Genomic DNA, 72,089 nt, shown 5'->3' with positions numbered 1-72,089 from the left:
TTGGTACGCTGGTATTGTAAAATTATTGATGTTGCAGACATTGTTATGCATTGATGTTGTACTGGATTGCTGAGCCAAATCTAAAACAACTGATGACTCAGTAAGCAGTTATAAGAAAAATCTAGAATTGAAATGTTGTCCAATGCAACTATAAAATGGATGGAAAATATATGAAAATCATATTTTCCTATTAGTAGATGTTTTAACCTTTGGGGATTATGAGTAAGGTCTCCATTCACACTTTTCACACCATTCTTCAATCTTTCTTCATTTCCTTTTTATTTTGTTATTTCCTCCACCAGCCATGGAGGTATAAATCTGTCAAGGAGTGTAGTAGCAGTTGGAGTAGCCACGATGTCATAGTAGCGATGACCATTTAGGGTTCAAGCTTTCTATAGTTCTTTTACTTGAAAAAAGGGAAGAAATTTCTTAAGTTTGAATGATTTATTTTTATGGTGTTGTTTGGATTCGAACATAAGGCGTTTGATAAAATGTTTGTTTTATGATCTTTTCTTGAAATGATACTTTTATGTGTTGGAACTTCATTTAATACTTTTAGAAATAGAAATATCATTATGTTTGTAAATCTTTACTATTTTTAGATATAGAAATCATTGAGGTTGCATGCCATTTATGTACAATATTGGTATTTTTGAAAGTGAGTTTATGTATATGGAGATGTACACTATCGATTGTCGTTACTTTGTTAACTACTTGATTGATGGAGTTGGTGAAAATCAATTCTCATTGGTTAAGTGTTTAATCTTTGAAAAGTGATTAATGTGTTAATTATTGCATGATGCATAATAGTATTGTCACAACATAATCATACTATCAACTGCCAAATGATAACAACATTTATTGGTTCAGTGGTCAATTTGCTCTCATGTTTGCTACTACATTCAATGCCTTTAATATTCTAATTTTTTACCTTTGCAATAAACCTATCACTATTTCATTCTAAACTTATCTTTTGCAAAGAATCAACAATTCTAAGTTGTAATTACTTGCTCTCTATGGGTTCGACATACGAAACTCTTGTAGTTTCCACTTTATTACTTGATATACGACACATTCACTTGCATTGAATGTTGTAACAGTTTCGTAGCATCAATTTTTTGGTGTTGTTGTCGGGGAGCAATGGTATTGCATTAGAATTGTTTTCTTTGTTTTCATTAATTATTTTCCTTTTTTTAGGTAACTTATTTTTAGCATAGCATTGCTGGTGCATGACACACAACAACATCGAGGACTTAGAACCATTTGATTTAGAAATTGAGCAATTTACCTACCAAATGAGGCAACAACATCGACAATAACCAAACATGACTCAATATAGTGTTATGCTTTTATAAAATATTCCAATACCGTAGAATTACTACAACATTGACGATCGTAATAAGCCAATATGAGAGAATGTTGTGCCTACCTTACCTGATCTGAATCATGACATCGTTAGACCTACCATCCATGCTAGCCACTTCGAGTTGAGGCCTGTAATGTTACAAATATTTTAGTGTATGGGGCAGTATAATGGGTCAATTACTGAGGATCCTATAGCACACCTTAGAGCATTCTTCAAAGTGTGTGACTCTTTTGTACAGTAAGGGGTTCCTGAGGAAGCATTGAAGCTGAAGCTGTTTCCCTACTCTCTTCGTGACAAAGCCAAGGCGTAGCTTAACTTGTTGCTTCCTGGAGCTATAACATTATGGAATGAGCTTGCCTAAAAGTTTTTGTTACAATTTAATCCTCTCAACATGAATGCGAGAATGAGGAATGATATTGCATCTTTCAAGTAATTAGAGGATAAAAATTTGTATGAAGCTTTGGAGCAATTTAAAGATTTGTTGCACAAATGTCCAATGCATGGTTTACGATCAGAGAACATGTTGTGCCAACATTAGATGATTTAAACCCTGGGATTGTTCATCCGACAATTCATGCTACCCACTTTGAATTAATGGATCAGTATAGTGGGATGGACACCGAGGACCCTCGAACACACTTGAGAGTATTTACGGAAGTGTGTGATTCAATCATACAACAAGGAGTGCCCAATGAGGCCTTGAAGCTGAAATTATTTCCTTACTCTTTTCGCGACAAAGCCAATATATGGACCAACTCGCTGCAACCTGGTGATATAGCATCTTTGAATGAACTTGCCCAGAAGTTCTTGTTGCGATTCAACCCTTCCAACATGAATGCAAGGTTGAGAAACGACATCACATCTTTCAAGAAAATAAAAGATGAAAACCTTTATAAAGCTTGAGAGTGATTTAAAGATTTACTGTGGAAATGTCCGATGCATAGTTTCCAATATTCAAAGCAAATAGAGATATTCTAAAATGGGCTTAACATGCAAACAAGGATGATTGTAGATGCTTATGTCAATGGAGCATTGTTGGAAAATTCCTATAACGAAGCTTATATTATCTTAGAGAGGATTTCCAACAATGACTATCAATATCCTAATACAAAAATTATATAGGGTAGATGCGTTACTGTAGTAGTGGACAACGATGCTCTGAACACATTGACCGCGTAAATGACATCATTAATTGAAATGATAAAAAGATGCAAAAACCTGGAGGTATATATGAAGTTAAATAAGTATCCATTATTACTTGTGTTTATTGTCGTGCTAATCATAATTTTCACGAATGTCGACAAAACCTCAAGTCTATGTATTTTATGAGAAATTATAATAGAAATGACAATGCCGACACATATGAAAAATCTACAATCTAAATTTTTAGAATTATTCCAATCCCACTACGACATTATAATTAAATTTTGGGAATACACAACATTATTCACAATAACAATATACTCAACAACATCCAATGCTAAAACATCAATAGTCACGTCATCAGGCAAAACCATAACAACAACACAACAACCAACAAGGTTATCAAGGGTAGACTTCTAACAAAACTTCAACATCACTTGAGTCTCTACTAAAGGAGTATATCTCAAGAAATGAAGCGACAAATCAAATGAATGAAGCTTTGATCTAAAGCCAGTCAGTATTGTTGAGAGCACTAGAGAATCAAGTTGGACATATAACAAATGTACTCAATAACAAACCACAAGGAGCATTTCCAAGTGACACTGAAGTTTTGAAAGATCATTACAATGAGCATTGTAAAGCTATCATAACACGTAGTGTACTCCACCTTGGAAAACCAAATGATGATAACAAAAAGAATGAGGGTGAGAAGCATGGATAGCAAGCAAATAGCGAGTTGGGATTAGAGATTGCGACACCCAGCGTGGATGCTACAACAATGGATGCAGGATAGAGAAGTAATTCTAGGACATTGCCACCAACAATGCCGACAACAATGTCACATGTGATGCCACCAGCATTACCCGTGTAGCATAATCCAAGACCTCCACCTCTATTTCCTTAACGATTCTAGAAAAGCAAGGAGGACTAACAATTTAGAAAATTCATTGATGTGTTACGATAATTGCACGTTAACATACTAGTGCTAGAAGCATTAGAGAAAATGCCAAACTACGTTAAATTTATGAAGGATATATTTTCCAAGAAATGTAGAATTGGTGATTTTGAGACCTTTTCAAATATGGTATTAATGACTGCATATGAATACTGTTTAGCTATGTATTTATGTAATTATTTATACATGCATTGCATTTTATCTATATTTTAAATTTTTTGACTGCCGGAGGTCTTTCACGGAAGCTATTCTCAACCTGGCGTTGGGGGCAGCCTACTACCCTACCTCCCCCTTACCCCATACATATGGGAATTGGGTTTTGTTGTTGTTGTTGTTGTTGTTGTTGTTGTTGTTGTCACTCACTGAAAGGTGTAGCACCATTGTCACATGCAAATTGCCTCTAAAGTTAAAAGGTCAAGGGAGTTTTACTATTTATTACACTATTGGTGATTAATACATAAGTAGAGCTTTATGTGACTTAGGTTCTAGCATCAAATTAATGTTGTTGCCTATTTTTAGGAAACTTGGGATTGGTAAAGCACAACCCACAATAGTTACACTTCAACTTGCCGACTAATCCACTGTCTATCTTGAAGGAAAGATTGATGATGTACTAGTACGAGTGGAAAAATTTATCTACCCAATATACTTCATTGTCTTAGATTGTGAAGCTGACAAAAAGATGCACATAATTCATTCCTTGCTACTGGACGAACATTGATTAATGTAGAAAAGAGAGAACTCATATTGTGTCTCAGTGACCAACAAATTACATTCAATGTGTTCGACCCACTACAATGTGATGAAGATGACGAAAGTCATGTTGTTGATATTATTGAAGCAATAGTACAAGAACAATTAGATGAATGTAGGATCATTGAAGAACTCTTTAATATTAATGTGACAAAAAAAGACTCAGACAAGCTAGACCATGAAGAGACTATGTCAATCAAGGGGAACTAGTGCTTCTACATTGAGTACTTGAAGGCAACAAGGAATATTTCACACGGCTTTAACGATGAAGGCTCTCATCTAAAAATTCACCCCATGAAGCCACAACAAATCTATTGTGACAATGAAGAAGTGCACTTCATGACTAATTCCAGCAAGCAAAAGTTTTGGTTCGAACAATGTTTTGATCCCACTAGCACAAAGGACCTGAAGTTGCATGATTAGTTTACATCAACCTTCGACAACCAAACATTTTACTGGGACCCAAGAGAAATTACCGCAAAATTTAATTTCATTATGTGAAAATATTTTTTTACATGATTTAAATAAGTTATTTTATAACATTAGATTAGATTTTGTTTTTTAGTTTTATTTAAGTCTTTTATCTTGAGTTTTTTTAGATGATGCCCCCATATTGATCACCACATCATCCTTAGATTCTTACTGTTATTACTGCTCACAATGTCACAACATAAGCTTGAGATGAAAATTTCACCAACCATTGTCAACCCAACTCACCAGAAATGTGTCGCTATCCCTATTACATTCTCTATTTAAATTCATGTTTCTCTTTTGTCCGCATGCATTGAGAGCAATGCACATCTCAGGTTTGGGGGTGTCTTGTTCGTTTGTGTTGTTCATTGTTATATGCATTTTTCATGTTAATATTTTTTGTTGTTCATTCGAGCTTTCCATGACATTACTTGTCACGACATTTAGATAGATAAACAATTGCTGAGACTTTGCATTTACCTATGATGAGATAATTGTCGATAGAATTCTAAGGCCGAGAATCCTAGAATGTAAAGATAACTTGAGATTGCCTTGATGATTCTTGTGATGCTATAATTATTTACTGAATATCGTGCTTAGTTGACTTATGGGTATTTTGGAGAATAATTAGTTATCTTGCATGTTTAAAAAAAATTTATCTAAGTTTTATGTGAAATGCTAGAGGTGCCTAACTGGCTCTATCGGAATAAATTGCCCACGACAATCTTTTGTCTCTAGAACATTCTACTGCTAAGGAAAATTAGGTACTCTTAGTGAATAATAAGTAGGAATAATAGTCTCGAATAGCATGAGTGAATGAAACTCTTCCCGGAATGACTCTACCCAAAAGGCTAGGGGTTCATTGTTGACAACATCTTAGTACTCAAGTACTGGCAGGTAGTTGTAAAGAGTTGAAGCTCTAGTTAATCTAAATAGTAATTGTTGTGGCATCTTTTACTTTATTAATTACTTTGATAATTATAATATTCTCTGCAAATACCCATGGTGGTGAACTGACATGACTAAAAGCACACACATGCACGAGCATTAAAAGTTGATTTGAGTTTATTTCTTATTGTGTTGACATTTGAAGATGATTGGAAGAAAATTGCCAAGGTTCTGAGGTGACAAGTGCAAGACAAGGGTAAATGTTATGATGTTTAATTATTGAGGAAAAGTTATTGTCATGCATTACTTGAGGACGAATAAATACTTAGGTTTGGGGGTGTGATAACTCTCCAAAAAACTTATTATTTAAGGTATTTTTACTTAGGTTTTTTTTTTTTTTGCATTTTAGCATATTAGGATCATATTTAGAGTGTTTTTAGTTAATTTTGCATTACATGCATTGTTAGAAGTGAGTCGGTAATTGTTGGACTAATTATGATATTTGTTGTGAAGTTGTCTGATGCTGCAGTTGTTGTATGTTAACACTAGGGAAGATTATTGAGCCATTGTTGTAGTAATCGATGCGCGGGTAGAAAGCTATTGACAACTAGACATAATCCTATTATAGAAAGAATTGAAAAGTAAAAGGAAGTATCAATTTCATGCGGGCTTAAACTCTACTTTTTAGGGTTTTTAATTATTATATAGAGGAGGTGGGTGCACTTAATTAAAGGATAACTTTTTAGGGTTTTATTTTATTATTTTATGTTCTTCACCATTATTCATAGCCGCTTAAGCAATTTTGGGGAAGAGCATCAACTAGACATGAAGGCAAAAGTCATAGTATCGAGAATGGTGACTGGTGATCGGTGACAACATCAACAACAACAACGATAAAATAAATTCGAGGGGTTTTATTTTTAATTTTTGTTTAGTTTGGACTACTCTTTAATTTGTGTGGGATTTGATAAACATGGATGCTTATATTTTTAAATAAATTTTATGAAGTTTGTGTTTAATTAATTTTATTCATTGATTCGATTCAAGTTTGCTCAATTTCATTAAGGCTTATAGTATATAGATATATAATTTCCAATTTAATTGCATCGAGAGGTGAATGGCATTGTGTGAGTATCAACAATTGCAAGCGTAACGTTTCACTGTAAATAGATCTAGATGACTGATTGTTGTAGCATACTTAGTAAATCTGCATAAGTGGGTATAGAGATATAACACTATTGTGAGTTTTTGGGTGGAGCATCGAGAGAGGAAAACCTGCTAAGTTAATGCTAGATGGATCGATCTTATTGATGTGACATTGTTAATTGCATGATTGAGTTTAACAATACCTTAAGTTTTAGTTTGAACTAATCCACTAGTTTACTTTCCACTGTTGTGATTCCCTTCATGCCTTCATATCTTTATTCCCATATTTATTTAGCTATTATTTTTTCATTTCTTTGTTCACAGCAGCGTATACACAATTATGTTATTTTACTTAATGTTATGACAATTCTTTAACTAATACTAGTCTCTGTGGATACGATACTCGATGCATTAATTTGCGTCCACTTTATTAATTGATAAGATAATGTATGCTTTCACTGATTATTGTTACATTATTTGAAGCATTGACTTGTATTCAAACATCTAGAACTTGAGCCACTCGCTGACCACGTACTTCCTTATACCGACATCATTAGCTCCATGTTGGAGTAAAATCTATATTTGTGGGTGTAACACCCTAAACCTGATTGGGCTTAAAGTGCCACAGTAGGCTGCTGAGGCAATCCCTGATCCTCAAAACCTATTTATTTTCTTTTCAAATGTATTGAATGGTATTATAATAAAACATTAATAATTATTATAAAAACATTTTACAAAACCAAAGCTCTGCGATGCATGATTTAAATCAAAATAATACAGCTTGAAGTTTACAACTCAAATAAATAAGTACAGTTATATACATACACATGCCCACTAAAGCAACAGTACAATACTCTTTCAGAGACGTTGGTAGTTCTGCGATGACGGTGCTCCATGAATTGCTCAAGCTACAGATCTGCCAATGGAAAACATCTAAAGGCTGAGCTTACAAAGCTGATCAGTATAATCGCTAATCTAGAGCAATATAAGAATTACATAAACTAAAGCATGCTAAAGACATAGTACTAAGCAGTAGGTACAAGCATGATTCCAATCAGAGCTACCTACGTAAGGTCCTCCAGTTCTATCTCTTAAATCTATGACTCATGCTTCCCTTAGTCTTCGCTAAGGGCCCTTCCATGAGTATACAAGTAATGAGTCTCTAACCTTATTATCATCCTATAATACACCACCATGCCACACAATGATGGTACCAGGTATCACAGAGACGTCGATACTATCACTCAATAATAAGTAAACATCGTGTTGTAGCTCGGGGTCACATAGCATCATGGAACTCACACATCTGTCTTCTTAATAGAGGTACCTTGGGTAAACCTAGATCACATAGCATCAGCATCTCCCAAGTATCTCAGGCAACGACCGAGTCACATAGAATCGGCTCCTCTCAATACCTTAGGCTAGGTTCGGGTCATAGAGCATCAGAAACCTTGCCTGGCTAGTATACTCCTCTTGAGTACTCGGAACGTGTTTGGGTCACATAACATCAGTTCCACAGTCAACTATCGACTAAAGTGTGTCTTGCACTGACTTGGATATATCTGGATATTATATGCACACAAGATGACCATCCTACTCTAAAGTAACTCGGGTGTCCTCACTATTTCCCGAGTGACACACAAAGGAATAAGTCTTATGGAATCTTACATCATAAGGCTCTTATGACTATCACACAATTAATATTATTATCTCATTATTATTATAAGGCTCTTATCTAGAGCTACGCCTTAACGCAATTCAATTGATGTCACACTGCAGCAGGCGAAATAACTCGATCAGTCGCTACTGAACTCATTGAAGTCAGGTGAGGTCATATCCCCTTAACCTGAGATTATCCCACTCTTCCTCTCTCCTAGGACGTTCTGAGAGGGGTATTAATAGTTATAGGTTATTTTACTCATTTCTACCTCCGGAGAGGTCTCTAACTATTTCATAATTTCTCGGTGATTATGGTTCTTACAGTACATTTACTGATTCACTAGTTAGCCCGATATCTGACTCAGGCTTGTTACTGGGTAAAAAAACTTCTCCCAATACCCGTTGAAGAAGTGGAACGACTTATCCATTTTTGGTTCACTGACATTCTCGAAGCACCACGCTCTTATTCGATACTGAATCTGACATGTTTAGCGTACCGCTCATTAGGTATCTCATGTACTGATCCTCAATCCCATCTCTCTATGTACGTCCTTAATTGAAGATACTTTAGTGTATTATGCTTAATATGGTTACACCCAGTGTAACCTACTCCTACGAGTGTTTTTAGGTATGTTGGGTCATTTATGTCCCTCACGGACTAAGTCTTACTATTATGGATCGTCCTTAGATCTTACAAACCTTAAACGGGTCAAAAGAACATTCAATAACAGTTAGGACCTTTAATGAATACAAATTCAGCCCTTTTTATCGAGCAAAATAGAGAAGGGATCAATTATTTTAAAAAGGGATCGAACCTTTGATGAATAGAAACTTTGGGATCAATCCCTTTGGTCGAGGGATCAATCTTTTTTTCTGGGAATGACTTGCTTAAGCTCAAGAATTACTCAAGAATCACCCCAAATGACATGGGTTAGTTTCTAAACTTATTCAAAGGCTTTAGTAAGTTATTAAGGGTCTTAAGTAATCATTTAAACATATTATTAAAACCTAAAACGTGATTTGGTTGAGAAATTAAAGATGAACCCTAAAATGATCAAATCACCAAATCTTAGCAAAAACCATAGATTTATGAAAACTTAATACTCCAAAGGATTAGAAATACACTACCTTGAATTTAGAATCCTGAAATGAAGCTCATTTTTCTATCAAACACCCTCTTTTTATACTTTGGTTGATTTTTCCTCCATTTTTCCTCAAACCAAAATGAAAACAAATATTCTTAGCATAAGATGGAAATGATGAAGATTATGAATAGATTTGAAACTTAAGAAGGTAATGAAGAAACCTCAATCACTCACCTTGAGTTAAGCATTTTTTATGGAGGAAGAAAATAAAGAAAGAAAGAAGAAATGAGGAAGATAAGAGAAAATGAGAGAACCCCATGTGAAAGTTTGATTAAAACCCAAAAACCAGCTTCCAAATTCCTCAATGGTCTAATTGCACTTTTGGTCATTCCTATTTTGTCTCATATTCAAAAACCCCATTTTTATAACAAATTGGGCTCGAAAGCCAACCCAATTAAGCCTAACAACTTAATTTATGATTTCACATGGTCTACTTACCTCTTTGGTAAACCTGAAACTACTAACCTATAATTTAGGGTGTGACAACTCTCCTATTCTTAAAAGAAATTTCATCCTCAAAATTTACTCGGTCCAATCAAAGATTTATCCTTAAGTCAAATACTTAGGAACCTTGAAGTGCCTAACTTATATCAAAATTGATTATGACGGAAGAAATTCTTACACTCTGCCATGTGGCTCAAAAATCACAAAATCCATTTACAATTTCCTGAAGGCGTTACTAACACTGAACTTTAAGCGAAAACCTTTAAAAGTTCAAAGCTAAGAAATCACATCATTGTTATCCGACGCATTATACTAGGAATGTTCCACAAGGATAACGCTACTCGTCCATTCACTGTTATCTCTAAGATATTCTCCAATAAATCTTACTCAATCTAGTTAACTCGCTGCCTAACCCGATAACCTCTGTTACTTGTCAAACATAAGCAACTCAATGTGCCATACCTTAATATCTTATGGTACTTACCAATACTCTCTCAATACCGACAACTGAAGATACGACGATAATCCTCAATTAATGTCAATGTCTATACTTCTGTTGTGCAACTCTGATTCAATACTAAACTACAGTACCTTATTGTTACTCATATATCTTGTGACTCATATTCTTGTGACTCACATATACAATGCTCACCTGATCAAACATCTAAGTTACTCGCAATTGAAAATCGACCATTTACCGAGTGAAACTAACGATATTTGACTCTCTCAGAGAGCACACATCATAAAACGAATATCTCATAAGGTCGAACTTTGATTTAGGGGTTATGTGATTCTATATCTTGCACACGCTAATACTTATCATCGTTTAGCTAACAATGATAGCTGACACTAGTCATACGATGCTTAACAAACTTGGTTTTCTATAACTCAAGGTACCCAAAATATTTGGTACTAAGCAACGTTGCATGCTACTTAGTGTGATACATTGCTCGCACTCACATACTACGCAAGGACACTACTTTCGAGGCTTGTCTCACTTAGCTAACTCACTTACCGATCGTGCATGAATATACACTGACGAAATCAGAGGAAATCTCAGAACTATTGTATCGAAACATACACTTGGCTAAATTATTCCTCGAGGGTACTTGGGGCATCTGCGCCCAGTTAACAACCAAAATGCTCTAGCACTAACTGAGACATATCTTGAAGTTTTTAATAACAAGGTGATTCGAATACTTGTTAGGGCGACTCGATGTTTTTAAAACTCTTGTGAAGATTCCTTACCTCCAACACCAAACTTGGGATTTCAAGATTTTCTGCAGGTCGATCACACGAACCATCAAAGAATATATGAGATAAAATTGCTCATTCCGCTAAGGTCGATCCAAAAATAGGTAGATCTGCTCTTCTATTCTCCTGTCTGAGAATAAACCAACATCAATCGGACTAAGACAATCTCTCGCTAAATGTGCCCAAGATTCACACCCATGGCATTTCCTAGAAAGCATGAAACATCTTCCTTGATGATCCTTGTAATATTGCTCGCACTCTGGATACTTCATGACTCTATCAAAACCTTCAGAGCTTGCCACAGATGGGGAAGCTGACGGTCTCCTACGAGGCCCTACACCTGCACTCTAACTTGACTGGAGTGACAAGGCTGACGTCACTCTCCTCTACTTTTATGGACCTCGATTCCTCTTGGTCAATAACTGAGATTGGTCCACTGGGACATGGGAACTCATGCTCAAGCTACGAGATTTGCCAAACAAACTATTTTTCATAGCTTGCACCCTTTCCACGGCCTTAGCCTGCCGAGTTAACTCAGAAAACACCCTAGACAGGTCTGTTGCCAACTATTCATAGACCTCGAAATAAAATCCCTCAAGAAACCTCTTGCACCTCAAGGACTCAATTGCAACTAACTCTGGGGCGTAACAGATCAACCAAAGGAAACCTTTCTCGTACTCGAACATTGAACTGTCCCCCTGAACAAACTGATAGAACTGTATTCTCAAATCATCTGTGTCCCCCGCTGACATACTTGCCTATAAATTTATCTATGAGTTGATTTCATGTAGGCAACTCTAGATGTAGAGCCATCTCTACGGTCTCTTACAAATTAATAGCATCGCCCTTGAGTAAAGCGATGACGCACTCTAACATGCCCTCTAGCGTAAGGTTTAACTGCCTCGTAGTAATCATGGTCTCGTTCAACCATTGATCGATCGAAATTAATTCATCGACACCTAAACTATAGAAGTCGAAGGTGTTATACCTCCTCAGTCTCTCTACTAGATATTTTATCGGTACTGATATACCCTGGGTGGTCGGTTGCATAATTTACGCTCTAGGAATGACGTCCACTATCTCCATAAGAGTGGAGGCTAAACCTCTGAAATAGGTCACCTCTGCGACTCCTGCACTTAATGAGAACCCATGGTCCTCTGCTCTAGGTAAGAACTCCTTGTTAACATTATTGAGATGAAAGGCTCGGCTCTATATCCTATCCTCGAGACTACGCTCGAAACTATAAACCATTATAAGTTTCTATAACACAGACTTAGAAAGGGAGGCACAATAAGGATTCTAGACTTATACAAGTACGTTTAGTACCTAGTGGTATGTATTCACTGTCACCTTACTAAAAACGACCACTGGGTCCTAGGACCGACTCAACCTGACGCTTTGGTACCACTAAATGTAACACCTTAAATCCGATTGGGCCTAAAGTGCCATACTGGACTACCAACCTAATCCTCAAAACCTAGTTAATTTCTTTTTAAATGTATTGAATGATATCATAATAAAACATAAATAATTGTTATAAAAATATTTTACAAAACTGAAGCTCTGTGATGCATGATTTAAATAAAAATAATAGATGTTGAAGTTTACAACTCAAATAAATAAGGTTTTATGAATACACATGCCCACTAAAGCTATAGTACAATACTCTGCCGGAGATGCTGGAAGTTCTACGGCGACAGTGCTCCACTAACTGATCAAGCTACGGACCTACCAACGGAAAACATCCGAATGCTGAGCTTACAAAGCTCAGTACTATAATTGCTAATCTAAAACAACATAAGAATTCCATAAACTAAATCATGCTAGAGAAACAATACTAAACAGTAAATACAAGCATGGTTCTAATCAGAGCTACCTACGTTAGGTCCTCATGTTCTATCTTTCGAATCTACGTTTCATGCTTCCCTTAGTCTTCGCTAAAGGCCCTGCCATAAATATACAAGTACTAAGTCTCAAACATTATTATCATCATATAATGCATCACCATACAAAACACAATGACGGTACTCGGTATCACAAAGAAGATGGTACTATCACTCAACAGTAAGTAAGCATCATGGTGTAGCTTCGGGTCACATGGCATCACAGAACTCACACTTATGTCTTCTTAATAGAGGTATCTTGGTAGACATGGGTCACACAGCATCAGCATCTCCCAAGTATCTTAGGCGAGGTCCGAGTCACATAGCATCGGCACCTCCCAATACCTTAGGCTAAGTCTGAGTCACACAGCATCAACACCTTGCCTGGCTAGTCTACTCCTCTTGAGTAATCAGAACATGTCTGGGTCTCATAGCATCAATACCACGATCAACTAGCGACTAAAGTGCATCTTGTACTGACTTAGATATATACGGATATTCTATGCATACAAGACGACCGTCCAACTGCTAAAGTAATTCAGTGTCATCACCGTTTCTCGAGGGACACACATAGGCATAAGTCTTATGGAATCTCACCTCATAAGGCTTTTATGGCTATCACACAATTAATTTTATTATCTTATTATTATTATAAGGCTTTCATCTAGAGTTGCGCCTTAACACACGACAACTGATGCCAACTGCAACAGGCGAAATAGCTCGATCACTCACTACTGAACTCATTGAAGTCAGGTGAGGTCATATCCCTTTCACCCGAGACTTTCCCACTCTTCCTCTCACCTAGGAAGTTTTGGGAGGGGTATTAATACTTATAGGGTATTTTACTCATTTCTACCTCCGGAGAGGTCTCTAAGCATTTCACAATTTCCCGATGATTATGTGCTTGCAGTACATTGAATGATTCACTAGTTAGCTCAACATCTGACTCGGGCACGTTACTGGGTAACAAAACTCCTAATACTCTTATTGTACTTCTTCCAATACCCCTTAAAGTAGTGGAACGACTTACCCATTTTTGGTTCACTAACGTTCTCGAAGCACCACGCTCTTCGTCGATATTGAATCTGACATGTTTATCGTACAGCTCATCGGATATCTCATGTACTGATCCTCAATCCTGTCTATCTGTATACGTCTTGGGTTGAAGATAATTTAGTGTATTACGCTTAATATGGTTACACCCGATGTAACCTACTCTTACAAGTGTTTTTAGGTATGTCGGGTCATTTATGTTCCTTACGGACTAAGTCTTACTATTACGGATTGTCCTTAGATTTTACAGACCTTAAAAGGGTCAAAAGAACATTCAACAACACTTAGGACCTTTAATGAATGCAAATCCATAATTTTTCATCGAGCAAAACAAAGAAGGGATCGATCCTTTTGAAAAGGGATCGATTCTTTCTCCCGAGGGATCGATCATTTTAAAAAGGGATCGATCCTTTGCTGAACAAAAACTTTGGGATTGATCCCTTTGGTTGAGGGATCGATCATTTTTCTGGGAATGACTTGCTTAAGCTCGAGAATCACTCAAGAATCACCCCAAACAACATGGGTTGGTTTCTAAACTTATTCAAAGGCTTTAGTATGTTATTTAGGGTCTTAAGGTACCATTTAAACATATTATTAACACCTAAAATGTGATTTGGTTGAGAAATTAAATATAAACCCTAAAATGCTCAAATTACCAAATTTTAGCAAAAACCATGGATTTATAAAACCTTAGTACTCCAATGGATTAGAAATACACTACCTTGAATTTAGAAACCCAAAATGAAACTCCTTTTTCTATCAAGCACCCTTCTTTTTACTTTGGTTGATTTTTCACCATTTTTCCTCAAACCAAAATGAAGACAAACATTTTTATCATAAGATGGAAATGATAAAGATTAGGAACATATTTGAAGCTTAAGAAGGTAAGGAAGAAACCTCACTCACTCACTTTGAGGTAAGCACTTGTTATGCAGGAAGAAAATGAAGAAAGAAAGAAGAAATGAGGAAGATAAGAGAAAATGAGAGAACCCCATGTGAAAGCTTGATATAAAAATAAAAAACCAGCTTCCAAATTCCTCAATGGTCTAATTGCACTTTTGGTTCTTCCTATTTTGTATCATATTCAAAAATCCCCCTTTTTATAGCTAATTGGGCCCCAAAGACAACTTAATTAAGCCTAACAACTTAATTTATAATTTCATAAGGTCCACTTACCTCTCGAGTAAACCCGAAACTATTAACCCGTAATTTGGGGTGTTACAGTGGGCACATATGTATAATATACAATGCTATCATAAAGCATGACACAAATTTAAGTAACCAATTATGTTGCATGTGTTATATGTATTAAAGTGTCATGGAATCAAAGTGTAGATACCATAAGTTGTATTTATAATTTGACGAGGGGTAGAATTATAAATACTTAAAAGATTGACCTAATATTCAATCTATATAAAAGAGGTTGTGGTCCTCAAGAAATAAGTTAACTTGTATTACTCTTATATCCGTTAGAGAGTTTTTACGGTAAGAGCAAACTTATCTTCTTGAAATATCACAACCAAAGAAAAACTCAAAGATTTCAACCTATTAATTAATTCAGGTATGCTTCCGCAAATCTAGCATTTTATGCTTGATGATTTGACATTATTAGATCATGGTTTGATCTTGGTGTGTACATGTGTCCTATAATATGCTTGCGATAACCCTTGCGTTTTGTAATGGTGCGATATTCCATTAATTTGGGAGTTTAATTTTCATTAATATATGTGACTTATTTCATAATTGTTAGGAAATTTTACAATTGCAGAGAGCATATATGTATATACATTAAGCCAGTTACTTCTTTAGATTATGAGATTCACGCTTGGGTTAAGAAGTTATATGTTGCCTTTGATTAGTTAATTGATTAAGTTTTAATTTTGATTTATTAAATTGATTTAAGAATGTTTTTTGTTTGAATTTTTAATATATTATTAATGATTGCTTTCTGGGTTACATCATATATAAATTATTGAACTTTCGGTTTACAATTTTTAAAGTCTTAAACATTCAATTAGCATATATATTTTATTTCGTATTAAACATATATTGTTTAATAATATGTAGAATATATATTTAATTTGCATTTGGTTTCTTGTATCATGTTTTGTTTTAATTTGATGAATTCATGATTACGAAATTCTTGAGGAATAGTCAAAAAGTTAGGTTTTCGGTTTCTAATAACTCATTTAGACAATCTTATTATGGATTACTTCGAAAACTATGACATGATTAAAAGATTTATTTTTTTACTGTTATGGATTCTAGAATATATATTTGGTATATATATATTCGATTTAGTTTAATTAAAAAAATTATTATTATTATTATTATTCAAATTTGAAAAAGTTTTAATTCACTACTATGAACTTTGACTTTGACTTCTGATTAAATGCTGATTGTTTTGAATTCAATTTGTTTATGGTAATTTATGAAGTTATATATTAATTAGATGTATACGAAATGCTTTAGAAACAATCAAAGAATTGAGTTTTCAATTTCTGATAGCACCGTTTATGTAACATTATTTTAGGTTATTTCAGATACTGCAGTGCAATCAGAAATTTTAGTTTTAACCTTTAATTGTTATAGAAATATTAAATTTGAATACTAATATTTATTTTGAGACGACTTAATTAAAGCAGTAAGTCGTTAAAGTGACCTCATTTTTGGAATTTTTTTTTTTTAAAAATATAAAAGGTTATGTGCATGAAACTTATGATATGTTAGTATTGATCGACCCAAAGAAAGATTAATCGTTGATGTAATTGCTTGTACAACTTTGGTAATAAGTATGTGTAACTAATAAATCTACCCAAAGGAAGATTTTGCTTGACATGTTCTTATTATCAGTGTTTGGTTATTGCACTAGATATCACTTGAGGTAAATATTTTATCTAAATATAAAATATTAATGGAGTATATGATATATTAAGAGAATATTTAAATGTATTCAGATTTAATATTATTTTGGTGATCTTTTAACTAAAAAATAAAATTAAGACAAATTGATTGGTTGACAATATATTCAATATGGTTTTGTTTATATTGTTAATGCAATATATGTATATATTCAATTCAGTTTGATCAAAATTTTAATTTTGGTTGTTGGTTATTAGAATATATTTTGAAACAAATTAATTCATATTTTGGCTAGGTCTGATATTTTTATAGATTAGTTGAAATAATGCCGTCAAAGGGACCTCTTTTGTGTAGACTAATTTATTTGAAATATCAAGATGATTATGTGTTTCTTGTAATTCATGCGTTTATTAATTGGTCCAAAATAAAGTTAATATTTGGTCGAATTTCAAGCGACAAATGTGGTAATAATATGTGACAATTATAAGGTACTTTATGTGAGCATTACATTAGTCTAAGGATTAGTCTATTATTTGACATAGCTTATTGTCAATGTTGATTACTACAATAAAGTATTGTTTACTATTAATATTAATGTCCAAAGACTTGATATTTATGTAGTGTTTGATATATTGTGCTGAGAATTAACTATTATTTTAAATTTATTTGATTACTTGTAAAATGTAAGCTTGGTTTTATTTATATTTTGTTCTATATTCAATTTATTTATTGCTACCGCAATATTTTTTAATATACTTACAAAAGGTTTTGGTTGTATGAACATAGACTTTGCACTAAGAAAAGAACAATTTCCACCTCTTATGTGGATAACATCCTTAATTGGTATAACGGATTTTGAGAGTGAAATTTGTTCCAATTGTATGAGTTTAGTAGTCATAAAGCACAACATTTTAGAAGCCTCTAGGGACACATAATTTGAAAAGATTAATTAGGACAATGGTTTCCATACGAAATTGAGGAATATTTTTCCAAAAACAATAAGGTTTAAATGACATCACTTTTGACCTCTTTGATGTCTATAAAGTATAAGGGTCAAGGAAATGTGAGGGAGTACATTGTGTATATGTTCATATTGCTTCAAGACTTAAGGCACTTAAGGTTGAGTTTTCCTAAAGAATGACTTGTTCTTGTGATTTTAGTATCGCTTCCTATAGAGTTTGATCAACTCAAAGGGAGAAATGAGCTCATTTCTTATTATGTGCAAGAGGAAGAAATGTTGAAACATAATAATTTTGAAAGTACTCACCTGAAAAATACATATAAAGATAAGGGCAACAATAAAATCATAATGTAGTTATTAAGGGTCCAACTCAAAAGAGACAATAATATGTTATAAAGGGTTGTTTCTTTTGTAATAAGTTAAAACATATAAGGAGAAATTAAATTCTATAATAGTAAGCAACTAATTTGGTTATTCTACGTGATTTAAGGGTTATAAGTTTTATGATCTCATAATTATGAATATTTTTAAGATGATATCTATAATATTAATTTTGAGGATCTTGAGTTTAGAGGGAGAAATAAGGTTTGAGGAAATGATTTTAAGGAGGAATTGAATTATAACTCAATTCTTATTATCACTTTTGATGATATCCATGTGTTTATACATGTCATTAATCAAGAAGTGAATCTAGAATCTCAATAAGGTTATTTTGAACAAATTTCCATTTAAGATAAGAAATCATTTCGGAAGAACAAACTCAACACCTCAGAGAACAAGTGTTATTAAGAAAATCCACGAAATGAGAGAAATAATATTTAGATTATTATGTTTTATTTCTTCAAGAAATAAAAAAGACTATAGAATTATGAAGGATGATCCAATCAACATCGTCATGTCATAATTTTGTTTACTCTTATAAGTGAATCAATGTCACGGAAAAAGAGTATAAGTTCTATACAAGATAATAAAATTAAAGAACTTGTCTCATTATTTGAAGGTGAAAAGCTTATTGGTTGCAAATGGATATTTAAAACCAAGATGCATGCAAATGTTGATGTTGATATGTATAAGGTGTGTCTTGTATCTAAATGATATACTCAGAAAAATTACGTTAATTTCGTTAATACTTTCTCTTTGGTTTCATTGAAAGACTTTTTCAAGATAATTATGATACTTGTTGCTCATATTTGATTTTGAGTTACATAAGTTTGATTTCAAAGTTGTGTTTCTCAATGGTAATATTGATGAAATATTTTATACAGTGCAGTTAGAAAATTGTGACAAATGATACAAAACTAATTATATGAAAATTAATAAAATCCATTTATAAGTTCAAGTATTAATCCCGTTAATTGTATAACAAATTTTACCAAGTGATTATCTCGTGTGGTTTTAAGATGAATTTGGTTAATAAGTGTATATATCATAAGTTTAGTGGAAGTAAACCAAATAATACCCTTTTATTGCTAAAGGAAACAAGTTTAGTCTTGATTAGTGCCCTAAGGATGATTTTGAAACTAAGGAAATGTAAAAGGTTCCTTATGTTTCAAAATAAATAAAAATTTTAATGTATACTCAGGTTTATACGCATTCGAATATAGCATATGATTGTATGATATTAAGTAGATATTTAAGCAATATGGGTATGAATCGTTGGATAGCAGCCAAATTGATTCATATGATATATTTAAGAACAAAAATATTACATGCTCACGTATTGGAGGTCTAGTAAGGAAGATATCATCAGGTTTATGGACTACGACTTATTGGAATATGAATGCAAATTTTGTCACATGAACTGCTAATTATGGATTGATAAGAAAGACAACTTGAGTTATTTTTATGACAAATAAAGTTACAGTCCTTTATTCCATATATAATAGAAACACATTAAAATCTAATCACATAGACATTATGTTTCCGGTTGTTAAAGAAAAATCAGAGTGATTATATGTTTATAGATCATATTAGTACAAACTCATTATTGCATGCTTACTAAAAAATTGCCACCCTAGGTCTTTCGTGAGCACACTAATGTGGGTGTGATATCATTTAAGGATATTCAATTTTATTGGGAGTTAGTAATTTAAATGCTCGTTTGTTATAGACCCAATTTCAGTTACTTCAATTTGAAGATATTTATGTTAAAGTTATTTTCTACAGAAATAAAGTTTGTTTTGATTTATCCACACTCTGATTTTAGTAAACTTTGATCTCACTAATGTTTAAAGAGAACCAGTTAAAAATAGACATGTGTGGTTCATATGGCATGTAATTTTCATGATACACTCCATGATTGATCTATGTCATTTGACTGTGTTTGTATACATGGTCATTAATGGATCTAGTCATGATTGATACGATTAAGACCGCTTTGATCCTATATGGATATAGTTTATGGATGGGATTATTATCGAATATTTATTATATGATAGAAAATTTTGAGCTCTTAAGGTTATACATTTGTCAAGAAACATATGCTGCCCTAGTGGGACATTATTAAAGTAAAATCCTTATTTGTGGGCACATATGTATAATGTACAATGTTATCATAAAGTAGACACAAAATTAAGTGACCAATTATGTTACATGTGTTATATGTATTAAAGTGTCATGGAATCAAAGTGTAGATACCATAAGTTGTATTTATAATTTGATGAGGAGCAGAATTATAAATACTAAAAAGATTAACCTAATATTCAATCTGTATAAAGAGATAGTGGTCCCCAAATAATAAGTTAACTTATGTATTAATCTTATCCCCGTCAGAGTTTTTACAGAAAGTGCAAACCTATCTTTTTGGAAGATCACAACCAAAGAAAAACTCAAAGATTTCAACCTATCAATTAATTTAAGTACGCTTATGCAAATCTAGTGGTTTATTCTTGATGATTTGACATGATTAGATCCTAGTTTGATTTCGTATTTATTATGATTTGGTTCTAACACTCTATACTTTTTCTCTAGTGTGTCTCATGTCATCTTAGCCCTTTTCTCCTTCAAAAACATGTCAAAAAGTTTGTTTGACATATGACTAAGGAGAAATCCACGAACTCTCTTGTTTTTATTCTCATACTTCTCTAAGGATGACTGAGTATGAGTGACAACAGCTACAACTGGAAGACTACACTAGAATGTCACCTCAGACACCATTGAAGGCGACGTCCAAAGACGATGACATGGGCTAGGGCGTCGACTTTAGCAACACATAGTCAAGATTGTGTTGCTCGAATAAAATAATTATCCAATGAGACCACCTTCGATAATTGGTCCCATCAAGTGCATCGAGCTTGGATAAGCCAGGAACAAGCTTTGCCATGGTGTTTAACATTTTACATTTTACAAATCATTTCTAAATTGTTGGTAAAAAGTTTTGCAAAAATGAACCGTTAACACTAACTGAATAATTATAACAATAAAGTAAACAACAAGAATAAACCATGTCGTGTTATGAAACCATTGTCTTAAAAACGATTTCGACCCGATGTATGTACCGCTGAGGTTAACATGATATCTCTGATTAGGGTTGTTCATTCGGTTAATTCGGTGGTCGAACCGACCGAACTACCATTAACCGAACTTTTTTTTTCTTTAACCGTTAACCGAACCGAATTTTTTTCGAAAATATTAACCGAACCGAATAAATTTCTGTTAATTCGGTTAATTTTCGAATTAATCTAATTTTTTTAAAATTTTCTAATTTATATAAAAATTAAATATTTTATAATTAAAAAAATAGTTTATAATTAATTTAAATAATATATAATTATAAAATAAACATTTTATATACATTTTTTAATAAATTAATATTGATTTAGGTTTAAAAGTTATTGGATCTTAAATTATTAATTGGGTTTTAAATGATTTGGGCTGAGTCCATTTGTTATATATAATATATATAATATTTTTTAATTCAGAAAAACAATTTACAATTAATTTAAATAATATATAATTATAAAATAAAAATTTTATATAAAATTTTTTTAATTAATTAATATTAATTTAGGTTTAAAAGTTATTGGATCTTAAATTATTAATTGGATTTTAAATGATTTGGGCTTAACCCATATGTTATATATAATATATTTAAAATTTTATTTCGGTTAATTAACCGATTTCGAACCGAATTAACTGTTAACTGAATATCCGAAAAAACCTTAACTGTTCCCCGACCAAACTAATTCGATGACCGATCGAATTAACAGAATTAATTCAATTCGATCGGTTAATTCGATTAAAACCAAATTTTGAACACCCTATCTATACAATTGTACGCTCAATATCGAAGTGGAATATGGTGATATTGTTATTCTCTTAGAAACGGAAATAAAAACGGGTGGCTTTAGAAAATACTAAGAGGGCAGAGAGTTTTGAAAGCATAAAGCAGCTTATGTTTTAGATTATCTGAAATGTTGAAATGAATAAGCTATTTATAGGATTCAAATTAGGGTAAAAATGTCAAATTAAAAACTGTAATAAAATCTTATTTTAATTCTTTCTGAAAATAATTAATTTAATAGTTGTAATTTCTCTGCTGTGATTGGACGAATCTGCCCTCAAAGCTATCCAGGTACAAAGTCAAAATAGTTGTTGAAACAACTATTTAATTAGCAAAGCTTAACGCTGTGATTAAGCGCCTGTAGATATTACAGTTAAATAGTTGTACAAGGTTGTAAAACTATTTATAACATACTTATCAAAAGCCAAATAGTTTCTCTTTATTTACCCGTCAATTACAACGATTTAATTAGTGAAAATAATGCTATTAAGAATATTCTTACGAATTTTCTGCATGGATGACTCTTTGACATGTATTACCACAAGCCTAGCCAAGCTAACCATACGGCGGCTACGGCAGTACACACGTGCGAAGGAAAACTTTCAACAAAAAAGGGAAGAGGAGACTCTTTAAATACCCTTCACAAGGGATATTTCCTCTCAATGTGAGATATTATGCCCATAAACATTATCAACATAAAATATTAGAATTAACTTAAACCCATTAAATACTCTATTTTTTTTTCAAAATATGTTTCAACACCTTTTTTATTCAAAATCACACATACTAATAACTGTGGGATTTGATACTCGACTTGACCTTAATTTGTGTTCAATTCAAAAAAAAATTATTTGATTTTTATGTAAACTTGTTTTACACTCTTAAAATCGAACTTGAGATAGTTTCATGTATATATTTTTGTATTTAAATAATAAATTTACAAATAACCAAATTAAAAAATAAAATAGGTTTAAACTTAAATGTATATAATAAATATTATAATTTTTTCCTATCACAATATTCAAACAATTTTGTCAAAATAGTGACATATTAGAGTTCATTTTGTGGTTTTATTTTAAATTTCTATATTTCAAATATATATATATACATAAAAGAATAAGATCAAGGGTGGATTGAGGGGCAGGGTGGATGGGGGCAGTCATCCCAGAGGCAGAACATCGTGGGAGCTAAGGGAGCCTTGGACCCCGCAAATTATTTTTAATATATATATATATATATTTAAAAATAAATAAATTTTTTTTTACCAAATCCCTTCAATTAAAAAAATTGTATTATAGAAAATAAAAAAAATTAACCCTGTTATAATAAATTCTTAGTTTTACCCTTGGTTGTCCCTCTAGAAATTTAATTTTTTTTAATAAGATAAGGTGATTACAAAGTAGTATATGTTCTAAATACTCTAAATCATTTATTAATAAACACTCAATCATCCTGTTACAGTCGTTGGTACTTTAACCCGTAACCTCTAAGAACAATAATAAATCCTTTAATCATTGAAATAAGTTGATTATGATGATAATTTTATGGTTATAAAATTACCATATATAAGTTTTTAATGTATTTTATGTTAAAAATATAATTTCGTCCTCTAAATTTTTATATAAAAATTCGTTTCCCTAACTTGAAATCCAACGTATTTATGTGTATATGATGATAATTCTATGGGTCGGGGCAGAGTAAAACAAGCAAGTACTAAAACCGTTCCACATTCACCTAAAAAAATTGTTTTGTTGTCTTTTATCTACTGTTCAGTAAAAATTACGTCATTCGGAATGAATCAGTACATGAGGTTCGAGTTTGTTCAAATAGGCCTTACTCTATAATTTGGTTTCCAAATAGGCCTAGTCTCTTCAAGTGTTGATGGGACACAAATGTCATTGACTATTTAACAAAACAAAAAACGAATGCCTGACTTGTTATGCCCACTTGAGCCAAGCAAAGGGCCCCCAAACATGCATCATTGTGGATAAGCATTCCTTGGTTGAGCATCACCATGTACCGTCGGGACCTTGTCGGTTTGTTCACCCCACGCCCAATGGAACTTTTTTAAGTAACCCCAATGATGGATTGAGAAGAGTGGATGGGACATCATCCTCTTAATTATTTTATATATTTTAAATACTTTTTATATTTGTAATTAAAATATTATTTTCATATTTTAAAAGTTTATAAATGTATAATCTTTTAAAATTTATGAGTGCGTTTAGTAATACTATTTAAAAATATTTTTAATTAAAAGGTTCATTTTTTTATCATAATTATAATGTCAAACAGATAAGTTTAAAAAGAATAATATGAAATCGGTGATTTGAAACCAACTACAAAACTTGAGATTTCTAACTTTTTATTTTTTAACTTTGTGTTAGAAACAAATTTATATTTTTACTCTCAGTGATATATGTGCTCCACTCATTTGACCTAAAAAATAACTTTGAAATTCAATTTCTTTTATTAATTATGATTTTTAATATTTAATACTAGTATCTTTAAAAAATAATTTATTGTGTAATAATTTATTTTAATTACTTAAAAGTAAATTATATTTATGATTTTTATATTAAATATTAATAGTGAGTTATATAAAATATATTTTTATCATAATTATATTTTTTATTTGTATTTTTATAGTTTATTGTAGTTTAAATAGACATATTTTATATATAATAATAATTTATTTTAAATTTATTTATAATATATTTTTTAAATTTTTATTTTTAAATGGTTAAAAGGATAAATATATCATTTAAATTATTTTATTTTAAATTTTAAATGAATGATTTTGGTTAAATTAAAATAATTACAATATTATTTTAAAATTTACATATTAAAAAATATTGATAATATATTTTTAAATAAAATATTTTATATATAAAAATACTATTAATGAATTATCTTAAAATATTTTTTAATTTAAATGTTATATTTTTAAATTACAATACTATGTCCAAAATAAATATTTTATCTTTTTAAATTGTTTTTAAACAATAACATCTAATTGTTAAATTTTAAACCGTATTTTAAAATTTTATTTTTAGAAATTATTTTCTACGATACATTTTTAAGTAAATTTTCAAACAACAACAACAACAACAAAACTCAATTCCCATATGTATGGGGTAAGGGGGAGGTAGGGTAGTAGGCTGCCCCCAACGCCAGGTTGAGAATAGCTTCCGTGAAAGACCTCCGGTAGTCAGAAAATTAAAAATATAGATAAAATGCAATGCATGTATAAATAATTACATAAATACATAGCTAAACAGTATTCATATGCAGTCATTAATATCATATGTGCTTCTGTAATGGGGAGTAATCCCTGCAAAATAATCCCTGCGAAAGAATCTCTGCATATAGACAGAAACCTAAGACCCGGCTAAATTTAACAGAGGAAACATGATGAGAATGATACACATGAGACAACGATAGCAAGCCCAGTTCTAATCTTTCATAAATACCAATAACAGAAAAGTATAAAAAGTAAAAGTCATGGAAATTACTACAAATGCATTTAAAAGAAGACAAAGATGATACACCCTATAGATGTGACCCACACTACTCGACTACCCAGTCTTAAGCCTCCATAATTTCCTATCATAGGTCATGTCTTCGGTAAGACCTAAATCCATCAAATCAGATCTCAAGCAGTCATCCCACTTCCGCCTTGGTCGTCCTTTCCTTCTGGCACCGTCGACTGTAATCGACTCTACCCTCCTGACCGCATCCGACGGTAATCGCCTAAGGACGTGCCCAAACCACCGTAGTCTTCCCTCCCTCATTTTTTCGGAAACAGACACCACCCCTAAGGACATCCTAATAGCAGAGTTTGTCGTCATATCCCACAGAGTCCTACCACATGTCCATCGAAGCATTCTCATTTCTGCGGCCTCTATCCTCCTTACGTGATCCTTCTTGGGTGCCCAACATTCTGATCCATACAACAGCGCTGGTCTTATTGCCATTCTATAAAATTTTCCCTTAAGTTTTAGAGGCACCTTCTTGTCACACAAAACTCCAGTAGCGGCCCTCCACTTTAGCCATCCCACCTTTATACGTTGTGTAACGTCATCATCTACACCCCCATCTTTATGTATCATAGACCCTAAGTACTTGAAACAATTCTTTGAGGGAAGAACGTGTCCTTCTATGCATACTTCTACATCTTCATCATTTTGGTTCCCACTGAAGTTTGAACATAAATACTCTGTCTTATCAATATTGATCCTTAAACCTTTTTCTTCTAAAGCAGTCTTCCAGGTAGCCAGTCTGCTATTCAACTCAGATTTTGTTTCAGCCACTAAGACAATGTCGTCAGCGAAAAGCATACACCAAGGTACACCGTCTGGTGTCGCACAATAGATGTCGTCCATAATCAAGGCGAAGATGTAAGGGCTAAGAGCCGACCCCTGGTGGAGTCCGATTTCCACCGGGAATGCCTTGGTGTCACCAACTGTAGTCTTGACGTAAGTAGTAGATCTACAGTACATATCACGAATCGCCCGGATATAAGCAGTTGGTATCCGTCTCGTTTCCAAAGTCTTCCATATCGTATCGCGAGGAACGCTATCATAAGCCTTCTCAAGGTCAATGAACGCCATGTGAAGATCTCTAGACTTTTCCCTATATTTCTCCATAAGCCGTCGAAGTAGATGAATCGCCTCCGTGGTAGACCTGTTTGGCATAAAGCCAAATTGGTTTTCCGAAACCCTAGTGACTTGTCTCAACCTAGCCTCTATCACCCTTTCCCATAGCTTCATGGTATGGCTGAGTAGTTTAATACCTCTGTAGTTACCACAACGTTGGGGATCTCCTTTATTTTTATAGATTGGTATCACCGTAGACTCTCTCCACTCCTCTGGCATCTTGGCAGTCTCTAAAATAATATTAAAGATACTGGTCAACCACTTAACTCCCTCATCTCCTAGGGCTAACCACACAGTGATAGGAATTTGATCAGGACCGACAGCTTTCTCCATTCCCATCTTTCTAAGAGCCATTTTGACTTCCTCAAACCCAATCCTACTTGTAGGGCAGTCATTGGTCGTAGTATGATGGTCGGCTGACCCAAAAACGATATTATCTCTACATGGAGAGGCACCGTCATTAAATAAGCCAAAGAAGTAACTACCCCAAACCCTCTTAATATCCTGTTCTTTCGTTAAAAGAACACCATTGTTGTCCTTAATAAACCTAATGTTACCTAGATCCTTTTTCCTAATCTCCCTAGATTTTGCAAGTCTGAAGATGCCATTTTGTCCTTCCTTAGTGTCTAATCTCTTGTACATTTCCTCATATGCCTTATCCTTTGCTTTAGCTACCGTTTTCTTGGCTTCCCGCTTTGCCTCCTGGTATCTTTGTTTAGCTCCCGACCTTTCTTCGTCGTCATTGCATTGAAGAAACTCCTTGAAGCAAGTTTGTTTTGTCTTCACCTTAGTTTGGACTTCGTCGTTCCACCACCACGATTCTTTATGTTCCTTGGCCTTCCCCGTCGACAACCCAAGGGTGTTTTTTCCCACCTCTCTGATGGAATTTGCCATATTTTTCCATAACATATCTGCGTTATTTGAGTTTGTAGTTTCAAAACCTGTATTAGACAAAAGCTTACTCCTAAAGTCATCAGTTGTCGCTCCATGTAAGTTCTTCCAGAGGATCATAGGTTTACCCAGTTTAGCCCTCCTATGAGTGCTCCGCCCGTTGGGTACGCGGAACACCAAAACCAACAATTTATGTTGTGATGCACATGCCTCTTCAGGGAACACCTTACAGTCAATGCAAGCCCATCGTTCTCGATTTCTAACCAAGATGTAGTCGATTTGGGTACAATGTCCCCCGCTGTGAAACGTAATCAAGTTCGCATCTCTTTTATTAAATAAGGAGTTAGTGATCACCAAATCGTGAGCAGTAGCAAAATCAAGCAACGTACGCCCCTCATCATTCCTGCTACCATAACCGAAACCCCCATGAACACCGTCATACCCGTCGATTGCACTACCTATATGGCCATTGAAGTCTCCCCCTATGAAAACTCTTTGGTCCTCCGGAATGCTCCTAAGTACAATATCTAACTGATCCCAGAAGCAACGTTTCTCCCCCTCCCCTAGGCCAACGTGTGGAGCGTACACTGAAAGGACATTCACCACTTCCGCTTCTATAATAACCTTAATCATCATGATCCTATCCCGGTATCTACAAACTTCAACTACATTTTCCTTGAGACTAGAGGATACCAAGATACCCACCCTATTTCTAGCGTTATCTATTCCTGAATACCACAACTTGTACCCATTACACTCTCTGGCGCGAGCCCCTTTCCACCTAGTCTCCTGAATACATGCAAAATCTATTTTCCTATTACTAAGTACGTCGGTCAGCTCCAGCAGCCTAGCATTTAATGTGCCTACATTTAACGAACAAACTCTAAGTCTAGTCTCCTTGACACCACTCCGTTGAGCCCTCCCCCTATACGCCCTATGGGATCTAAAAGAATGACATGACCTCAAGTACTCATCTATAATCGAAGCTATGAGGGACTATGAAAAAGAAATCCAAAGAAGAAAGAAGATGCACCAATAAAACGCTAGAGAATTGAGGGTACTAAGAAGCCTAGTTGGTTACTTAATAGGATTCGCTTTTCTAATGGAACAAAATAGAAATGGAGAAAAAACAGAACAAAGAACCTTCAATTACGAGTCAAAGTCGCCGGTGGGAAGTTGATTTTCGTAAAAATAAGCTTTTTGTTTTTGAAAAAAAAAATAACAGCCAAATTAAAATTAACTAAAGATTATAGAGATTCAGCCATTCTATGCTGGGAAGATATAAAAGAGTAGTAGAAAATCATAGTATTTATAGTTAAATTTAGAGAAACTGAGTTTTTTGTAAGAGGATTTAAAGGGATGTCTACGGAAAGGTGACCTATAAGGTTAAGGAAATACACTATCGAAAATGTTAATATTTTTTTAACATTTCCGATAAAGTACTACCTAAAATGTTATTTTTTATACCAGAAATATTAATATTGAGCGTTACCTAAAATGTTATTTTTTCTACAAAAAATATTAATATAAAAAATATTCATTTTAAATAACAAAATTAATATTTTTTATATAAAAAAATAACATTTTAAGTAACATTCTATCATAAATGTTAAAAATATTAACATAACATCTTTCATTAATTTTATATTAGAACAACATAACTACCTGAATTTGAATTCAAGACATGATTTTATGCTTACTATGCCTAAATCTTCACTACATACTCTGATATACGCAAATATTATTGTCCTTTCCCCCTATATCGTTCAATTGGGCATTCTAAAATGAACTTTCACTCATAAAAAAGGAAAGAGAAAATAATGGAGGAAATGATTTACACTGGGAGATGAACAGTTACATGCATAGGATATGCTGTCCAGTAGAAAAAGAGCTTTTGAAGAAAAATTAGGCACACAATTATATGATTATATTAATCTTTATTAAACAAATTAAATCACTGTTGATATACGAATAAAATATATTCAAAATCTTCCAACAAAATAGGCAAATCAGACACGAATACAAAGAAGAATTATTGGGACAAAATAAGGAACGGACGAAAACCATTTATTGTTATTCCCTTTTGTAATCTCTAAAAGGACAAATGTGAATGAAATTGGAAGAGTTATTGTCCAAATTCCTCCCTTCCGGCCTTTACTTTTGCCTAAATTTCATTTTTTTTCCTAACATTTTCTTTTGCTTTTCTAATGGCTGTCTCTCTGTTTTCATGTCCCCGTGAGCGTTATAGTGACAGGCACTAGTTGCCGTTTTCATTTGCCTGTTAAGTTGATATTTTAATCATGATAACCACCTCCACCACCACTAACACCGCCACGTTAGTTGGTTTCCACCCATATCGGCGGTTACTATTTATCAATCCATTAATATACGTATCAGAAAGGTGAAGTAATGAAAAAAGGTAAACAAAAATCAATAATTAACAAATTGAAATCCCTTATAACCAGGCATTTGAACTATTTCAAAATATATCTAAAAAGAATAAAGTGATAATGATGGAAAAAAAAGGGAAGCATGCGAGGATTTGTTCATGAGTCTTTCTTTATGGCGTCATCAACATAGCTTGCATGTGAAAGCTCCTTTATCCATTCAAAGGTTCGATGACGAGACGAAGCTTGCTTTTTCTTCTTTTTCTCTTCAATGGCGGCAGCATGCGGTGTTACTTTGTCTTTCTCACTGTTCTTGTTACTTTTGGTGACGACTAGGTTGTTCAGTGGAACTGTTTCAACTGCATTAACAGAACATGTACATCCGCTAAACAATCCCATTCTCTTTTCTAAGAACCCTATGTTCAAATCTTGCTGATTCTTTCCTACTTCTGTGCCGCAATTGTTAACAATATTCTTGGTGCTCGAACTACTGTTACTGCTATTACAGCTGCTGTTTCGGCTGACAGAATTTTTATTTCCATTGTTGTTGTTGCTGCTGCTACGGAGTTTCAAGTCTTGTAATTCAAGCTCCGGTGCTCGAACCAAGCCTAACCTGAAAAAATCCCACAGCGATGATCTCTGGTTGCGGTTTCGGCTGTTTGATGTTCGGGTTTTGGACAATCTGATTTGTGGCTTCGGGCTCGGAAGTGTGTTGAAGTTGTTTCTGATTTTGATAGCCTTTGGCTTGGGATTGGAACTTTCTATTCTCACTACCATTGAATTACTGCTGCTTGTTGTGTAATGGCTGCTGCTAGTGCTGCTGCTACTAACACTTGTGAACCTACTTAATGAACCATGGTCCATGGACTCTGACCTCAACAAGCTCATGCTGGTGTTGTGGCTATCTTGCCGGAACCCATTTATTCCACTGTCCGAGCTGATGGAGTGACGCAGTGGTAGAATTTGGCCTTTGAAGAACACTTCATCAGCTGCACACATCTCTGGTTTTATCGAAAGAGAGCCACCCCATGAGCCAAAATTGAAATCTTCTTCTGTTTGACTCGTTTGAGCCGGTTCACCGTCTTCTTCTTGGACCAGCTGCTTCTCTTCTTTAATCAATTTGACAGGCAAATCACACAGCGACAACGCTTCTTCTTCTTCTTCTTCATCAGGTTCCCATTTTTGTTCATCACAATTTTTAGTTACAGCACTCTCCATTGCTTTGTAACGCAATGCAACCTGGGATGAAACAAAGGGTGGAGAAATGGGATTTATATAGAGAAAAAGAAGAGAGTAAATTTTGAATTCCAGAGAGAGAAAGAGAGAGGGGGACAAGTGGAAGAAAAAGAAGTAGGATGTACTGGAAAAGTAGTAATAATAGAGAAACAAGAATGGAAATTTTACAAGTCAGAGCAGGTGAAGCAAACATGGTGGCGGTGTTTTAATGTTCTGGAGTTGAAACAGGGGGGACTATGAGGCCGGCCATTAGCCAAACGGAGGGGGGCCTTTAGATTTTACGCTTTTGTGGGGGTAAAAAGCTAGAAGACAATCTGGCATGTAAACTTTATAGAAAATGTTAAAAAGTTGATTTATAATGATGCCTAATCTCTAGGATTCCATTTAGTGATTTTAAAACTCTTTGAAATGACAAATGCTTTTTATTGAGACACATGAAGATTTTGAGGGAGCTTTGAATTTGAAAGAGAGGTTGTGATTCATTAGGTTAGGTGTTGCTGAGGAATGACTTGGATTGGGATGTAAGAGATTTTAAATTTATGGACCACAACTAAAATTGAGGAAGGAAAGGCCAAAGTTGGCATACCTCATTAATGTTGTGCCATATCTTTACGGTGTGATGTTTGAAAATTGAAAAGATTCTGCATGGACTGTTTTTCTGAAACTCTTTTTGCATCAGTCTGCCCAGTTCAGTATTCGCATTAACACTTCATTGATCGTTTTATATTATTTCATTTATCGTCTGATTTTTTTTAATTATACTAAACTTATTATAAAGTAATATATATTTTAAATACTTTTAAATATTTAATAATAAATACTCAATCATCTTAATTAAAATTATTAGTACTTGAATATTAAAATTTTAAAATAATAATATTCTTTTAATAACTGAAATAATATAGTTTGTTCTCGTCAAATATTTAAAATTTGATACACATTAATACGTTCAACATAATTTAATTAAAATATTAACTGTGCTGTTAGTGAATAGTTGTACTCAAATCCAAAACAATCAAACGATGAATCTAGAACAATTTAAGGGAGCCCATAGACTTCAAACAATTGGGCTCAGGTTGTTCAAGGGTCCGTAACTGTGGACCAAGTCTCCCGTCATAGCAACACGTGGTAGGCAAATTGGATCCACGTGGCATGACATTTTCTAAACACGTATGCATTTCATACACTCCGCCGTGACTTCATCACTGCCCCCTATCTCCGACCCGATACCCTCGTCTCGTCTAGGTTACTCAAACTCTTGCTAGCATTCCCATCAAGAGAAATTCCTCAAATTTCGATTCAAAATATCTTTAAAGAAAGATGAAATAAAAATGTCCTTTTTCTCTGTATTACTCCTTTAGCCTCTGTTTTGAAAATCGGACCGGATCGATCGGTTTAATCGATTCAATCGAGAATTGTTACTTAGTCCGGTTCAATTTAAACCGGTTGAACCGCTATTAGTGAATCGGTCAAAACTGCTGAACCGTTCGAACCGGACCGGCTGAAAACCGGAAAAAACAAGGATTTTTGTTTTTTTTAAAAAAATTAAACCAAACAACGTCATTTGTTAAACGAGTCAAGTCGAACTCGAGTATTGCTGAGCTCGACTCGAACTTGAAAACTTTAAAAGTAAGCTCAACTCAAACTCACAAGCTAAAAATTATCAAGTTCAACTCAAACTTGAAATATAATATTGAAACTTGAACTCAAAAAGGCTTGAACTAAAAAAAAATTAGAAGCTCGATTGAAACTTAAAATTCGAGCTTAATTGAAGTGAAAGAATAGTTATATAATTATAGTTATATGATTTTGTTATTATTTTTTTAACCCCAAATTTATTTTTTAATTATAGTTATATAATTATATTTATTATTTAATATGTTTTACCTTAAATATTATGTTGTAGTTAATTTGAATCATTTTGTTTCACTTGATTTTATGGTTTTTAACTTATATATGTTATGACTTGCTTTGAATATGACTTGTGATATAAAAAATTATTTTTTATTAAATATTTTTGGTATTTTTATTTAATTTTTTAAATAATTATGATGTCGTCCGGTTCTTTCGATCGGTCGGACCGGTTCGACCGGTTGAACCGGTAGCATGACCGGTTCGCTAACCAATCCGGTTCTGAAAACCATGCCTTTACCGGAAAATTTCCTGTTTCTCAATTCAATCAAATCGCTATAGCTCTCTGTTTTGAAAATCGGATCGGACTGGCCGGTTCAACCGGGAATCATTGTCTAGTCTAGTTAAATTTAAACCGGTTGAATCGCTATTAGTGAACCGGCCAGAACCGCTAAACCGTTCGAACCGAACCGGCTGAAAACAAAAAAAAACCGGAAAAAACCAAAAATTTTGTTTTGTTTTTTAAAAAAATTAGATCAAACGTCGTTTGTTAAACGAGCCAAGTCGAACTCGAGTATTGCTGAGCTCGACTCGAACTTGAAAACTTTAAAAGTAAGCTCAACTCCACTCAAACTCACAAGATACAAAATTATTAAGTTCAACTCGAACTCGAAATATAATATTGAAACTTGAACTCAAAAAGGCTTGAACTAAAAAAAAAATTAGAAGATCAATTGAAGCCTAAAATTCGAGCTTGATTGAAGTGAAAGAATAGTTCACTCAATGCTTACCAAAAGGCTCCATGATTTTAAATGCCAAATTACCTCTATTATTTATAGAAGTTAGTTGTGATGCTCTTCTATATTTCTTAGCAATGTGGGATTGTTTTGTTTTTATATTTCTACTCTTTAGACTTTTGGGATGCTCTTCTATGTTTCTTAGCCATGTGAGATTATTTAAAAAAAAAAATTAAACCAAACAATATCATTTTTAATGATTTTTTTAGTCCCAAATTTATTTTTTAAATATAGTTATATAATTATATTTTTTATTTAATATGTTTTACCTTAAATATTATGTTGTAGTTAATTTGAATCATTTTGTTTTACTTAATTTTATGGTTTTTAATTTATATATGTTATGACTTGCTTTGAATATAACTTGTGATATAAAAAATTATTTTTTATTAAATATTTTTGGTATTTTTATTTAATTTTTTAAATAATTATGACGTCGTTCGATTCTTCCGACCGATCGGACCAATTCAACCTGTTGAATCAGTGAATCGATAACATGGCCGATTCGCTAACCGGTCCGATTCTAAAAACCATGCTATAGCTACTCTTTATGGTCTCTATTGTTGCATCCGAATTCCAGAACTCAGTGGTTCAGCTCGGGAGCTGGCTCCTCCACTCAGACTGAGTTCCCTGGCGAGAATGCGTACGATATCTTAGGAGTTACCGAGAACAGTTCGTTTGCTGAAATCAAAGCGTCATTTCGTAAGCTGGCAAAAGAAACACACCCGGACCTTGCTGAGTCGAAGAACGGTTCATCAGAGTCATCGAAAAGTTTCGTCCGGATCCTCGCCGCTTTTGAGGTGTTGTTGCGATTAGTACTCTCCCAAATTCAGTCCAATACTTTTGTTACGAGCGTGTTTTTATCTTTTATTGATTTCAATTACTGGCTAAATTTGAGGTCGTGGGATCGAGTCCGGACATTTCATAATTTGAAGGTCTCTTACGGAAGTTGCTCTCAACCTAATATTGATGGCCGTCTACTATCTTACCTCCTTTACCCTATTACATATGGGAACAAGGGACATCCATTTTTTAATTACGTTTTAGTGCTGGAAAATGGAAATAGATAACATTAGAATCGTCTTTTGTTAGATTTAGTTTACATTGAATCATTCTTTTGTCAAAACAAAACATTGGAAGTATTTTCAAATGTAATCCATTTTAAGAATTTAGAGAAAGAAGAGCTAAGGTACAGCTGGGAGATTGGTTGTATCCTACAAAGTGTATTATGGTAATGGAAGTGTTTTATATTCTCTTACGGATGCATTTATAATAAATGGCATTCTAATGCAAGAGTGTTATCCATGGATGCATTTATTTAAAGTGGTATAGATCTATAAATGATATTGTGTCTCAAAGGAAAGCAGTGGTCGGAACTGGCTATTTTGATGTTCTTGAAGCAGATTTTTATTCTGCGATACAAACAGCATATTATGGTCCTGTAGTTGAATCCATGGATCTTCTTCCTGATCGGTTTGAAGCAGAAGAAAGGTCTGTCTATGAAACTCCGGAGGTACTGCACTTGGTTTCAGGGCGTGATCTTTTTGGGATGGTTTGCTTGGTTGATAGGGTTCCTGAGTTATCTTTTACCTATAATGAGTAATTGACTTCTTCTCTGTCTTCAGCTTCAATCATGTCTCGGTCTACCCAAAATTCTAGAATCTGCACGAATGACAAGCATGACATCATTGGTGGAAATTATCAGATTCGAGTAACAGATATAAAAAACCATGCATCTGATGCATATAGGGATTTGGAGTTACATATATCTGGAAGGGTGGTAGCTGTTGCCACCAGAATCCCTCCTAAAAGCTGTTTTGGTGAAACACAAAGTGAGGATGTTGAAGACCTTATCCAAGTTTTTCTGCCTTTCAGTCAAGGATTGAATCGTAAAGTTAGATCCCTAGTTCTGTTGGGAACAATAACTGGACTGGGAACCAGCCCAGAAGAGGGATCATGTTTTGTTTACAATAGCAATGGTTCAAAAACCCATGTGATAATGAAACATAGGACATTGCTGGTTTGTAATTATGTTCTCCTTAAATCCTATGCCATTTTTCTCCTATCCTTTTTATAGATGCATAGCTATGGCTTTTAGTAAATTTAGACAATCTTTGCTGGCCTAATTTTTAAGTTTTTTTCTTTCTTATTTTCTTAAGTAATTTTGTTTATAGAAAGTGCTGCATGTACTATATTATTGATGGATTTGCATAATCATTTACGTATCTATACCCTTTTGATTTATTCTTTTCCAGGTGAAGCATATGCACTGGTATCGGGTGAGAGAGGAAGTTTCTGTTTGTGAGTGTAGATGTGGTAGAGCTCGGTTACCACCTAGCAAGTAAGCTTTCTTCTTTCCTTTTCTCTTTTTAATTGTAAAATAATGTTGAATGCTAATGCCTGGTTTTGAGTATTCTCACATTAGCATTCTTTTTTTCTATCTAAATGAAATTGGTATCATTGAGAAAGCCAGGGTGACTATAATAGTGTTTATTTATTCAGTAGATTGGATGTTTCATAATTTAACATAAATCCGGTAGATTTCATTTATTGATTTTTACACTTCTACTTTCTCTATCTTATCTTTTCTGTATCTTTCTTTTGATTGTGTTTTACTAAAGAGATTAAGGTTGGTGATCTGTAGTAAATGTGTTTATATCAAGGGAGATTATGTGATTCTGAAACACATTTAAAAAAATGAACAACTTGTGTCATCATGCTTCCTATGCCCCTTACAAAACCATCTTAATCTGTGGTTGACTTTTAAGGCCGGTCTTCTATTATTTCTAGAATATTTCATTTCATTTTATTTTCAAGTCTGTCTAATTTTAGCTTTCAGCTGCAATTCATTTTTCCTTTGTGGCTTTATTAGGGACTAGGTTGAGCTATCACTTTGTTTTCTGTTTAGGTGTGAGGTTTGATCTTGTTACTTGATACTTCTACTTTTTGTTGTTTTGAAAGCTCCATTTCGTGAATTACAGATGCATTTTCAGGTTTTGAGGCATGCTTGTTGATTAGATGTGCAAACTCTAAAGTCTGGTTAAATTATAATATTTTGTCATTTGGCAACAGATTTTGGTTATTTGAACCTCGTTGTGGAATGCATGACATTGGTGGTTGGTACATCAAAACCTTTGGCCGAGATAAGAAAGGCAGGACAGTCCCATCCCAAAGATATTGGGATGGGGTTGATGCAGCTGAACAATTTGATGAGTAAGTACACTGTACACACTCTATTTTGTCACTTCCCTTGGGCTTATACGTGAAAAGATGAACTAAATAACTGGAAATAACTGGACGGTCTAAATCAATATTAACTAAGATGGGACTAGAATATTTTTTATTGATTAGATGAAGCTGTAGTGTTTTGAATTAGATAAGAACTTCAAAATCCAGCAGTGGCCTAAATTGCTTGCAAAATTAATTTTAACTGTATCTGTCCAAAATGAATTTTCAAATCTGTAGAAGATTAGGGTATCATTTCTTTTGTTAATCTCTATATCCTTTAATATTGCCCGCTGGTTCTTTTATTGTATTCATCATAAACCAGTAGAAACTGTCTCAACCTTGTTTTTCCATTCTCAATTTAATGAAGATGCTACCATTTCCAAGGCTGGTTCTGTTTGTGCTAGTCAGCCTAGTCTACAAAAGTCTTCATCCCAAATCTTCCTCAAGATCCCGATGACAAAACAACCCAGTTGTTGCTTTGATATGAAACTATATAGTACGTTCATTCTCTGAATTAAGCTTTGAAAGTATCTTACTTTGTTATTAAACTGTTCCAGGAGACTCCATCCAGCTATATATTTGCTTGCCCTTGCATATAGGACACTAGATATCGAAGATGCAAAAATAAGGAAGTAAACAATTTGGGAAGTTGTTTGCAAAAAACTATTTAGAATCCTCAGTTTGTACAAGAAGTTTGTTTAGGATAATTGCCTCTTTGGGATTGCGAGTATGCATTGTCCTTGGTTGAGGAGCATCAAGCAAGCAGAGGTCACACAAGCAAATTTCTTGGTGAAAAATGGTCAAGGGGTTGCAATTTATATTTGGGATTCAATTTTTCCGACCATTATGAAATGCCATGCAGGTACTGGGAAAATGAAGATATTGGAAGTTCTCATTTGGATGTACGAAGAAAATGATTCCATTGTGTGCCATTTATGCATCTTATTAAGATAATTCGAATGATCTGTGTCTACTATTCAGACCTGTTTGTTCTACTTTATTAACATACACATGCATGCATGAGCCTAAATAGTCTTCAAGGTGTGGCCCCTGCCTAACGACTTAGCTGGCGTAGGCTAACAAATCTAACAAATTCACACCCTTTGCATGCTACGTTATGGCCATGCTCACATGCATGCATGGTTATGTTAATATACTTCATTGTTAGCACTTGAATCTGCTATAAAAGAAAAAAAAACTTCAAGATCTTTCTGACCAGTGGATTTGTGAGGTATCACCTGAGATCGGATAGAGAAGAAATTGCTCATACTCATTGTGCTTCACCTGCTAGTTTTGATCAGATGGTAGCAAAAGGGAACTGTTGGCATTTTAAAATGCCGAGGCATATAATCTCCTATGCAGCTCTCTCTGGTTTATTTACCTATGCTAGCAGTTTAGAGATTAATGTGGCTAATTCTGCTTACCCATTAAATATATTCTATTGTATAGTGTGTACATATGCATAGATATGCTTTAGATTTGGATTTTGCTTCTTTCACGTTTCTTTGTACTTTCTTAATGTCTTGAAATAGTTGGAGAAAATCTTGGCATTTGCAACCTCTATAGTTACCATACTTAGATTCTGCTTCTTTTTCAGGTATATGCCATTGATTTTACTAGCTGAGGTAAACTCCTCATACAAATCACAACCTTTTGACCTTCGTATTTCGTGTTAAATACCTTAGTAAATCGCCAAACATATTTCGTGCACAATAACACAACTTTGCCAAGTAATCAGCAGCTGCATTATTTCCCTTGTACGCATGTTTAACACGAGCATCCCATTATCTTACAAAGTGCTCCTTAACACTACTCGCCAAACAGCCATCGGTACAGTCACCTTGGTCCCCATGCAGTTGTACGACCAACAGGTTATCAGTTTCCAAAATACAGGAAGATTTTATCACTACTTTTTAATATACCAAGGTAACTGTTGTTGATAAAAACTGACTAAATTATGCTCTTTTATTATTTTAAGTGCCTAAAATACTTTTTTTTGTTATCAGTTTCCAAAATACAGGAAGATTTTATCACTACTTTTTAATATACCAAGGTAACTGTTGTTGAAAAAAATGACTAAATTATGCTCTTTTATTATTTTAAGTGCCTAAAATACTTTTTTTTTGTTTTATTATGTGTCTAAAATTTTTAATGTTATTATTTCGTTATGGCGATAAAAAAATTATTGTTTAATATGTTCATTTATATTTTTTAAAATATTTTTAAAATTTAAAATTTCGAAAAGAATCTTAAATTCTTAATTTTAACTTCTTATTGTCGTCCTTGCCATCAATGTCCTCAACTAGGGGTGTAAACGAGCCGAGTCGAACTTGAATATTGCTGAGCTCGACTCGTCTCGAAAACTCTAAAATGGAGCTCGACTTGAATTGAAAACTCACGAGCTTAAAATTTTCAAGATCGACTCCAACTCGAATTTCTGAACTGAAGCTCGTGAGCAGCTCGAATTGAAAAAAAAATTCTTAAACTTAACTCAATTGAAGCCTCAAACTCAAACTCGAACCTTAAATACATGAAAATCTTACTCTATTTTTTATTAAAAAATCAATACATAAATGTTAATATTATTAATAATTTATTTTTTAAAAAATAAAATGTTAATATATTATATTTTCGAGCTGCTCACAAGCTTTTCGAGTTGAATATCAAGTAGCTCGTTTCGGCTCGTTAAGAACTCGAGTCGAGCTCGAGTTCGAGTCGAGTCCATTCGATCCGAGTATTTATCGAGCCTTGACCGAGTCGATCTCGAATAGCTCACGATTTATCTCATCTCATTTACAAGATTAGAGCGAAGAATAGTTAATAATTAGGAGCTCAATTACCAAAATAAAAAGAGTGATCTCTAGTATTTGCTAGTTGATTGTTCCATGTCTCGGAAAGTGGTGACAGTTTATAGTTGCATGAACATAAAGTGTGATTAATTCTATTATGTCATTTTCTTAATGTCTATTTTTCTTTCCGATGTATAATTTTGGAAAATATTATATATTTAGTTTTAAAAAATTAGTTTTTTTATTGGTGTGATATTTATCTCTTTTTTTCCATTTTTGTTGATCGGTGACGATACTAACTTTAATGTTAGTTATCGAACATCGGTATTCTTTATTTTCTTTTTCTTTTCTATATTACATCTTTATTTTCTTTTTTCTTTTTAATAAGTCTATTTGTATTGTACGTTTTCATTTGCCTTTATGAAACATTTTCTTGTGATCAACATTTTTCTTTATTTTCTTTATGGCACATTTTCTTGTGATAAACATTTTAATTTTTATTTTTTAAGGGTTGATTTGACTTCGTCACGACTGATCAAGATGGCGCATATATGATATCTTATTGTTAGGATTTTCAGAAGCTCGAATCGACAACCGGAATGGTTTGCAAAGAGGGGTCGGAATGGTTTTAAGTTTAGGGAGTAAGGAGATTGAAAGATAGAAAATTGCACAGCGATTTAGAGTGGTTCGACTTTATCAACCAAAGTCTACATCCACTACCTTAGCTCCTCACCAAGGATTTTCCAACAAATTCACTAATTTGTTCTTTCTTTTGAGGACAAAGAGAACAAAATATTTACAAGAGAAAGATGAAATAAGAATGAAAAACTCTTCTCTTGTGTTTGATTGCTTGGATGGTTGTTCTCTTACTTCTTCAAGTGTCTTTAGCTTGTATTTATAGCTTGGAATGTGTTCGATGTCGTATATAACCGTTGGGGATGTTTTGGAGTCGTTTGGGGATGATTTTTCTACTCAAAAAGGCTGACCATAACATGATGCATCGATGCATGATCAAGGTACATCGATACCCCTTCATTAAATTCAAATAAACTAGCCGTTACTAGCCGTTGCAGCCTTGATGCATGGATGCATGGCAGGATGCATCGATGCATGCCAAGGATGCATCGATGCATAGCAAGATGCATCGATGCACTAATTGCATTCGATGTTTGGATGCATGGATGCATTGCATGATGCATCGATGCATTAGTGCAAATGCATGGATGCATTGCAGGGATGCATGGATGCACTGCAGGGATGCATGGATGCACTTTGACACCCTTTAGCATTTTTTCTCAAATCCGATTTTAATGGACTTTGAATTATTTTTGAAACCTTTTAAAACTTTGAATAAATTCAATTAAGTCCAAAAACATTTTGTAAATTCAATTCAAGTCCAAAAACCATTTTGCCTTAAATTGTTATATCAAAACATAGTTCAACAATCTCCCCCTTTTTGATATAACAAAACATTTGAAAAATTGTTTTTGGCAAAACTCCCCCTTAATAAATTGTTTAATGAAAAAGATATCAATTGTTACCAATTGTTGGAAAATATATGAAAATGTTAAGCTCCCCCTTTTTCATTAAGAAATTGAATTTTTCAAACCACAAACTTCTCCCCCTTTTTGTTATATAAAAAATAATTCAATCTTTGAAGTTCAAAATAACTTTGGAGAGTAAGTAGTAAATTTGACATTTAAAAATCATTTGAAAAATCAAAGCTCCCCCTCAATAAATGCATTCCAAAAAAAATTTAGCTTTAGGATCATGACACTTAAACAAAATTGAATTTCAACAAAGAATAACAAATATGTTAGTAGAACATGAAATTCAATACATCCAAGTCTAAAATACTTTATGCAAGATCAATTATTGAAATTAAGTGCATATGCATAAAGTTTTCCAAAAATGTTATGCATTTGAAAATTTTGATATCAATTGTTAGAGAGATATCATTTTCATTTAAACCACATGCATAAACATTTAAATTTATGTCAAAAATATTAAAATTTATAAAATCAAAACATTTGAAAAGTTGATATCAATTGTTAGAGAGATATCATTTGCATTAAAACCAATTTTGACCAAAATTCCTTATGATGAACTAAAAATTAAAAAAAATCATTAAAACTTTAAAATGTTCATCATAAAACCTTTTAACATACATGAGATTAAAACAATAATGTATAAACATTTAAAACCAAAACTCATGCATGCTTAAAATCAAATGAGCAACCAAATAACCAAAATTAAAAACATTAAGCTTAGAGGTTACCCATTCCTTTTTCATGTGTGGCTAGATCATCTTGAATATCATCATTTTCATCACTATTGCTCCCACACACCTACAAGAGAAATTTAAGTAGATTTTGGTATCCAAATTGCTTTGGATCATTGAACGTTAGTTTCAATGCCCCTTGTTCTTTTTGGAACCCATACTTGCCTAATTTTAAAATGTTTTCCTTTCTTTAAAGGACGAGTATGTTCCAAATGACCATAAAAATGACAATGTGAGCAATTTGCCATTTTTAAACATAATAGGTTATTTTTAGAAATTAATTCTTTTTCTTTTGTTAAGCCTTCAAGCTTAACTCCTAACTCAAAATTTTCTTTTTCTAAGTCATTTATTTTGATTTTTGAAAGCTCTAAATTATTTTTCAAAATTTCATTTTGATTTTCAAAATCAACTTTTTCTTTCAAAATCAAATTATCTTTAATTTTAAGTTTTGAAATTAATTTTCGTATATTTTAAATTCATGGTCTCAAATCCCAAATACAACCTATTATAAGCATCTTGTAACTCATCAAAAGTAAATGAATTAAATTCATTTGAGTTAGAAGATACCTCGAATTCTTCTTGAGTGGTCATGAGGCATAGGTTGACTACTTCATCTTCATCATTAGAATCATCTTCATCACTCCAAGATGCAACAAATGCATTCTTCCCCTTTTTCTTTAGAAGAGGACATTCATACTTGACATGCCCCTTTCTTTGACAATTGAAACATATCGGGGGACTCTTCTTCTTGGTTGATTCATGTTTCACTTCCTTGGAAATCATGAATCTCTTGAGTTCCTTCAATAGCTTGACCATCTCTTCTTCTTGTTCATCATCGTCTTCATCCACCTCATCACTTGAATCTTGATAGCTTTCATTGGTGGATTTGAAGGCAATGCCTACATCCTTCTTCTTCTTGTTTTTCTTATTTTTCTTCTCTTCCCTTTCTTCATCATCCTTCACCATCATCTCATGAGTGAGAAGGGAACCAATTAGCTCGTCGAGAGTGAGAGACTTTAGGTTTCTTGCTTCGATAATGGCCGTCTTCTTTGATCGCCACTCCTTTGGAAGAGAGTATATCATCTTCCTCACAAGCTTCTCATATGGGATTACTTCTCCATATCCCTTGAGACCATTGACAATCACGGTAAATCTATCCATCATAGCTTTGATGTCTTCATTGGGTTTCATCTTGAAGTTCTCGTAGCTATGGTTGAGAAGACTTTTCTTTAATTCCCTCACTTCGTCGGTTCCTTCATGAGTGACTTGGAGCTTATCCCAAATCTCTTTGGCACTGGAACAAGATGAGACTCTTCCATATTCATTTGGGCCTAAAGCACAAAATATAATATGTATAGCCTTAGAATTAAGCTGAAAATTTTTCTGCTCTTCTCTACTCCAATCGTTGTACTTGCCGGGTGGAGAGGAGTAATCGTCCATGATTGAGTACCAAGCTCCTAGATTGTAGGATTGAATAAAGTACATCATCTTGTTCTTCCAATGTGCATAATTTGCTCCATTGAAGAAGGATGGCTTGTTGACCGGTTGTGAATCCATACTAGGATATTCTTCAAGATAATAAGCACCGGAGGAAAAAGTCATTTCTTTGTCGGTTGCGTCGAGAATTGGTAGAGCTTCTTCGAGGATCGTCTCAAGGTGGTTAAACCTTCTTAACGAGTTAGGCTCGATCTACGGAATCGGCCAAGAGGGGGGTGAATTGGCAATTAAAAATTTCGTGGAAGCTTTTGCAGAAAATTTAAAGTAATTGCACAACGATTTACAGTGGTTCGACTTTCTCAAACAAAGTCTACGTCCACTACCTTAGCTATCCACACTAAGGATTTTCCAACAAATTCACTAATTTGTTCTTTCTTTTGAGGCCAAAGAGATAACCTTACAAAATCCCTCAAGAGTATACCCCAACTCTTGAGAACACTCTTTTTCCCAAAGAGAAGATTACAAATTTGCAAACTTACAAGAAAACCTCACAAGGTAAGATGTTTTCACAATTCTAGAACAAAGAAAAGAACACTCAAGGATAAATACAATTGAGTACAAAAGTGTTCTTGAAAGCAAATGAATATTGGATGAAAAATAGGCTTGAAATACTCAAACTTGAGGTTTGATGCTTTCTCTTTGATTCTCTCTTGATTCTAGTTGATTGATGTTGTTTTTTTTGTTGATCAATGGCTCCAGAACTTGTTTAAATACCCCTTGAATCAATTCTGAACGTTGGTGATAATTAGTGGGGATAATAGAGCCGTTTAAGTGTGAAAACAATTAATTTTTCTAGGTGGAGCGTCTCATGCATCGATGCATGATCAAGTATGCATCGGTGCATTCGTGTAAAATTCAAATATTTTGACCGTTGGAACACTTGATGCATTGGTGCACCAAGTGTGCATCGATGCATGAAATGCATTCGATGTTTGAAAAATAGCCTGATGCATCGATGCATGGCTTGTGCATCGATGCATGGCTTGTGCATCGATGCATCAAATGCATTCAATGTTTTGAAAATATTCAGAGTGCATCGATGCATGGAGAGTGCATCGGTGCATGGAATGCATTCGATGTTCAATTAATTCATCGATGCATCGATGCATGGACTGATGCATCAGTGCATGCCTTTGAATAATTGATTTAAGGCTTGTTTTTGGTTCAAAATACTTTGTGAAAATTGTTTCAAAAAATAGTTTAAGTATAAATCACAATTTTACACATTTAGTAAGGATTAAAATTGATCTTGAAAAACTTGGAGTAATAATTTGATATTCGGTTAATTGAATCGAATTTGTAAAATCATTTGTGAAATCTTAAAATTCATTTAACTTAATTTGTTATATCGAAATATCAAAAATGTTTTCAACAATCTCCCCCTTTTTGATATAACAAAACATTTGAATAATTTTAAGATTTGTTTAAGAAATTATTTTTGAAATCGATTTTGAAAAACTTACTCCCCCTTACTATAGCACATCTATAGCACATCTTAAATTTTCTCCCCCTTTTTGTTAAATCAAAAAGACTCTATATAAACGTTTTAAACAAGAATTTTGAAAAAAATTAGCCAATTGATTTATTAATAATAAGCTGCTAAGATCACAATCAAAAGAGAGATTAGCCATTAGTTTTCATAAACAATATTCATAATAAAATGTGAAATGGCATAATTGGTCATATATCTAATGATGCAAATGAATAAAATTCAAACCAAATATATTAAAATTAAGTTCAAACATTCAAGCATCCAAACATCCAAACAAACATAAACATTCAAATCAAAAAGTTTAACAATCCAAGTTCTTAAAGTTTAAAACCAAATATCATCAAATAACGTTTAATCATCCATAGCGGAATCGGGAGGAGGAGGAGGATAATGAGCTCTAACTTCAAGAGTAAGAGCATCCATACGATCACGCATCTCCCTCTGAAACTCAGTAATCGTAGACTCCATGGAAGCAAAACGCAGATCAAACGACTCTAGAAAAGATTGGAAATAAGGTGGCGTTTGATCATCTTGCGAGCTGGTACTTCCTCGTCAATATCTCTCATAAGCCTTTGAAGCTCTGGATCATTATCAGCGTCAGGAGCTGGAGGAGGAGGAGGAGCACGAGAAGAACTAGGAGCAGCTCGTGAAGAACTAGCTCCCGGGTTTGCTTACCGGGTCGAAAAGACCATAGTCCGGTGTTCTCATCCAATTTCCAATCCGATTTCTTTAAGGATGTGATATTGATTGGGTTTTGGAGCGGAATAGGATTGTCAAGGGAGACATCTAGGCCGAGTTTGATAAACAAATTGCTTAGTAGACAACCATAAGGTAGGGTTTCTACATGCTTTGAGGGAATGACGTTTATGATATCGACAAGCGCGCTAAAGACAATATGTGGAAAATTGATTTTCTTTTTGTTCTTTATACAGTGCATCCACCATAAGTCTGTAGTACGTAGTGTGGAGTACCGAACTGCGGATGGTCTAAACCACCAAGAGATCATTAAGTGAAGAAATCGATCGTGGTGAGACCTAAAGGTACTGACACTAGCACTAGGAAGATATGGATATTCCACATCTTCCTTCTCATTAAATAAACCCTCGTCATCTAAACCAAAATGAGATGCGATGGATTCAGAAGTAATAGTGATATATTGTCCTAAAAGATAGGATCTAATCGCTATAGTACCGCACTGAGTTGTGTTCTGAATACAAACCGCATTGGAATAAAAGATGCGGACAAGTTGGTGAAAGACGATGGGTTGAAGAGAAAATAGTTTATCAAACTTCCATCGGCGAAGAATTGAGAGGTATTCAAATTCAAGTTTTATCATAGCTTGTAGAGAAGGAATACGCTCTTCCCTAATACGATAGGATTGGAAAGAGTTCATGTACCTAGAGTACAATTCATCCCTACGGTTTTCAGGCATGTTAAAACAAGTACTAATGAGGGATGAAGGAATATTGGATGGATTTTGAGGTCTAGGAGCGGGAGGACGGTTTTGGTGAGACCGACTCGAGGATGATCTAGGGCATTTGGGATTAGACATGGTTAGGGAAATCGGAAAAGAAATATCACCTGCAATTTAAAAACACATTTATGCACAAAATTCAATCCCAAAACTCAAATGAGTCCTCAATAATTCAAGGTTCTCTAACATAATCCTAATGGGCAAAGTTTTGAAAACTATTTAAAATTAATATCATAATACGCATAGTTTTCATGAAAACAACACAATTGAATCAATAATTTTCGAAATAATAATAATAATTTTTTTTTTGAATTCGAAATTTCCAAATAATTTTGAAAAATTATGCGTTTTTGATGAAATTCGTTGTAGAAACTAGTTTAAAATCATCATATAGCCAATGCCCGATAATTATTTCAAACTAGAACTAATCTAAACTAGTCCTAAGTTCAAAAATTTAATGAAATAGAGTTTTTGTGAAAATACCTTGAAAAATTTGGATTAAGGGGAATGAGGAGATGTTTTGCGCGATTTAATGAGTGTAGCAGGTTTGTAGGATGAAAAACTTGAAGAATCCGATGTTTTCCCGAAGATTTTGAGCAAAAATAGAGATTTGAGGTGAGAGGGGGACGAACGGCCGAGAGTTTGTGTTTTAGGTTTTGAAAAATGAAGAAGATGAAGATTTTAAACCTAAAACCCGACGGATGCATCGGTGCATGGTCTTATGCATCGATGCATATTCAAGGATGCATCGATGCATTGTTAAATGCATCGGTGCATGAAGCGCAAAAATATCAAAAATCCATTTTAAACACTTAAAATGCTAAATAATTTGGCTCTAATGGTAATGGCAACTCATATATATCAAAAATTAATTATGTTCAATCAATCAAATTAATCTTCAAACTTTATTTGAACATAAAATTAATTTTTATTAAGAATCATAAACTCCCCCTAACTAATAGCAAGAATACAATCAAAAATTATTATTATAAGCATTTTTCAGTATTTATTAAAAGTGCTAAATTATTTTAAACACTAAGTGAAGATAGGTCAGTTAAACCTAATTCTCTTCTAAGTGTCCAAAATCTTTCTTTATCTAAGGGTTTTGTAAAAATATCCGCTAATTGGTGCAAAGTATCAACAAATTCTAGAACTACATCTTCCTTAGTGACATGGTCTCTAATGAAGTGATGCCTTATTTCAATGTGTTTAGTTCTAGAGTGTTGGATGGGATTTTTAGTGAGACAAATAGCATTAGTATTGTCACACTTGATAGGAATAGTACCTACTTCAATTCCATAATCAAAAAGTTGTTGTTTCATCCATAAAACTTGTGTACAACAACTACCAGCTGAAATGTATTCGGCTTCAGTGGTAGATAATGCAACACAATTTTGTTTCTTTGAAAACCAAGAAATCAGCATATTTCCAAGGAATTGGCAAGTGCCGGAGGTGCTTTTCCTATCTAATTTGCATCCTCCATAATCCGCATCAGAAAAAGCATGCAAGCTAAAACTAGAGTCTCTAGGATACCAAAGTCCTAAACTAGGAGTGTCCTTAAGGTATCTAAATATTCTCTTAACAGCTAGTAAATGTGATTCCTTAGGACATGATTGAAATCTAGAACATAAGCAAACACTAAACATAATGTCCGGTCTACTTGCAGTTAGATAAAGCAAAGAGCCAATCATTGACCTATATAATTTAACATCTACACATTTACCTCCTTCATCTAAATCAAGCTTTGTTGAAGAGCTCATTGGAGTGTTATGAGGTTTCCCATTTTCCAGTCCAAACTTCTTGAGCATATCTTTGACGTACTTAGCTTGATTAATGAAGATGCCATCTTTTCTTTGCTTGATTTGGAGTCCCAAGAAAAATGAGAGCTCCCCCATCATGCTCATCTCAAACTCACTTTGCATTAGCTTAGAAAATTCTTGGCAAAGAACATCATTAGTAGAACCAAATATTATATCATCAACATAAATTTGAACTACTAATAAATCTTTACCTTTTCTCTTTAAAAACAATGTAGTGTCAACCTTTCCTTTTAAAAAACCTTTTTCAATTAAAAAATTTGACAATCTTTCATACCAAGATCTAGGAGCTTGTTTTAAACCATAAAGAGCTTTTGTCAATTTTAAAACATGATCCGGAAAATTTGAATCTTCAAAACCTGGAGGTTGTTCCACGTACACTTCTTCTTTTATAAAACCATTTAAAAATGCACTTTTAACATCCATTTGATATAATTTAAATTCATTGAAACATGCAAATGCCAATAACATTCTAATTGCTTCCATCCTAGCTACGGGAGCGTATGTTTCATCATAGTCTATGCCTTCTTCTTGAGTATAGCCTTGAGCAACAAGTCTAGCCTTGTTCCTCACTATATTACCACTTTCATCAAGTTTATTTCTAAAAACCCATCTAGTACATACAGTAGATTTATTACTAGGCCTTTCAACTAATGTCCATACTTTACTTCTCTCAAATTGATTTAATTCTTCTTGCATAGCCATAATCCAATGTTCATCTTTTAATGCTTCTTTGATGTTCTTAGGCTCTATGAATGAAATAAATGCAACATAATTACAGATATTTCTAAGAGAAGATCGAGTAGTTACCCCTTTTGATGGATCACCTATAATTTCACCATCCTTGACATAGTTGTACTCTCTTGGAAAAGATACTTCCCTTTCTTCAATGGTTGGATTCTCGAGAGGATCATGAGTTTCCTCATCTTTTGTTTCTTCCTTTGATGATGATTCTCCAACGTCATGTCTAACGTCATTTGCTTGTACAATACCTACATCATCATTAACAGAAGAATCCTTCCTTGGAAGGGGATTATCATCGAAAACAACATGTATAGACTCTTCTACAACTAAAGTTCTTTTATTAAATACACGATAAGCTTTAGAATTTAAGGAATAACCCAGAAAAATTCCTTCATCACTTTTAGCATCAAATTTGCCAATATTTTCTTTACCGTTGTTTAAAACAAAACATTTACATCCAAAAGGATGAAAATAGCTAATGTTAGGCTTTTTATTTTTGAGAATTTCATATGGAGTTTTCTTTAAAATTGGCCTAATCATTACTCGATTTACAACATAACAAGCGGTATTTGTGGCTTTCGCCCAAAAATATTTTGGCAAATTATTTTCACAAAGCATGGTTCTAGCCATTTCTTCTAAAGTTCGATTTTTCCTCTCAACAACTCCATTTTGTTGAGGGGTTCTAGGTGCTGAAAAATTATGGCTAATACCATTAGAATTAAAAAACTCAATGAATCCAAGATTTTCAAATTCAGTTCCATGATCACTTTTAACACTAGTGATAAAGTAACCTTTTAATGGACTTTGAATTATTTTTTAAACCTTTTAAAACTTTGAATAAATTTAATTAAGTCCAAAAACATTTTGTAAATTCAATTCAAGTCCAAAAACCATTTTGCCTTAAATTGTTATATCAAAACATAGTTCAACAATCTCCCCCTTTTTGATATAACAAAACATTTGAAAAATTATTTTTGGCAAAACTCCCCCTTAATAAATTGTTTAATGAAAAAGATATCAATTGTTACCAATTGTTGGAAAATATATGAAAATGTTAAGCTCCCCCTTTTTCATTAAGAAATTGAATTTTTCAAACCACAAACTTCTCCCCCTTTTTGTTATATAAAAAATAATTCAATCTTTGAAGTTCAAAATAACTTTGGAGAGTAAGTAGTAAATTTGACATTTAAAAATTCAACACTTATGATCTTCTATGCTTTGAACCCTCGGATTCGATTTGGATACCTGATTTGCGTTCATGGATAGCTTTTCACGTCGCTCGAGTTTGATTTGTAATTTTTTAGTAGTCTGTCAATAGCTTGATCTCCTTTTGTGGTTTGTTTGCTGATACGATCAGACCTGTTTGTATTTTTTCTTTGTTTGAGTTTGTTGGTTAGATTTAATCTTTCATTGTATGACCTTTATGTGATCTTAAGTTACTAGTTTTGTTTCAATGATTATAGGAAATTTTCCTAGTTATGTGCTTAATTTACGATTGTGGTTGTAAATATTTATTATAATTTGGGATATTTCCTATTTTGAATAAAATTAGTTGATTCTATCAAAAAAATTATATATTTAAACATAATAATAATATAATTGAATTAGTCGAGTCCATTCGATCTGAGTATTTATTAAATCTTGATCGAGTCGATCTTGAGTAGCTCGCGATCTGTCTCGTCTCATTTACAGTCCTATCCTCAACTGATGGAAACTCCAATGTCGTGGATCAGTTCAAACTCCAATGAAAGCAAGCACGAAAATTTACTGCTTATCATATCCCAAACCCACAACAATCTCACTTCCTACGGCGTTGAATTTATAATTTTAAGGAGCAGTTGGCGTTGATTATTGATTAGGATTTAGATATTGGATATTTGAGAGATCTGAAAATTTAGAAGTACAAGGTGATGATAAAGGTAATGACTAATCAAAGGTTGGGTAACGATGGATGGATGATCGTTCTGCGATATAGGAGACGGCCGAGAATGATTGATAGAAACAATAAGAGATAAGAATTAACGATTTTAGTCCTAAACTATTGACTAATCAGTGGCGTTATTTTAACATCCAAAGACAGTTTTTTCAAGTTTTTTTTTTTGACATAAATGATATGAAGATTGAAAACAAAGGTGAACTTGAGGAAGGTAGTTGATTCTTTGAACTGGAATCTTATTCTCTAAGTTTCAAGAGTTTTTGGCTTTCTTAATCGGTTTATACATTCGATTTTAATATGTTCACTCATTATTTTTAGAAAATGGGAGTTCTCGTTAAAAACTCTCTTCATAACCGTTAAGCTACAAAAGTGACTCAACAGACATTGGAAGGAGGAAAAGAATGCCTCAAAATTTTATTGCTTAGTAATTCTTACCTATAAACAATCAAACAAGACACAAACAAAACACAATCATTGAAAACAACCATAACATCCTCGATCTACAACAAACCCAATACATAAACATTTAACCTATCTCTAACTTAGCAAGTTCATTTGCTTCCCAGTTAGCTGCTCTCAAGACATGCCTAACAATAACACCTTTGTCAATCGCAAACGATGCAATGTCACGGGGTGCTAGAAGCAGGGCTATTAATCCACTCCACAACCACAACACTATCGGATTCTAAAATAAGCCTTCGATTCACCGATTCTCCCAACTCTAAGAAAAGCTGCAACCCTCTCTTGATTGCTAACAACTCTGTCAGAATTGGAGGGCTAGAACCTTAGCTCTCTGAAAAGATCCCAGCACCACACTATTCTCATCTCTGAGAAGCCCACCAATACCACATTCCAACCACATTTTCTCCATTGCACCATCCATGTTCACTTTAACAAAACCAGGAGGAGACTAGCTTACAAACTCTAGAGAAGCCCTCTTAAGACTCGGAACACAATCAGCTAATGAAGGATCCCCCACCAGGTTATCAAAAGGGATAAGCACCTTAGGAAATTTTAAGTAAAACCATGCTGTCACCCTATGCCTTGTGAGAAAAGATAACAAAGCATAATCCTTCATTAGCTTTGAGTGGTATAGGGTGGCAGCATGGTTTTCCTTAAAATTTTCTAAGGTGCTTATCCCTTTTGTATCCTGGTGGGGGATCCTCCATTGCACCATATACCCCATTATTAAAAATGATCTCATTCCTCAACTTCCAAATTGACAACATAATGACTCTTGGGATAAATCCCCAAATGATCAATCGAAGTACAAATCAGACCAGAATGAAATCAAAGCAACAAGACTCTCAGGAATAGCAAACGAAACATTCCAAAGGTGCAAAAAACTCACCCATAAACCCTATGACACTTTGCAAGAAACAAACAAATGAAAAAAAGATTCTGAATCCAAAACGCATAATGGACAAGATGGATCTCCAATCCCTTGAACCACACATTTAATTAAATATACTTTGACTATCATTTTCTTATATACTACATACCATACATTCCACCCGATGAGGAGCTACACCACACCACACGTGTTTTAACCACAAGTAATTATCCTCAAAACTATCAAGAAGGAGCTTAAGACAAGACTTTATTGTAAAACGACCATCCCCTTCTCCTTTCCACACAAGAGTGTCCTCAATCAAAGGCGAGGAATTAAAATTGTATAACAATGAAATTAAATCATTCCATTGCACCATCTTCCAATCGACGAGATTTCTTCTCAAATGAATGTCCTAAAAACAACCTAAAGAGTTTGTTTTTTTTAAATCAACAATCTTCCTATCTTTGTTATTCGAAAGAGAGAACAACCTTAGAAAGCGCTATTTCAAAGAAACTCCATCAAGCCAAGCATCATGCCAAAACAAAATTGATTCCCCATTACCCACGTTTAATTGGAGATTATTCCGCAAACATGCTTCAAATGTATCGTCCGTCCGAACAACAATTTCTTACCACCGCCTTCCACATCCATGATGCCTTATAGGAGGCTGAAATTTTCCTCCCCATTTAATTTGGATCAATCTTGTTGTTACAAAAAATAATCCTTTTCCACCATGAGTTTTTCTCGTTAGCAAATTTTCATGCCCATTTTCCTAATAATGTTATATTCATAAGCTCTAAATTTGGGATACCAAGCCCTCCCAAAGCCTTAGGCTTACAAACAATATACCTATTTACCCAGTGAATTCTTGTTCTATCAACCGAATCTCCCCAATGAAATTTCACCATGATTGAATTAAGTCTCTTCAGAACACAACTCGATATTTTGAATATTGAAAATAATATATCAGCAGAGACACAACTCTACTAGCCATAGACAATGTAGCTGCCTTCCAACCAACCATTTTCTTGTAAAACTTTTGTATAACAGGATCCCATAAAGATGTTGAGTTCTTCTACGCCCTAAGAGGCAAACCCAAATAATCCGTTGGAAAGAAACCCACTGAACATCCGATTGTAGCAGCCCACTCTCTGAGAATGTCTTCATTTACGTTGATTCCATACAACCTGCTCTTAAACTCAAATATCAAAAGAACTCTACTCACATTTTTCAACTCTCCCATCGAAGCGTTGCAAAAAGTAAATATATTGAAGTAAGTACTATTCCTATTGTCAACACACCTTTTCGTCCTACTAGAATTCAAACTCCTAAAGATAGGATAGAATTTTGCTAGGATTCAAAAAATAGGATAGAGTTCTACTATATTTAAATTCCTAAAGATAGGATCCACAAGCACTATAAATAGCCATTGTAACTCACCATTGTAAGACACGATTTATACACAAAACATAGAGGAAAGCACGGGAAGATACAAAGGCAAAGCTATTGTAAAGGATTCGAAAAGGAAATAAAAGGTAGCATTTTCTTTTTTCTTTCTTTTGCTTGTGCACGTTATTTTTCTTGAGATTTGGTTCGAATAACCCAAAACGTGGGTTGCGCCGATGACCAAAATGGGTGGGGTTTCGAAGTTTCGAACCTAGAACTACCCCGAGGCTTATTTTTAAAAACCGGTTTGATTTTCGGTTAAAGGAGGGAAAGAGCATTTTAAAAATCTATATTAGTCCCTTTATTTATTATATGGATATTTTATTCATTTATTTTTATTATTCATGTTATTATTATTATATGCATATATATATATATATATATATATATATATATATATTAAATTATTTTCATTTGATTTTTTACTATATTTTATTATTATTATATATATATTTCTTTAATTTTACTTATAAGTCTAATATTACTATATATATATATTAAATTATCTTTATCTAGTCGTATATATTTTTATACTTTTAATAGTTTATTTATATATATATTAATATATATATTCTTAATTATTTTTATTTGATTATTTCTTTATTTATGTAATATATCTTATAACTTATATATTTATATTATTTTATATTTTTGTTTTTTTATTCATTATTATTATATTATTATTTTTTTTAAAAACCTTGTGTCTTTATCATTATCATTATTAAACATTATATTATATACTACTAACCTAGAGGGCCCATTTTTTTGTCTTATTTCTTACTAGAGCCCCCCATTTTCGGTGAATTGGGAGGGTAGCTTTTCTATTTTTAAGTATTTGGTGTACATATATAGCTTATTTATTTTATTAATACTTTGATATATATATATATATATATTTATATTTTTTCCTTTTTTCAAATATTACTATATATAATTATTACTTTACTATTTTTTCTTATCTTACTTACTTATTTTATTTATTTTATTTTTCCCTTGTATCTTATTTGTTTTCTTTACCTTGTTTATCTAACACATTTCTCGATTTTTTTTCAAATCAATCAAGGGTAAATAATTAGGATCGAAACTTTACCTTTTAATTTAACTTGTTATTTTTCTTAATTAAGACAACTGGAAATTACGTAGTACCGAAAGGGCGGTTCAAGGGTGCTAATCCTTCCTTGACCATAACCGACTCCCGAACCCGACATATTTCTGGTAAGACGCAGATCAGGTAAGAAATAGGGTATCCGATCAACCCATTTATTTTTAAATAAATGATCGGTGGTGACTCCAATCCACATTTTTCAAGTCGAAGCCCAATTCCGGGGCCCAACGGAAAGACGGTTACGACAGCTTGGCGACTCCGCTGGGGACCGTAAGTGAGTCAGGCTAAGGTAATTTCCAGTTGTCTTTTTAATGAAAAGGGTAAGTTTACATTTTAAGGTAACATTTCGATCCTTATTGCTTACTTTTGATTATATTTTCGAAGTAAATAGTTGTACTGACCGTTTTTTAATGATTTCAGCCCTTAAAGATTTTTCATCTAAAGGCTCTATACCCGAGCTCCGAACCCTATTTAAGTGGGGGTGAAAGCGACGCCTTCGTGTGAATTTATTCTCCGTATGGGCCTAGCAAGTAACCTTCGAGATTCATATACCTTATGTCTTCGTGTGAATTTATTCTCCGTATGGGCATAAGGGAATGTTTCCTCTCGAGTTTAACTTAGTCCACACAAGCCTGTGATGGGTTTAGGACTAAGGGTCTGGCAAGCCCAAGGGGGCACCAGCAAGGAGAACTCGGGTACCATTTTTTAGCACCTAAACCGGGAGACCATGGAGAATTAGAGCCCACCCCAAAATCTCATTCCAAACCCTAGGCTGCTTTGTTTCCTGCTTTAGTTTCTGTTCAAAGCATGCGAACTAGACAAATATGCGGTTAGGATTTGTTTGAAAGTAGCATGCGGGATAGAGATCATGTCCGGGTAGGAATAATAAGCATGTGGGGTAGATATCATGTGGGGTAGGACTTTCATTTTTATGATCGTTTTTTATTTTTTTTCACCTCACTAACTCTTTTCATCTTTCTTTTATTTTTATTTTCATCACTTGCATCATAAAAGAGGTCATTGATCCACTAAAACGTGTTTGTTAAAACTCGAATAATCTGAATCCATGGACAAAGGTGTTGTAATACAAGAGATTAAAAACCCCGAGGTACGACTATGGTCCGAGAAGACTCAGAAGGAAAAGGGAGACAGTCTTCAAGGAAGCTATGTGTCAGTGCTGGTTAGCTACGCCTCTATCAACCTAAAACAGAATAATGTGCAAGAACTTCGAGACATATGAGATAGTTGGAAGAATGATCGGAAATAGAAGTTCAGTCAGCGGTATGGTGACATTGCATTTTTGCTTCATGTTAAGACCGATGAGCCCTTAATCAGAGTCTTGGTTCAATTTTTGAACCTGGGATACAGTTGCTTCACTTTTAACCAGGAGGACATGGTACCTACCATCGAGGAGTATACTACACTGTGAAAGCATTAAACTGGAGCGAGCCTATATCAAACACATCAAGAGTCAGCCTTTCAAGAACGGACTGGCTAAGATTGCAGGAGTTGATGAAAAATGGGTGACTGACCGACTCCGAAACAAAGGTAACGGGCAAGGAATTGAGTGGATCCACATAAGGGAACTAATGAAGGACCACCGTGATGAATGGAAGACTATAGACCTTTTTGCACTAGGTCTGGATGGCTTGATCATCTTTCCAAAGGTTTTGGGATGCATTGACGCAGCTGTGGTGGAACTGTTTGAGCAACTTCCGAAACGATTCAACCCAGCACCGACCATCTCAGCCGAGACCTTTTGGTCTCTCAACCATTACCGAAGAGCTGGTGGAGGTAAATTCATTGGATGTGTTCAGTTCCTTCAAGTCTGGATTCACATCCACTTCTGAAAGACTAATGGGGTTGCCTACTGTAGATTTATCACTACGTATTCACCTTTGAGAGAGTTCATCACCATGACATGACATGAAGGCACTTCAAAAGAGAAATGGATGAAAGTCTTCACTCATCTTCAGGACCGGGATATTACCTGGAGAGCCCCCTGGTTGTTCCTCAGTGATGTTCTTTTCAAGTGTGGGAATTCTGACACTATGACCCTATTTGGACTTTGAGGTGCAGTTGGGTATGCTCTGTTGTTGGCACTTAGAAAGTATGGGGCACATCAGTTTGTCTCAACAACATATGGATTATCTATATCAGAGTTTATGTATCACGGTGACAGTTATAAGAAGATGATCAAAGAAGCAGTCGAGTCATGGAAGAAAGTATCTCGGATGGATGTCTAGAAGATTTATTCCGAACATACCTTTTATTGTTTTTATATCTCTTACAAGATAAAACATTTTTGTCTGAATAAGGATTATTTATAATAATGGACATTTTTCTGGATCAATGCCTCGAACATTTCATGCATTCTTGCATTTTGCATTTTTTCCTTTTTGCATTTTCATCTACAATTTTAAGCATTTTCACAAACATGAAATTAAGTCATGAAGGACTCGATAAAGCGAATTTAACCACATGGAAGCAAGATTGTAAATTAAAAAGCCTAATTAGCTGATGATAGGACAAAGCCGGCCATGATGATCTAAGAAAAGAATCCTCGTATCCTAAGGACTACAATGTTGAAGCTGTTAGCTGTTACCACATAAGAAGCCCCAAACATTCCTCTGAGAACTATAAGGCATTGAAGCGCAAGATCCAAAACCTGATGGATTCAAGGGCATAAAAAGCCGAAGAAGGTGACATGACATATACCATTTGCACTTAGAGGATTGTTTTGTTTGAACACGTCTCTGATCTTTCATGTTTGCTTAATCTGTTAAACGATTGAATTTATGCTACTTTCTAAGGTGGAGCAATTGAACGAGTTTTAATCTTTAGTTCTTCGAATATTAAATGAATTAAGGATTCTTTTAATTCTTCAAGAATTATAGATTTTTGACATATGACAAGATTAGACATTTCTTATCCTGTCTCAAACCCCAGAATAAAATACCTTGATTCTTTGGCCAAAATAACTCATGGTCATTACAAAAAAGACCAAAATTTGACATTACCTCCCTTTGAAATTCTTGAACATTGCCTTTATCTTTTTGATACACCCATACTTTTCTTTGAGTCAATAAGATCACACCACTGCCTTTTTAGACTCAAAATTGACATTTTAACCCAAGGCATTGAGTTGTTCATCTGAACATGAGATTTATTCTAAAGACACAACTTGGGGCATCTTGCGGGGAGCTTGAACATTGAGACATCTGGGGAAAAAAGAAGAATTCATCCGAAATAATTCTATCACGCGTTAATTACACTGTTTTCATGTGAATAGAATTAATCCTGAAAATCTATCCCCCTGGGGATACCTTTTCTGTGAGGACTTCCATGTATGAAATGATGAACGGCTTTCTTTCTTTATCCCTTCACAACAGGAGAAAATATATATCCCTTGTGTCCCCTTTTGAGCCTATAGTATTTTTCTTCTGATTCAACCCTAACCAAGGATCACCCTCCACACTGGGGGGCAATGTGGAAGAAATCTGCTCACATGAGTGAAGACATCAATCCAAAGGAGTTACCAAAAGGTGAACCAGATGCCAAGTGCAAATATTTAATCAGAATAAAAAGGGCAAAAAGAAAAAAAAGCAAAAAAAAAAAGCAAAAAAAGAACAAAAAGAAAAAAGAAAAAGGGACAAAAAACACATGCAAAGATTCTCTAAAGACAAATGGCACATCAATCTTCAAACTATGAGATTAATCAAGCACAATCATTCTCGAATCTCTGAATCACTTCACTCGAAGATCATGGAACATCCAGAGAAAATCCAGAGAAACACATATGAGCAGATCCAAATTGAGCAATACAGGATTGAAGGCATCAGAATGAATTGATCCTTGGTTCAACACCCTGAAACACTTGTTTGGGCCTATTTATCCTTTTCTTTCATAACCATGAACTCTGGCCTACATTACGTGCCTTAAAAGTCCCTTCTAATCATACATGGATTTTTAAACAGAAGAGACTATCTTCATATTTCATCCCGCCCATCAGGATTAATCTTTGTTTGCAAAAAACAATGTAATTAATGCATGGTAAAGAAAAATAACAAAGGGGGGTTCAAGACGTACATCCTTAATGGCGTCTTGAAACCAAAGGAGGGTTCGAGTCGAAAACCTGAAAAGGCGGCTCGAATATAAAAATTGTGCAACTGAGGTGGTCACACAAATTCCTTGATAAGGCATCGCACAATCCGAGTGTGACCACGAATACTGGGAGTCGAAGAACACTTCCAGTAGAGGAGCATGCAAGCTACCCCATCAATCCTTTGAGCATCAAATACCAAACCTTTGAGCATCAAATGCCAAACATTTGACCAAACACAATAACCTGAGACTTTTTATCCTTTCCTTACTTGACTATCTCCCAAAGATAGCTTGGATCTTGGCAGTTGTCAAATAACTATAATTTATTGAAGGATTAACATTATAATTAATTCTTTGATAGCCGATGAACTCTAGTTTTATGATTCGTCTCAATTGTAAAACCGTGATAGGGGCAATATTTTTAAAACTTGAGATTAAACATTTTTTGAAACTCTTTTAATTGATATTTTCATGACTTTGAAAATAAAAGAGAAAGAAAAACATTTTTTTTCAAACAAGACAGTCTCTCTAGAGTGGATCTTGGTAAATGACATGAATCAATGATGAAGCAAGAAATAAGGAACATTTGAGGTATCTTTGAAGATTCAACATCAAATATTGGGGCATTTTTGGATATTGAGGCATCTTTGGGGATTCAACATCCTAATGCGAATTATCGAACCTTTTTCAGGAGATAAAATATAACCAATTCATGTTACATGCATCTTATGCATACATTTTAGAGCGTCATATCTATCATTTTCTTTCCACGTACATAATTTTTTACAGCTTTAGAGTCAAGTTCGACTTCAAGACGAATGATACTCGATTCAAAAGCACCTTTACAGATTGATGTCGGTTGCTTAGCTCAGCAGCAAGAAGCTACACTTCAACCAACTCGACAGATAGAAAGATCGACATTCATTTTCAGATTCGACATTTCCAATATAAATTCTATCTCGCTTGAGACAATCTCATTTAATGCAGATGATTATCTCACTTAAGATTGCTTTTTTAAAACAAACTTTGTCTCACTTGGGACTGTTTTACTCGAAAAAAGATTTATTTCACTCATGATTGTTTTTCTTAAAACAAGATTTGTCTCGCTTGAGACCGTTTTCACTAGAAGAGTTTTGTCTCTCTTGAGACAGTTTCCCTTGAAATAAATTTTGTCTCTCTTGAGACAGTTTCTCTTGAAACAAATTTCGTCTATCTTGAGACAGTTTCCCTTGAAACAAAATATTTGAATATGTTTTCTTTGAAACAAATTTCGTCTCCCTTGAGACAATTTCTTTTGGAACTAAGTTTTGTCTCTCTTGAGACAGTTTCTCTTGAATCAATTTTCGTCTATCTTGAGACAGTTACTCTTGAAACAAAAAATCTTCAAATTTATTTCCCTTAAAACATAATTTTGTTTCCCTTGAGACCGTTTCTCATGAAACAACAGATATCTTTGAGATCGTTTCCCTTGAAACGAATTCTATCTCTTTCAAGACAACTTTTGAAGCATCATCTGAACCGTTACACTCAGCTCAGGCACATACTTGAGATGGTCGAGAAGCATTTCTCAAATCAAAAATAGAATGTGCACATCAGATTTGAACATTTGAAGAATTCAATATCAGGGATCAAAATTTAAAGATTCAAGAATCAAGATTCCAGACAGGCAACTAGAGATCGAGATTTCTCTCCAGAGCCCCAAGATAACATATGTTGCATATGCATTTTAGGCACACCTAAGAGCATTGCATCCATAGTATCACATATATGCATAACTTTTTCAGGTTTTAGCTAGAGTCAATTTCAACTTCGCGGCGAAGGATATTGAACTTAAAGTGACACGATTTGCTCGAGAGTGGATTTCAACTTCACGGCGAAGGATATCTAGCTCGAAGCCAAACTTCACAATAAAGGGGTCTCCACGGTTTCAACTTCACGGCGAAGGAAATTGTGTCCACCCGCAACATACAATACTTGGATTTCAACTTCACAACGAAGGATATTCAAGTCAAGGCTCAACTTCACAACGAAGGGGCCATCCGCGATTTCAAACTCCATGACGGAGGATATCGTGGCACTCGAGACAACGCAAGTTCAACTTCACGACGAAGGGACCGCTGCTTGTCAACAACAACTTCCCAATTTCAGAGCCAATTTCAACTTCACAACGAAGGATATTGGACTTCAGACAACGCAAGTTCAACTTCACGACGAAGGGACCGCTGCTTGTCAACAACAACTTCCTAATCGCAGAGCCAATTTCAACTTCACAACGAAGGATATTGGACTCCAGACAACGCAAGTTCAACTTCATGATGAAGGGACCGCTGCTTGTTAACAAAATTTCATTCAGATTCAATTTCAACTTCACGACGGAGGATATTGGACTCTGAACAATGCTACTTACTTGGATTTCAACTTCACGATGAAGGATATCCAATTTCAAGCTCAACTTCACGACGAAGGGAATCTTGCACACAAGCATCATCCATCTTTAGATTGGATTTCAACTTCACGGCGAAGGATATCCAACTCAAAAAGGGAGTATATGTCAACAAAGACCTTCGAGTTCGACTACGCTCAGCTCCAAGGCACATCATTTACAGCATAACTCAATGCTAGAAGGGTTATCTGCCATCAAAATTGTCGAGTTCGATTCCATTCAGCTCGATGACACATCAATCGCACTACTTTCTGGTTGCAGTCGATGTTTTCAAGTCGAGAAGAGGACCTGGGTTAACCGTGCCTTAGTGACAAGCAACCATTTTCAAACAAAAGCTATATGTCAATGAAGATTTCTGAGTTCAATTTCGATCCAAGGTCTTTAAACCGAGAAGAAGACCGAAGGGCAACGAGAAGCCACGTTCTGATTCAAATTCCGAACTACGGCTTCAATTTCATATCATTCCAAGATGAACTCGACTTCACGACGGATGAGACATCCGTAACTCAATTCGACAGGGAGTTATTGAAACATCAGAGTCAATTTTCAACTCCACCGAACGAAAAGTGTGTCTTTTAATCTTTGCCCTATCCTCGTTACACGACTATGGGCAAAGAGGGGCAGCTGTCAACACACCTTTTCGTCCTACTAGAATTCAAACTCCTAAAGATAGGATAGAATTTTGCTAGGATTCAAAAAATAGGATAGAGTTCTACTATATTTAAATTCCTAAAGATAGGATCCACAAGCACTATAAATAGCCATTGTAACTCACCATTGTAAGACACGATTTATACACAAAACATAGAGGAAAGCACGGGAAGATACAAAGGCAAAGCTATTGTAAAGGATTCGAAAAGGAAATAAAAGGTAGCATTTTCTTTTTTCTTTCTTTTGCATGTGCACGTTATTTTTCTTGAGATTTGGTTCGAATAACCCAAAACGTGGGTTGCGCCGATGACCAAAATGGGTGGGGTTTCGAAGTTTCGAACCTAGATCTACCCCGAGGCTTATTTTTAAAAACCGGTTTGATTTTCGGTTAAAGGAGGGAAAGAGCATTTTAAAAATCTATATTAGTCCCTTTATTTATTATATGGATATTTTATTCATTTATTTTTATTATTCATGTTATTATATTATATATATATATATATATATATATATATATATATATATATATATATTAAATTATTTTCATTTGATTTTTTACTATATTTTATTATTATTATTATATATATTTCTTTCATATTTACTTATAAGTCTAATATTACTATATATATTAAATTATCTTTATCTAGTCGTATATATTTTTATACTTTTAATAGTTTATTTATATATATATTATTAAAATATATATTCTTAATTATTTTTATTTGATTATTTCTTTATTTATGTAATATATCTTATAAATTTATATATTTATATTATTTTTATTATTTTCGTTTTTTTTATTCATTATTATTATATTATTTTTTTAAAAAAACCTTGTGTCTTTATCATTATCATTATTAAACATTATATATATACTACTAACCTAGAGGGCCCATTTTTTTGTCTTATTTCTTACTAGAGCCCCAATTTCGGTGAATTGGGAGGGTAGCTTTTCTATTTTTAAGTATTTGGTGTACATATATAGCTTATTTATTTTATTAATACTTTGATATATATATATATATATATATTTATATTTTTTCCTTTTTTCAAATATTACTATATATAATTATTACTTTACTATTTTTTCTTATCTTACTTACTTATTTTATTTATTTTATTTTTCCCTTGTATCTTATTTGTTTTCTTTACCTTGTTTATCTAACACATTTCTCGATTTTTTTTCAAATCAATCAAGGGTAAATAATTAGGATCGAAACTTTACCTTTTAATTTAACTTGTTATTTTTCTTAATTAAGACAACTGGAAATTACGTAGTACCGAAAGGGCGGTTCAAGGGTGCTAATCCTTCCTTGACCGTAACCGACTCCCGAACCCGACATATTTCTAGTAAGACGCAGATCAGGTAAGAAATAGGGTATCCGATCAACCCATTTATTTTTAAATAAATGATCGGTGGCGACTCCAATCCACATTTTTCAAGTCGAAGCCCAATTCCGGGGCCCAACGGAAAGCCCAATCCACATGATGCACCGATGCATGCCTTGAATGTGCATCGATGCACAAAACCATGCATCGATGCATCCGTCAGGTTTTTGGTTAAAAACCTTGATTCTCTTTATTTTTCTCAAAACCCTTTAAACACTCCCACAACCGTTCGACCCTCTGTCTCTAAAAAAACTCCATTCTTGCTCAAAATCAACGATTTTTCATCGGATTCTTCAAGTTTTTCATCTCCCAAACCTGCTTTTATCATCAAATCGTGCAAAACATCTCTTCATCCCTCTCAATCCGAAATTTTCAAGGTAATATTTCAAAAACCTCTACTTTATTGATTTTTGATTTTAGAACTAGTTTTGATTAGTTCTAGGATGAACATTATATCGGGCATTGATTGTTTGATGATTAGAAACTCGATTTTACAACTAATTTCATCAAAAACTCACAAATTTTCAAGATTTTTTATTTTTTGAAAAAAAAATCGAATTTCTTAAATTAATTTTGATGTTTTTGATTTAATTATGTTGTCTTCATGAAAACTATACATCTTATAAACATTATTTTCAAATAGTTTTTCAAAACCTTGCTCATTAGGATTCGGTTTAGAGAACCTTGAATTATTGAGGACTCAATTGAGTTTTGGGATTGATTATTGTACATACATGTGTTTTCAATTTGCAGGTTATATTTCTTATTCTGACTCTTTTACCATGTCTAATCCTAAACGTCCTAGGACTTCCTCTAGTCGTTCACATCGTCCTTCCGTTCATCAACCTCCTAATCCCGTTCCTCAAACTTCTAGTGGCCTATTGAGTTCCTGTTTCAATATGCCAGAGCGTCGTAGAAACGACCTTTACAATAGATACATTGAGTCATTCCAATCCTATAGAATTCGGGAAGAACGTATTCCCTCGCTTCAAGCCATGAACAAAATTGACTTTGAATACCTCCCAATTTTTAAACAATGGAAGTTTGATAAACTATTTTCGCTTCAACCTATCGTCTTCCACCAATTAGTCCGCATTTTCTATTCTAATGCGGTCTGTATTCAAAATCAAATCCAATGTGGAACCATCGAAATTAGATCCTATCTTCTAGGTCAGTACATTGTTATTGATTCCGCAACTATTGCTTCTCATTTCGGGTTAGATGATGATGGTGTGTTTGACGAAAAAGAATCTGTGGCTTACCCCTATACCCCTAATGCTAGTGTCAGTACCCTTCGAACCCATCACGACCGTTTCCTTCATTTCATTATTTCTTGGTGGTTTCGTCCTTCTGCTGGTAGGTACTCCACTCTTGCTAGGGATTTATGGTGGATGTATTGTATTAAAAATAAAATCAAAATAAATCTTGCACAGGTCATTTTTAGCCAACTAGTAGACATCGTAAACATTGTCCCTTCTAAACATGTTGAAACATTAGCCTACAGATGTCTACTTAGTAACATGTTTATCAAATTTGGTCTAGACGTTTCTCTCAACACTCTCATCCCTCTCCAAAATCAAATCAATCTCACTTCTTTAAAGAAAGCGGATTGGGTTCAAGATGAACGCACCGGTTTTTGGGTCTTTCGACCAAATAAACAAACTATGGGAGCTAGTTCTTCTCGTGCTCCTCCTCCTCCTCCGGCTGCGGATGTCGATCCCGAGCTTCAAGGGATATTTCAAGATATTGACGATCCAGCTAATGCACCGGAACCTGCTCGGTAAGAAGATCAAACACCACCTTATTTCTGATCCTTTTTAGAGGCGTTTGATCTACGATTTGCTTCCATGGAGTCTTAGATTACTGAGTTTCAGAGGGAGATGCATGATCGTATGGATGCTCTGACTCTTGAAGTTCGAGCTAATTATCCTCCTCCTCCCGATCATCCGATGGAGTAGATTTGTATTTCTTGTCATGCTTTCTTGATTTTAACACTTGGATTGATTTTGATATTTCTGGTTTGTTTGTTTTTGGATACTTTAACTTTGTTGGTTGACGGATGTTTGGACTTATTTTATGAATGCTTGAACTTCATATATATATATTTGGTTTGGTTAAATTTTCTTATTTTTTGCATCATTAGACATATATGACCAATTATCCATTGCATGTTATATGAATATTGATTTATGAAACTAATGGCTAATCTCTCTTTTGATTGTGATCTTAGCAGCTTATAATTAATAAATTAGTTGGCTTAAGTTTCTCAAACATTCTTGTTTAAAATGTTTTATAGGGTCTTTTTGATTTAACAAAAAGGGGGAGAAGATGTGTGTTATAGTAAGGGGGAGTAATTTTTCAAAAGTTGATTTCAAAAAATAATTTTCTAAATCTTAAAATTTCCCAAGTGTTTTGTTATATCAAAAAGGGGGAGATTGTTAAAAACATTTTTGATATTTCGATATAACAAATTAAGTTAAATGAAATTTAAGATTTTAGAAATGATTTTACAATTTATATTCGATTCAATCGAATATCAAATTATTACTCCAAGTATTTGAAGATCAATTTTAATCCTTACTAAATGTGTAAAATTGTGATTTGTACTTAAACTATTTTTGAAACAATTTTCACAAAGTATTTTGAACCAAAATCAAGCCTTATATCAAATTTTCAAAGGCATGCACTGATGCATCAATACCATGCATCGATGCATCAATGAATAAATTGAAACATCGAATTCATTTCATGCACTGATGCACTCTTCATGCATCGATGCACACTGATTTAATTAAAACATCGAATGCATTTGATGCATCGATGAACAAGCCATGCATCGATGCACCATGCTATTTTTCAAACATCGAATGCACTTCATGCATCGGTGTACTAAGAGTGCACCGATGCACTAGGAGTCCAACAGTTAAAATATTTGAAATTTTACAGTGATGTACCGATGCATAATGGTCATGCATCGATGCATGAGACGCTCCCACCCAGAAAAATTAATTGTTTTCACACAATAACGGCTCTATTGACTCCACTAATTATCACCAACGTTTAGAATTGATTCAATGAGTACTTAAACAAGTTTAGAAGCCATTGATCAAAAACAAGAAACATCAAGAAACTAGAATCAAGAGAGAATCAAAGAGAAAGCATCAAACCTCAAGTTTAAGCATTTCAAGCTTATTTTTCATTCAATATTCATTTTGCTTTCAGGAACACTTTTGTGCTCAATTGTATTCATTCTTGAGTGTTCTTTTCTTTATTCTAGAATTGTTCAAACAATCTACCTTGTGAGGATTTCCTTGTAAGTTTGCGAATTTGTATTGTTCTCTTTTGGAGAGAGTTTTTCTCAAGAATTTGGGTATAATTCTTTAGGGTTTGTAAGGTTACTCTTTATCCTCAAAAGAAAGACAAATTAGTGAATTTGTAGAAAATCCTTAGTGTGGATAGCTAAGGTAGTGGACGTAGACTTTGGTTGAGAAAGTCGAACCACTCTAAATCGTTGTGCAAATCTTTTCAATTCTCTGCAAAAGCTTCCACCAAAATTTTAATTGCCAATTCACCCCCTCTTGGCCGATTCTATCGATCGATTAACTCAACATAGGAGAATGGATAGATTTGATGAAGCGAGAATATTAATGGAAGTGCAGTATGAATATGTCGTACCAGAGAAGTGTAATATCATGGTTAATGGTAAAGTCTTTACTATTAACATTCGTACAGAGATCCAAGAAGAGAGCATGATGTTCATTGATAGTACCATAGCTGGTGGTCGAGTATGGCAAGCTGAAGGTGAAGAGTAGGTGATAGTTACAAGGTCCCAGTCGGACTGTAATGATGATGGTAGTTCAGTTGCTGGTTTGGTTGCAGACGAGAATGTTGCCTCGTTGGGCCAGAGAAGTGTTTATGGGTTATTGGGAAATAGATAGGATCACCATACCTCCAAAGTGGTGGATACAGATGGTGGAGCAAAGGGTTTATATGAAGTTCCTGTGTTATCCAATAATGGGCTGCAGATCTAGAATGCAGACTATAGTTTTGGGCTTCTGGAACTGAACAGAGGAGCAGTCCAATCTTGGTTGTCTCAATCTTTATCTAACAACTATAGACTGATGGATGTGCAAATTGAAGAAGTTTCTTCGTTGCAACTGTTGGGCAAGGATTCTAGGGTTGTTGATTGTGTCATTAATTTCAGGGAAACTACAAATAATTCCCCTGTTGTTCCTATTTCAGTTTTGGCGAAGACGGATCTGTGTGCTTCATTGAGAGGTAATTAGGTTAAGGGGAAAATTTCAATGCTAAAAAAAGCATCGAAAAGAAAGAACAAGTCTACTAGAGACCGTACGTTGAATATCAATTTAACACTTCCTCCGAATCCCAGTGACTATCTCGTTGGGGAAGTTAAGGAAGACGTTTGGATTCAAGGAACGAAGCAGAAGCATCTTTAGCAGTGGTTGAGGCGTTAGGAGTGCATTTTTTAGTCTCAAGAGAGAGGGTACTTGAGATATTGGAATCTGTGGAGACGTCGGGTAATCCCTGAGAAAGTCTCTTGTCTGTGCCTTGTTCCAAGTTGAGGGTTTTGTTTTTAATGGAATACGACCTATCTGTATTAACTTGGAATGTGAGAGGTATAGGGAGGAATGAAAATATTAGGGATATTAGTCGGGTTGTGGAATCTAAAAAACCGAATGTAGTATTGTTTCAAAAATCTAAAGCCAATTCAATTTGCTTCTGTTGAGAGAAGGTTAAAAGGTAGTCTTAATATGGAAATGATTGTCTCACCTGCAGAAGGTGTGTTAGGTGGGTTGATCTCTTTGTGGGATAGTAGTGTATTTCGTGCTTCTTGTCATATAAATCTTAGAAGAATTTTAGCATTGAAAGGTACGTTGGTTTGACAGAACATGGAAATAGGCATCATTAATGTCTATGGCCCGAATGCGCATGGTGATAGATCGATGTTTTTTTATCAGTTGAATGAAGTTATTGATAATTGGAAGTTGCCGATTATAGTGGGAGGTGATTTTAATTCTGTGAGATCGGATTTGGAAAGAAAAAGTGAGCATGATATATCGAACTCCATATCTATTTTTGAAAATTTTATATCTCTGTGGGATTTAATTGAGGTTCCAATTTTTGGGAGTGTTTTTACTTGGTTTAGGGGATGTTTGAATATGGCAGCAAGTACACTAGACAGATTTCTTATATCGACTAAAATAGCTTGCCTATTTCCGAATCTGATTCAGTGGACCCTTCATAGAAGTCTGTCTGATCATAATCCTGTTGTGTTGAGAAATAAGAAGTTTAAAAAGGTTTGCAGGCCCTTTAAATGGTTTAATCATTGGGCGGATGATCCTACTTTATTCGACAAAATTCAGGTATCTATGAAGCTAACATTGGTAAAGGTGTGCAGTTTGTGTTGTCGTCAGCTAAGAAAGTGACTAAGGAATGGGATAGTGTTATCCGTGCAAATAACAGTGATTCGTTTTTGGAGATTGCGAAGGAAATTGATTCTCTAGAGAACTTGTGCTTGTCGAATCCGAGCAGTTGTACAATTCAATTTGAGATCACGTCATTGAAAGTAAGGCTTTGTACAGTTTTGAGAAAGGAAGAGAGCAAATGGTTGCAAAAATCAAGGCTTAAAGCGTTCAAGGACGGGGATAAAAATACCAGATTTTTTTATTTGGTGGAAGCTCAAAGAGGTCGTAGGAATTTTATTTCGTCTTTGAAAGTGGATAATTCTATTTACAAAAAATAGTCTAATATCCAAAACGCTTTCGTTTCATACTTTAGAGAGAGCTATAATGAGGTTAGATCTCTACCGGTGAAGAGGTTCGATGTTCAATTCAAAAGAATCACTTCATCCTCTAGAAGATTCATCGATTGTCCTTTCTCGGAAGAAGAGGTTTGGCTCACTATTAAAGCGTCGGATGGATCAAAAGCTCCGGACCCGAATGGATTTAACCTAGATTTTTTCAAGAAATTATGGTTATCCATAAAAGTTCGTGTTATGCATTTTATGGATGAGTTTTATCGGGGGAACGCTGAAGACTTTTTCCTTCAACAAGTCTTTTATTGCTCTAATCTCTAAAAAATCCGAAGTTGTTGTTCCGGAGGATTACAGACCTATTTCGTTGGTAGGCAGTTTATATAAGATTGTGGCTCTTGTTTTGGAGAGAATGATGGCTAGTGTTATGGGAGAAGTTATTGGGGATAAACAATTTTCTTTTATGGTTGGGAAACAAAATACGAACTATTCCTTGATTGCAATTGAAGTTGTGGATGAGCTAAGGAAAAGTAAGAAAGAAGCTGTTTTGTTTAAGGCAGATTTCAGCAAAGCTTATGATATGGTTGGCTGGAACTTTTTGAGTCTAATATTAAAAAAAATGGGTTTCGGCAGAAGATGGAGGAGGTGGGTTAATATTTGTATTTCAACGCCCTCGATTGTTGTCTTAGTTAACGGATGCCCTTTTAAGAGTTTCTCAATCAAGAGGGGTCTCAGGCAAGGGTGTTCATTGTCTCTGTTTCTGTTTAATGTAGTTAGTGAGGCTCTTAGTGGGCTGTTTAAGAAATCGGTAGCTTATGGTTTGTGTGGAGGGGTTAAAATTGGGTCTGGAGTAGAAGTATCTCACATTCAATTTGCTGATGATCTCATTTTCTTTTCTGAAGCGAATGCTGAAAATATTAAAAACCTGTGTGTTCAAAATATTTGAGGTTGCGACTGGGCTAAAGCTAAATATGAAGAAGACAAATCCTTATGGGATTAACGTGGAAGATAGTAAGGTTACTGAATGGGCTGATTCGATTGCGTGTGGTTGGGCAAGTTTGCCTACCACGTATTTGGGTCTTTATCTGGGGTACAACAAGAACTCCAAGTTGAATTGGCAACCTATCGTTGACAAAGTAAGAAATCGTCTTCAAAGTTGGAAAGGTAAATTGCTTTCGTTTGGGGGTAGAATTACTCTTGGTCAACCTGCCGGTTTACTTCATGTCCTTATTTTCTATCCCAAAAAGTGTAGCCGAGTTGATTAATTCGATTGTAGCGAGATTTCTGTGGAATATTAAGTCTGTTAGAGGGATTCATTGGATTGAGTGGACTAGTGTATGTGGTCCGAAATCTCATGGGGGTTTGGGTATTTTCGATGTCAAGACTAGAAATAGAGCGTTCCTGAATAAATGGATTTGGCATTTTTCATAGGAAAATGAGTGTTTGTGGAAAAATATTATTGTTGCGAGGAATAATTATGTCCCAAAATCGATTATGCCTAGAGCTGCTAATTATCGGAAATCTTCTTTGGTTTCGTTTCTGAAATAAGATGTGTTATGGGCGATGGGTCCAGAATTGAGTTCTGGTCTGATTTTTGGACTGAGTTTTGTTCTTTAAAAGATGCCTTTCTGAGAATTTATGAGATTGCTGTTAAAAAATCTGGTTGTATTACAGAATTCGGGCATTGGGTTGGTAGTGTCTGGGAGTGGAATATACAGCTCAGAAGAGTTTTATTTGTTTGGGAATTGGATGTTTGGAGGGATTTCATGTTTGTATTTGAAAGAGTTGTTGGTTCAGGTCCAGGATCAGATAGTTAAAGTGGTTAGGCTCTGCTGATGGTAATTATAATACGAAGGATTATTGCTCCAAAATGGATTCAGTTGGTAAGGAGGAAGATCCTAGTTGGAATCGGGTATGGTGCAAGTATGTTCCGCTTAAAATTTCTGCTTTCATGTGGAAAGCTAAGCATCAAAGAATACCAGTAGTTACTGAATTGGTTAAGCGAGGCATTGATTGTAACGCTAATCAGCTTTGCATTTTTCGCAAATGCTTTATAGAAGATCAAAATCATTTGTTGCTTCACTGTGATGTTTCGTGGCTTGTATGGCAACGATGGTGTGAGGTATGGGAAGTCAATATTGTTTTTCCTAGTTTAATGAGCTAATTCAAATATGATTTTCTAAGAAATTAGAAGGAAAAATCTGTGCTTATGGCATATCGGTTTCTTTGGGTTGATTTGGACTATATGGCTGAGTAGAAAGAAATCTAGATTCGAGGGCAAAGTTTTCACAGTAGATCAGATATTTAATATAGCATTGTTGCAAATTGGTGTTTGGATGCTTTACTTGTGTCCAGAGAAGGTTCCTTGTATACAGGATTTTGCTCGATGTTCGGGTGCTTTTCTTTTGGTCTGATGCTTTCGTTGGTTGATGCCTCTGTGTTAATTTTCTTGCTTTAGGTGGCACGTTGTTCTGCAGATTTTCATTGTCTGGTTTTGCTGCT

General features: G+C 34.1%; 1 protein-coding gene, 2 non-coding genes and 1 pseudogene across 3 annotated transcripts; 1 reads left to right on the top strand and 3 right to left on the bottom strand.

Moving 5' to 3' along the window:
* Nucleotides 1-1,766: 1,766 nt before the first annotated feature.
* LOC120121670 lies at nt 1,767-1,873 on the bottom strand. The gene has a single exon (XR_005516008.1). It is a non-coding gene; the product is annotated as a small nucleolar RNA R71 (small nucleolar RNA).
* Nucleotides 1,874-2,206: 333 nt separating this feature from the next.
* Nucleotides 2,207-2,313, bottom strand: LOC120121671. The gene has a single exon (XR_005516009.1). It is a non-coding gene; the product is annotated as a small nucleolar RNA R71 (small nucleolar RNA).
* Nucleotides 2,314-30,360: 28,047 nt separating this feature from the next.
* On the bottom strand, nt 30,361-31,419 carry LOC120121539 (putative uncharacterized protein DDB_G0277255). The gene has a single exon (XM_039140873.1). The coding sequence runs from the start codon at nt 31,417-31,419 to the stop codon at nt 30,361-30,363; it is 1,059 nt and encodes a 352-aa protein (XP_038996804.1).
* Nucleotides 31,420-31,941: 522 nt separating this feature from the next.
* On the top strand, nt 31,942-38,290 carry LOC120121538 (annotated as a pseudogene).
* The last annotated feature ends 33,799 nt before the right edge of the window (nt 38,291-72,089 follow it).

Source organism: Hibiscus syriacus, unplaced genomic scaffold, assembly GCF_006381635.1.
Source record: "Hibiscus syriacus cultivar Baekdansim isolate YM2019G1 unplaced genomic scaffold, ASM638163v2 tig00110377_pilon, whole genome shotgun sequence".
Classification (NCBI taxonomy): Eukaryota; Viridiplantae; Streptophyta; class Magnoliopsida; order Malvales; family Malvaceae; genus Hibiscus; species Hibiscus syriacus.
The sequence above is the reverse complement of the archived record's forward strand: the minus strand, read 5'-3'. Positions and strand labels throughout refer to the sequence as shown.

What these genes read in the sequence shown, in the direction of transcription:
- LOC120121539 (XM_039140873.1), bottom strand. Translation starts at nt 31,419, where the DNA reads ATGGAGAGTGCTGTAACTAAAAATTGTGATGAACAAAAATGGGAACCT.